At 44.6% G+C, this 55,639-nt stretch overlaps 3 protein-coding genes across 4 annotated transcripts in view; 2 read left to right on the forward strand and 1 right to left on the reverse strand.

Moving 5' to 3' along the window:
• sult3st1 (sulfotransferase family 3, cytosolic sulfotransferase 1) overlaps positions 1-5,027 on the reverse strand; it is a 7,817-nt gene extending 2,790 nt beyond the window's left edge. For both annotated transcript variants that reach the window (XM_038961929.1, XM_038961928.1), the window contains exon 1: positions 4,776-5,027. In XM_038961929.1, the coding sequence (XP_038817857.1) occupies positions 4,776-4,917 (142 nt within the window). In that variant the 5' untranslated portion in view covers positions 4,918-5,027. The remainder of the gene's footprint in view (positions 1-4,775) is intronic.
• A 6,697-nt stretch (positions 5,028-11,724) lies between these two features.
• On the forward strand, positions 11,725-31,484 carry LOC120018044 (protein phosphatase 1D-like). The gene is made up of 6 exons (XM_038961004.1): positions 11,725-12,402; positions 23,571-23,799; positions 26,770-26,894; positions 28,314-28,495; positions 28,691-28,915; positions 29,351-31,484. The coding sequence occupies exons 1-6, from the start codon at positions 11,850-11,852 to the stop codon at positions 29,780-29,782; spliced, it is 1,746 nt and encodes a 581-aa protein (XP_038816932.1). The 5' UTR covers positions 11,725-11,849; the 3' UTR covers positions 29,783-31,484.
• A 4,490-nt stretch (positions 31,485-35,974) lies between these two features.
• Positions 35,975-52,740, forward strand: LOC120018045 (amyloid protein-binding protein 2-like). Its single transcript, XM_038961005.1, has 13 exons — positions 35,975-36,153; positions 38,681-38,769; positions 39,911-40,062; positions 40,359-40,482; positions 41,028-41,196; positions 41,513-41,602; positions 42,211-42,278; positions 42,937-43,042; positions 43,789-43,913; positions 44,494-44,579; positions 46,419-46,609; positions 46,720-46,885; positions 50,052-52,740. The coding sequence occupies exons 1-13, from the start codon at positions 36,016-36,018 to the stop codon at positions 50,312-50,314; spliced, it is 1,767 nt and encodes a 588-aa protein (XP_038816933.1). The 5' UTR covers positions 35,975-36,015; the 3' UTR covers positions 50,315-52,740.
• Positions 52,741-55,639: the final 2,899 nt, after the last annotated feature.

Here is a 55,639-nt window from a genome sequence, read left to right on the forward strand (position 1 = left end):
AAGTGTTAAACAAATCAAAATATATTTTAGATTTTAGATTCTTCAAAGTAGCTACCCTATGACAGCTTTGCACACTTTTGGCATTCTCTCAACCAGCTTCATGAGGAATGCTTTTCCAACAGTCTTGAAGGAGTTCCCACATATGCTGAGCACTTGTTGGCTCCTTTTCCTTCACTCTGCGGTCCAACTCATCCCAAACCATCTCATTTGGGTTGAGATCGAGTGATTGTGGAGGCCAGTTCATCTGATGCAGCACTTCATCACTCTCCTTGGTCAAATAGACAATACACAGCCTGGAGGTGTGTTTTGGGTAATTGCCCTGTTGAAAAACTAATGATAGTCCCACTAAGCGTAAACTAGATGGGATGACGTATTGCTGCAGAATGCTCTGGTACCCATGCTGGTTAAGTGTGCCTTGAAATTTAAATAAATCACTGACAGTGCCAACAGCAAATCACCCACACACCATCACACCTCCTCCTCCATGCTTCACGGTGGGAACCACACATGCAGAGATCATCCGTTCACCTACTCTGCGTCTCACAAAGACACGGCGGTTGGAACCAAAAATCTCAGATTTGGACTCAGACCAAAGGACAGATTTCCACCGGTCTAATGTCCATTGCTCGTGTTTCTTGGCCCAAGCAAGTCTCTTCTTATTATTGGTGTCCTTTAGTAGTGGTTTCTTTGCAGCAATTCGACCATGAGGAAAAGGCTGCTGAAGTTCTATCAACGCATCAACTGTAGTACTCGCGCTGCTAAAACACTCAACCACTGCTACTCCAACTTCTGGGATGCAAAAAGGCCCTCCCCCGCCCTCCTTTCGGCAAATCTGACCACGACTCCAACAGGAAGTACCCGTGCTAAGGACTATTCAATGCTGGTCTGACCAATCGGAATCCACGCTTCAAGATTGTTTTGATCAAGCGGATTGGGATATGTTCCAGGTAGCTTTCGAGAATAGTATTGACGAATATACTGATACGGTGACTGAGTTTATCAGGAAGTGTATAGGAGATGTCGTACCCACTGTGACTATTAAAACCTACCCTAACCAGAAGCTGTGGATAGATGGCAGCCTTCGCGCAAAACTGAAAGCGCGAACCACCGCATTCAACCATGGCAAGTTGACTGGGAATATGGCAGAATACAAACAGTGTAGTTATTCCCTCCGCAAGGCAATCAAACAGTCAAAACGTCAGTATAGAGACAAAATGGAGTCGCAATTCAACGGCTCAGACACGAGACGTATGTGGCAGTGTCTACAAACAATCACAGACTACAAAAGGAAAACCAGCCACGTCACGGACACCGACGTCTTGCTTCCGGACAAGCTAAACAACTTCTTCACCCGCTTTGAGGATAACACAGTGCCACCGACACGGCCCGCTACCAAGGACTGTGGGCTCTCCTTCTCCGTGGCCGACGTGAGTAAGACATTTAAGCATGTTAACCCTCGCAAGGCTGCCGGCCCAGACAGCATCCCTAGCCGCGTCCTGAGAGCATGCGCAGACCAGCTGGCTGGTGTGTTTACGGACATATTCAATCTCTCCCTATCCCAGTCTGCTGTCCCCACATGCTTCAAGATGGCCACCATTGTTCCTGTACCCAAGAAAGCAAAGGTAACTGAACTAAATGACTATAGCCCCATAGCAATCACTTCTGTCATCATAAAGTGCTTTGAGAAACTAGTCAAGGATCATATCACCTCTACCTTACCTGTCACCATAGACCCACTTCAATTTGTTTAACGCCCCAATAGATGATGCACAGATGATGCAATCGCCATCGCAATGCACACTGCCCTGTCCCATCTGGACAAGAGGAATACCTATGTAAGAATGCTGTTCATTGACTATAGCTCAGCATTCAACTCCATAGTACCCTCCAAGCTCATCATTAAGCTCAAGGCCCTGGGTTTGAACCCCGCCCTGTGCAACTGGGTCCTGGACTTCCTGACGGGCCGTCCCCAGCTGGTGAAGGTAGGAAACAACACCTCCACTTCGCTGATCCTCAACACTGGGGCGCCACAAGGGTGGGTGCTCAGCCCCCTCCTGTACTCCCTGTTCACCCATGACTGCGTGGCCACACACATCTCCAACTCAATCATCAAGTTTTCAGATGACACAACAGTGGTAGGCCTGATCACCAACAATGACGAGACAGCCAACAAGGAGGAGGTGAGGGCTCTGGGAGTGTGGTTCCAGGAAGATAACCTCTCACTCAACGTCAACAAAACAAAGGAGATGATTGTGGACTTCAGGAAACAGCAGAGGGAGCACCCCTCTATCCACATCGACAGGACAGTAGTGGAGAGGGTAGTAAGTTAAGTTCCCCGGCGTACACATCACGGACAAACTGAATTGGTCCACCCACACAGACAACGTGGTGAAGAAGGCGCAACAGCGCCTCTTCAACCTCAGGAGGCTGAAGAAATTTGGCTTGTCACCTAAAACCCTCACAAACTTTTACAGATGCACAATTGGGAGCATAATTTCGGGCTGTATCACCGCCTGGTACGGCAACTGCAACTCCCACAACCGCAGGATTCTCCAGAGGGTGGTGCTGTCTGCCCAACGCATCACCGGGAGCAAACTACCTGCCCTCCAGGACACCTACAGCACCCAATGTCACAGCAAGGCCAAAAAGATCATCAAGGACAACAACCACCCGAGCCACTGCCTGTTCATACCGCTATCATCCAGAAGGCGAGGTCAGTACCGGTCAATCAAAGCTAGAACCGAGAGACTGAAAAACAGCTTCTATCTCAAGGCCATCAGACTGTTAAATAGCCATCACTAGCACAGAGAGGCTGCTGCCAATATACACAGACTTGAAATTACTGGCCACTTTAATAAATGGAACACCAGTCACTTTAATAATGTTTACATATTTTGCATTACTCATCTCATATGTATATACTGTATTCTATATCATCTACTGTATCTTAGTCTATGCATTACTCATCTCATATGTATATACTGTATTCTATACTATTCTACTGTATCTTAGTCTATGCATTACTCATCTCATATGTATATACTGTATTCTATACTATTCTACAGTATCTTAGTCTATGCCACTCTGTCATTGCTCATCCACATATTTATATATTCTTAATTCCATTCCTTTACTTAGATTTGTGTGTTTTGGGTATATGTTGTGAAATTGTTAGATATTACTTGTTAGATATTACTGCACCGTCGAAGCTAGAAACACAAGCATTTCGCTACACCCGCAATAACATCTGCTAAACACGTGTATGTGACCAATAACATCTGCTAAACACGTGTATGTGACCAATAACATCTGCTAAACACGTGTATGTGACCAATAACATCTGTTAAACACGTGTATGTGACCAATAACATCTGTTAAACACGTGTATGTGACCAATAACATCTGTTAAACACGTGTATGTGACCAATAACATCTGCTAAACACGTGTATGTGACCAATAACATCTGCTAAACACGTGTATGTGACCAATAACATCTGTTAAACACGTGTATGTGACCAATAACATCTGCTAAACACGTGTATGTGACCAATAACATCTGATTTGATGAAGGCCTGATTCATGCCTCCTCTGAACAGTTGATGTTGAGATGTATCTGTTAATTGAACTCTGTTATTTGGGCTGTAATCGTAGGTGCAGCTAACTCGAATGAACTTATCCTCTGCAGCAGAGGTAACTTTGGGTCTTCCTTACCTATGGCTGTCCTCATGAGAGCCAGTTTCATCATAACGCTTGATGGTTTTTGCAACTGCACTTGAAGAAACTTTCAAAGTTCTTGAAATGTTCCAGATTGACTGACCTTCATGTCTTAAAGTAATGATGGCCTGTCGTTTTTCTTTGCTTATTTGAGCTGTTCTTGACATAATATGGACTTGGTATTTTACCAAATAGGGCTATCTTCTGTATATCACCCATACCTTGTCACAACACAACTGATTGGCTCAAACGCATTAAGAAGGAAAGATTCCACAAATTAACTTTAAACAAGGCACACCTGTTAATTGAAATGCATTCCAGGTCATTACCTCATGAAGCTGGTTGAGAGAATGCCAAGAGTGTGCAAATCTGTCCTCAAGGCAAAGGGTAACTACTTTGAAGAATCTCAAATATAAAATATATTTTGATTTGTTTAAAACTTTTTTGGTTACTACATGATTCCATATGTGTTATTTCATAGTTTTGATGTCTTCACTATTATTCTACAATGTAGAAAATAGTAAAAATAAAGAAAAACCCTGGAATGAGTAGGTGTGTCCAAACTTTTGAATGGTACTGTATTAATACAGCTCTGGAACAAATTAAGAGACCACTGCAAAATTATCAGTTCCTCTGGTTTGACTATTTATAGGTCTGTGTTTGGGAAAAATGAACATTTATGTTTTATTCTATAAACTACTGACAACATTTCTCCCAAATTCTAAATAAAAATATTGTAATTTAGAGCATTTATTTGCAGAAAATGGGATCGATCCCTGTAATGACGCCTCGAGCCACTTTCGGATAAAAGTTATATTTTTCAATAATCAATGGATATCACTCATTTAAAAGTCCAAAGATGGATGTCCCAATACCGGATCTCCCTTTAACTTTCTAAAATGCTGTTTTCATGCTCTCTACTTGTAACGGTTTCTCTCCTCATTGATACCTAAACAGAGCCGAGATCGCAACCTTTTTCATGGCTAGCACCCCCAAGTATGATAAATGTCTCTAGACCATCTCAAACGCTGTTTTTCCATCCAATAGATTTGTCACTCACCTGACTTAGGGTAAGTGACCAGAAAGATGTCACTGTCCCGGATCTCAAAGGTCTGCAAGGAGTCAATGTGCTCAGCGTTGACCATATCCTTCGCAAAAACATAGTCCTTGTACTTGACCAGGTCATCGGTGAGCTTCTCCATAATAATTATAGTTTTGTATAAATATTAGTATCTACAGTGGGATATGAATAGCTATGCGGCAAAGAACCAAATGAAGTTGGAATTACAGCACGTTTAGACTTTGGAACCTGTGGTAAGGGTTCGCGGAGTGATTACGAGTAAGATTCACTGACGTTGCAATAAAGTACACTCCTGAGTCGTCACTCTAACGCTACGACATACAGTGCAGTCGGTAAGTATTCAGACCCCTTGACTCTTTCCACATTTTGTTACATTACATCCTTATTCTACAATAGATTAAATCTTCCCCCCCCCCCCAACCCCCCATCAATCTACACACAATACCCCATAATGACAAAGCAAAAACAGGTTTTTAGAAATTTTTGCAAATGTATTACAAAAATAAATAAATAAATGAAATATCACATTTACATAAGTATTCAGACGCTATATTCAATACTTTGTTGAAGCACCTTTGGCAGCGATTACAGCCTTGAGTCTTCTTGGGTATGACGCTACAAGCTTGGCACACCTGTATTTGAGGAGTTTCTCCCATTCTTCTCTGCAGATCCTTTCAAGCTTTGATTGGTGGAGTGCTGCAGAGACCCTTATGTTATACTAGCCGTTTATACCCTTATGTTATACTAGTCTATACACCCTTATGTTATACTAGTCTATACACCCTTATGTTATACTAGTGGTTTACACCCTTATGTTATACTAGTGGTTTACACCCTTGCGTTACACTGACAGTGAGGATTTGTGAAGAGCAGAATTAACAACCTCTGTATCATCAAAACAGTTGCTTACTGAGGTGTTAAAGTTCAGTTAGTCATTGTTATGTAAATGCATGTAAATGAGAACGGATGGATGGGTTACTGTCACGAGGTGTTTTTTATAAACTACACTTCCTAAACACAATCATATTGTCAAAGTAGGTCATTTCAGAGAGAGAAAAGACAGATAGTGAGCCACCAGATGTTCTGGCACTAGCACTGCATCTACTAAAAGCTGTGGAAACTACATTTCCTAAACACAACAATAATCTAGCAATATCGCTCATCCAGCAGCTCCTGCAGTTAGAATGGAGCCGAAGGAGATGGCTGCCGTTTACGATCCCGTGTTTTTTTCACGTTATTTGTAACTTATTTTGTACGTAATGTTTCTGCCACCGTGTCTTAAGACCTGAAAAGAGCTTCTAGATATCAGGATAGCGATTACTCACCCCGTACTGGAGGAATAATTTTTCTTTAACGAGTCGGACGGGAAGGATTTACTTCAGAAGCCCGACAAGGCCCTCATCCCCGTCATTTGCAGGAAAAAGAGAAGGAGATATCAGGGATGAAGGTTTGGGTGCCTTGTAAGGATCCGACGCCGAGAGGGTAATCTACCTTTACCATCGTTCCTATAAGCCAATGTACAATCAATGGATAATAAAATAGACTAACTACGATCACCTATATCCTACCAACGGGACATTAAAAACTGTAATGTCAGGGCCTCCCGGGTGGCGCAGTGGTCTAGGGCACTGCATCGTAGTGCTAACTGCGCCACCAGAGTCTCTGGGTTCGCGCCCAGGCTCTGTCGCAGCCGGCCGCGACCGGGAGGTCCGTGGGGCGACGCACAATTGGGCTAGCGTCGTCCGGGTTAGGGAGGGTTTGGCCGGTAGGGATATCCTTGTCTCATCGCGCTCCAGCGACTCCTGTGGCGGGCCGGGCGCAGTGCGCGCTAACCAAGGGGGCCAGGTGCACGGTGTTTCCTCCGACACATTGGTGCGGCTGGCTTCCGGGTTGGAGGCGCGCTGTGTTAAAGAAGCAGTGCGGCTTGGTTGGGTTGTGCTTCGGAGGACGCATGGCTTTCGACCTTCGTCTCTCCCGAGCCCGTACGGGAGTTGTAGCGATGAGACAAGATAGTAATTACTAGCGACTGGATACCACGAAAATTGGGGAGAAAAGGGGATAAAATTAATTTTAAAAAACTAAAAAAAAAAAACTGTAATGTCTTATGTTTCACCGAGTCGTGGCTGAACGACGACATTAATAACATACAGCTGGTGGATTTTACGCTTTATCGGCAGGATAGAACAGCGGCCTCTGGTAAGACAAGGGGCGACGGTCTATGTATATTTGAAAACAACAGCTGGAGCACGAAATCTAAGGAAGTCTCAAAGTTCTGCTCGCCTGAGGTAGAGTATCTCATGATAAGCTGTAGACCACACTATTTACCAAGAGAGTTTATCTGTATTTTTCGCAGCTGTCTACATACCACCACAAACCGATGCTGGCACTAAGACCGCACTCAATGAGCTGTATACGGCCAAAAGCAAACAGGAAAACGCTCATCCAGAGGCGGCGCTCCTAGTGGCCGGGGACTTTAATGCAGGGAAACTTTAATCCGTTTGACCTCATTTCTATCAGCATGTTAAATGTGCAACAAGAGGGAAACTCTAGACCACCTTTACTCCACACACAGAGATGCGTACAAAGCTCTCCCTCGCCCTCCATTTGGCAAATCTGACCATAATTCTATCCTCCTGATTCCGGCTTACAAGCAAAAACTAAAGCAGGAAGCACCAGTGACTAGATCAATAAGAAAGTGGTCAGATGAAGCAGATGCTAAGCTACAGGACTGTTTTGCTACCAGAGACTGGAATATGTTCAGGGATTCTTCCGATGGTATTGAGGAGTACATCACATCAGTCACAGTGACCGTACGTACATACCCCAACCAGAAGCTATGGATTACAGGCAACATCCGCACTGAGCTAAAGGGTAGAGCTACTGCTTTCAAGTAGCAGGACACTAACCCGGAAGCTTATAAAAAAATCCTGCTATGCCCTCCGACGAACCATCAAACAGGCAAAGCATCAATACAGAACTAATCATACTACACCGGCTCCGACACTCGTTGGATGTGGCAGGGCTTGCAAACTATTACAGACTACAAAGGGAAGCACAGCAGCAAGCTGCCCAGTGACACAAGCCTACCAGACAAGCTAAATTACTTCTTTGCTCGCTTCGAGAGCAAGTAACACTGAAGTATGCATGAGAGCTGTTCTGGACGACTGTGTGATCACGCTCTCCATAGCCGATGTGAGTAAGACCTTTAAACAGGTCAACATTCACAAGGCCGCAAGGCCAGACAGATTACAAGGACATGTACTCCGAGCATGCGCTGACCAACTGGCAAGTCTCCTCACTGACATTTTCAACCTGTCCCTGACTGAGTCTGTAATAACAACATATTTCAAGCAGACCACCATAGTCCCCGTGCCCAAGAACACTAAGGTAACCTGCCTAAAGGACTACCGACCCATAGCACTCACGTCTGTAGCCATGAAGTGCTTTAAAAGGCTGGTCATGCCTCACATCAACACCATCATCCCAGAAACCCAAGACCGACTCCAACTTGCATACCGCCCCAACAGATCCACAGATGATGCAATCTCTATTGCACTCCACACTGCCCTCTCCCACCTGGACAAGAGGAACACATATGTGAGAATGCTGTTCATTGACTACAGCTCAGTGTTCAACACCATAGTGCCCTACAAGCTCATCACTAAGCTCAGGACCCTGAGACTAAACACCGCCCTCTGCTACTAAATCCTGGACTTCCTGACGGGCCAACCCCAGGTGGTAAGGGTAGGCAACACCACACCCGTCACGCTGACCCTCAACACGGGGGCCCCTCAGGGGTGCGTGCTTAGTCCCCTCCTGGACTCCCTGCTCACCCACGACTGCGTGGCCACGCACGACACCAACACAGTCGTGAAGAAGGTATGACAACGCCTCTTCCCCCTCAGGAGGCTGAAAAGATTTGGCGTGGGCCCTCAGATCCTCAAATTTCTACAGCTACACCATCGAGAGCATCCTGACTGGCTGCATCACTGGTATGGCAACTGCTTGGCATCCAACCGCAAGGCATTCGAGAGTAATGCGTAGAGCCAGTACAGCACCAGGGCCGAGCTCCCTGCCATGCAGGACCTCTATACCAGGCGATGTCAGAGGAAGGCCTGGGCGCTGAGGACGTCGATTAAGGAAGCCCCCCGCATCTCTCTGATTCAGAGGGGTTGGGTTAAATGTGGAGGACACATTTCGGTTGAATGCATTCAGTTGTGCAACTGACTAGGTATCCCCCTTTCCTTCCCCCAATCCTGCTAAATAGTTAAGCAAATAGCTACCCGAACTATCTGTATTGACCCTATTGCAGGAACTCTCTTGACTCATCACATATGCTGCTGCTACTGTTTATTATCTATCCTGTTGCCTAGTCACTTTACCTCAACCTATATGTCAGTGGCGGTCAGTGCCATTTAAGATGAGGGAGGATGATTATTATAATTTCTTTGCATGGCCTTATTTCTATTACAACATATTGGATGACTGTCATTCATATTCACCCTGTTCAATGTAACGCGATAGGTTTAGGCTACTACATGATACTAGAATGTTCCCTATACCCACCATGAGGTTGCAACAACCTACCCTATGAATGAAAGTTTACAACGTAGGAGCACAGGTCGAGAGAAATTTAAGTAATCAAGGTGACAGACGGTGACACATTTGATACCGCCTTGCACACTCTTGCCTGCGTCTAGGGTGCAATCATTAGACCAAGAGTTGCAAATTAAAGTTTCTATTGGACAAATTCAGGTATGCTTATCCCCTTTTCATTCAGTTCGCTTCCGTTTAAGAAATGTTTTTCAACAGAATCTGCCGAATGAATACACCTCTGATCACACGCAAACACAGTTCACTATAGCAGCCACATACAAAGAGCATGATCTTTTAATCATTGTATAATTACTTCTCGTATCTATGTGCTCTCCTCCTCTCACCTTTCCCTTTCGCTTGTGGGCTTCAGTGCACAACACATCAGCTGTCTGTAACCAGGCAGAAAAACCTTTCCAAGCCAAACCTTCATATCATAACCGCTAACCGCTACACACAGTTTACATCGTTGTCACCATATTAGCGTCATAGGCAACATAGCTACTAGAACTAATGCGTTAGTAAACCCACTACAATCATGCAGTAGTGTGCAGTCAGCAGCAAGCAGTTCAGGAGTTACACTGGCCGGCCCCGGTGGCAATAAATTAATAAAACCAAAAGCTTACCCGAACTTGGAAGAGTTCCAGTGTTGGCTAGCCATAGCCAGCTAGCTAAAATAGCATCCCTCTCTGTTTGAGCCGGGTGTTTTAGTACACTAAACTAGCTAGCTGCATTCTCTAGCTAAGTGAAAAAAAATACTAAGAACAAAATATAGCTCTCTCTCTCGCTTCTCCTTCATTTTTTAAAATAAATACATTTGTTCAAAACTCTTCCAACTATTGTCTTTCTCTCTTTGAGTCAACTACTCACTACATTTTATACCCTGCAGTGCTAGCTAGCTGTAGCTTATGCTTTCAGTACTAGATTCATTCTCTGATCCTTTGATTGGGTGGACAACATGTCAGTTCATGCTGAAAGAGCTCTGATAGGTTGGAGGACGTCCTCCGGAAGTTTCCATAATTACAATTACTGCGTAAGTCTATTGAAGGGGGTGAGAACCATGAGCTTCCTAGGTTTTGTATTGAAGTCAATGTACCCAGAGGAGGACAGAAATTAGCTGTCCTCAGGCTACACCATGGTGCTATTAAAGCTACTGTAGACCTTCATTACAAAACAGTGTGTTTTAATAAATCATTTGGTGACATGTGAATATATTTAGTATAGTTTTATCTAAAAATATAACATTTTTTATGTTTCATTATTTTTATGAAATTCACTGAGGATGGTCCTCCCTTTCCTCTGAGTGGCCTCCACTGCTGTGTGTACATACATATTTACCTCAATTACCTCTTACCCCTGCACATCCACTCGGTACTGGTACCCCGTGTATATAGCCAAGCTATTGTTACTGTGTAGGCCTGTATATATTCCTCTTGGAATTTTTTTTCTCTCTGCATTGTTGAGAAGGGCCGTAAATAAGCGATCTGATCCGCTATTATTACAAGGAACTCAAACCGGCTGCGGGCGTGCGCTATCGTGCATAAATGTATTTTGCCCCCTCACACCAAACGCGATCACAACACGCAGGTTAAAATATCAAAACAAACTCTGAACCAATGACATTAATTTGGGGACAGGTCGAAAAGCATAAAACATGTATGGCAATTTAGCTAGTTAGCTTGCACTTGCTAGCTAACGTTAATTTGTCCTATTTAGCTAGCTTGCTGTTGCTAGCTAATTTGTCCTGGGATATAAACATTGAGTTGTTTTTTTACCTGAAATGCACAAGGACCTCTACTCCGACAATTAATCCACACATAAAACGGCCAACCGAATCGTTTTTAGTCATCTCTCCTCCTTCCAGGCTTTTTGATCTTTGAATTTATATGGTGATCGCATCTAAACTTTCATAGTATTACCACGACAACCGGCAACAAAGTTCGTCTTTCAGTCACCCACGTGGGTATAACCAATGAGGAGATGGCACGTGGGCACCTGCTTCTATAAACCAATGAGGAGATGACTTTCAGCGCGATCTGCGTCAGAAATAGGAACGACTTCTATTTTAGCCCTTGGCGTCGCAGTCGCTCGTTGCCTCGCGCAAGCAGTGTGGGTGCAATAATTGAATAACATGGATTTCTAAACTTATTTTGCGACGCGACGTGTCTGGTCTGGTCAGCATGTAGTCTACACCTGTTGTTTATGAAGCATGTGACAAATACATTTTGATTTACACATCCAGTAGGAGGCGCACTGGTGCATTTTTCCGGACATTACCCCCAGTTGATATAGCTCTGACGTCAATGCGTTCCTGAGCATGCCTACAAGGCTTGAAAATAAACAAAGACCGAAAGCGGGCGATTGATCATTAAGCTGCCATAAACTTAACTTAAAATACTTTTGAAGACATTTTTAGGTACTACAAACCCCCAGCATCTGAAGAAAGACGTCTCTACAGCCATGGAAAACGCATTGTTGATGCGAGTGAGTGTTTTTTCCGATCAGGGAGGCAGAAAATACATGGAGGATGTTACCGAGGTAGTAATGGAGCCTGAGCCGGGGGAAGACGAGCTGAACTCGGACGAACAAGATGAGACCAAAGGGAATAGCTCGACGGCCGACATTGTGCCGGAAAAGCCTGAAAACGAGCAGCAAGATCGGACTGCACTCAACGCACTGAACGATCCTCTATCTGCCTCTGCATCCACTACAGTTACATGGACACAAAATGTACAAAATGGGAACCAACGTTTTGCAGCTGCTGCACTGGCAGGATCGAAAGTGGAGAGTACTCCGGCTGCGACCAAGAGCGATAACCACCCCCAGCGCTCAGTGGCTTTCTTCGCGGTGTTTGATGGCCACGGAGGCCGCGAAGCAGCGCAATTCGCAAGGGACTATTTGTGGGAATTCATCAAGAAACAGCGGGGCTTTTGGTCCAAGGATGACGAGGAAGTGTGTGCAGCTATTCGGAAAGGTTTCGTTGCCTGCCACCATGCCATGTGGAAAAAGCTACGTAAGTTAAATAATCATCCATGCGTCTAGCTAGCTAACTTTGTACATTGGGATTTGTGTTTTTGTGTTTTCTAAATGCCTCTAGTGCATTTAACTAACAAGCCTCTAAACGTGCAAACGCTAAGAATGAAATGGCCACCACAGGCTGAATATGTGGTTTGGGTTCTCAGGCTTAGCTAGCAAAATAAACATACCACGGCTTGCCATCTGTCTGTAGAGCAAAGAAAGAGACATATCACGATTATTTTCTAAACCCCCAACCTATCAGGTCACACTCAAGCGGGCGAGGGGGGCTCCGTGAATTAGTGATGGGGGAGTTGAGCTCTTTTCACTGACTCGGATCTTTTCGACTCGTTAAGTCAAAAGAGCGAATCTATCGACTCATTTCGTTCGAGTAAGTAATGCCCTACCGGCGAACTGAAAACTCGAGAAAGAATCATGATTCTACAAGCCTCTCTTTCACATTTATTTAACTAGGCAAGTCAGTTAAGAACAAATAATGATATACAATGACGGTCTAGGGTTAACTGGGTTAACTGCCTTGTTCAGGGGCAGAACGACAGATTTCTACCTTGTCAGCTCGGGGATTCGATCTTGCAACCTTTCGGTTACTAGTCTTAACCACTAGGCTACCTGCCGCCCCACATGTCCTTCACCATAGGGGTTTTGCTTACTGGGGCTGTCATTTGTGATAGACTTGTACACGTGTGGTTTAAACAATGTACATGTGTTGATTTACTAGGCATACAAATAAGAATATTTCTTGATACATTTGAAACGAGCTCTAGTTGTGTCCGCAACCGAACTAGATTATGAACGACTCTTGAATGTATTGCTTGCCTTCGATGAGCACCGAGCTGCAGTGAGGGTGATGAGCACACACCCACTCCACTGAATAGCAGGCTAGTGATTGATTGCTTTGCTATCTGCAACGCTTGCAGATAGCCACTGATTCATTCCAAACCACTCATTGTTGAATTTGCGATTCCCAACTTGTTGTGTAATGTTTATGACCAATGGCCGATGAGCACCGATACATTTTATCTATAATTTCTCTTCATATGACAAGGATTAAAAAGCGCAGTAGATTGTCGACTTTTATTCATGATGATGACTGTTAGCTAAGATTTTGAAAGTATGATGTTGACGTGATCAGTCCAATCAAAGCTATTGTAGATATAACGTGATTTGACGTCATTTTATCTGTGATCAATGATCTTGAGCCTTCTTGGATGGGCACTTGTAATGTAACTCTATGGCAGCACCCAAGGGGCTTGAATTTTCAAGCTCTACTCTTAGATTTGGCAATTAGGTAGTGTCCCCATGAGTGACAGAACACTTAGCCAATCACAGGGCAACTAGAGAACATTACCAATCCCTACGCTCTGTATTTTCTGCTGGCTGCCCCACACCCACAGAAAGCACTGAGCTAGGCTGAAACACATGTATTTTGGCGCTGCCTTACTCAACAAAGCATAAAAGAGACCATGTTTGTATGGAGGCTTTATTAACTCCATTTAGTATTTTTTCCCCAATTTATTTACATTGTTTTTAAACTGATATGTGACATGTATTAATGCCAAAATAACATGCAAAACAGCTCTGCCCCACCTGCCCTGAATGCCGGGTGATGCTCATGTGCTCATGTGGGCATATGACAGTTGGTAGTCGGATCAGGTGTATGGAGCCGCTGGGTCGGAGGAGTCTGTGTTAATCCTACTATAAAATAACCTATCCCAGTCCTCTTTAATAAAGTGAACTACTTAGCTATATGGAATTGTTTTAAGAAGGTCATACCAAGGATAATTTTGCTATTTTATTTTGAATTTTAAGACCCCTTGAAGTATCTAACAATGTTTTGATTAACATTTTTATTTGTCCTTACTGCTATTAGCCAATAGAAACACATTGAATAACAGATTCACTACATGGAACAACGGATAGTCCTTACTGCTATTAGCCAATAGAAACACATTGAACAACAGATAGTCCTTACTGCTATTAGCCAATAGAAACACATTGAATAACAGATAGTCCTTACTGCTATTAGCCAATAGAAACACATTGAACAACAGATAGTCCTTACTGCTATTAGCCAATAGAAACACATTGAATAACAGATAGTCCTTACTGCTATTAGCCAATAGAAACACATTGAATAACAGATAGTCCTTACTGCTATTAGCCAATAGAAACACATTGAATAACAGATAGTCCTTACTGCTATTAGCCAATAGAAACACATTAAATAACAGATCGTCCTTACTGCTATTAGCCAATAGAAACACATTAAATAACAGATCGTCCTTACTGCTATTAGCCAATAGGAACACATTGAATAACAGATCGTCCCACCAAACAATATTTAAGGAAGTTTGTTTTGAAGTGTCTGTCATATCTGAGAGAGAGATAAGAAAGACCAGGAAACATTTTAATGAATTTTTTTAACATTTTTGTCACTAAACAGTCTCCGTATATACGTCCATTTATTTTTTTCAACTGGTACCGGAGGACCCAGAGCAAAACTACCGGCATGTACGTGTTCATGAGAGTCTCACCGTTACACCGAGGGGTCATATTACCTTTGTTTTATTATGCTATTTGGATTTCCCCTGGGGCCTGGACATCGACATTAGTTAAGAGCTAGAAATTATTTTGTACTTTTATGTTGTGATTCTCACTAAATATGTTGTTGTCTTCTCACACTATTCAAACCCCACAATCAATCAACAGTTTATAAAGCGCTCTTAGTCTATAGATGACATATTGCAAACAAATAATCTTGAACTAAAAACGGCACGTTCCCCCCCCCCCCCCCCCCCGCATACCTGCATGTCATCATCTTCGTCTCTTTTTTGTGGCACCAATGTGAGTGTTTATGGCTAGTGATGTAGTACGTTTTATACAGGAGCTCTGAGGAATACTTCGAAATCGTGAAGCAGATAATGCTGCGTTCAAAACAACCGAGAACTAAGAAAAATACGAGGTCAAATCGTGACGTCAGTGATCTTCAGGTCAGAAAGTTGGAGCTCTAGAAAGAGGCCCAAGTTCCCGAGTTGGAATTCTGAGTTGGATGATCGTTCAAATCGAATTTTCCCAGTTGGAGCTTTTTTCGATTAAAAAATTAATAAATCAGTTCCTGTTTGTTTTGAAAACACTGAAGTTGGAAATATTTATTTGATCACGTGCTTTTTCAAACTGTGTGTTGTAACATATGAGATCCCACTGATTTCGTCGTAGTTCCGGTGCTTTATTCGATTCCAAGCTGATTTAAAACACCGACCTCTACTGCACACCGTACTTACAAATATAGTTAGGATTTTTGTACTAGAAGTTTCTCTTGACGGTAGCTTAGCGTAGGGAACTTTGCACAAACATTCAGGGACATTAAATAATTTGTTTTATTTAGTATAAAGCTTCTGTCTTAAGAATCCATAAATAATAACATAGATTCTGTTTTTGAAAAATAGTCACCTTGAACGCATCAAAAGGGGAAGCATGATGTAAGATGTGAGCCTGGTGTTCCAACTGATTATAGACTACTGAAGCCAACGACCTACTGACTTTTAATGAAAACAGTGGAGGAAAAACGTCTTTCTGATAATCACACGTTGCTATTTATTGCTGACCAGCAGATGTCACTGCTGTACATTGCAAACAGATAGTGAAATAATGAACTGTTTTTTTTGGGGGGGGGGGGGGCACAGCTCTAAGCAGGCCAAACAAACTTCAAATGAACGAGTCACTCAGAAAAACGACTTTTGACTCCTTGAGTCAGTAAAAAGAGAAGTTTAAAAAAAACAAAAAAAACTAATGGTTCACGAACGGCACATCACTACCGCGAATGGGATTTTCCCCATAGTGCCTCTTCCTCTGTTTTGCTTTCGATACACATGACAACGGTTCAGCTGCGTGTTTGGAAAGAGTTGACGGCGGTTGTTTGACCTCGATGACATAACAAATCAGGTTTATTGCTGGACGAGGCAGGCCAGGCAGCATGTGAGATCTGATATCGTTGGTTGTGAAGGAGAGTCTGTATGAAGCAGCATATCCTATTGGATCTGGAAAGACCTAGCCCCCCCCCCCCCCCCCGCTGAGGTATAATGATTGTTCCCCCTTCTCTTACCATTTGATGAACAAGTCTCTTGGCTTATCAGCTGTGAGGGCAGTTGTATTTAGGGCGGTCATCAGCGATTCGCTCTGGTTCTTTCGACTGTCCTGTCAAGTCACTAGTACACAGTGGATCCAAACTGCAATCTAGTCCTGGGGAAACTCAAGGATGTGCGTTTTTCTTTGAGCCCAGTATTAACACATCAGATTCAACTAAATCAAGTCCTTGATTAGTTGAGTCATGTGTTTGTTAGTGCTGACCTGGAACAAACATGTGCAGCAACTATTTGTTATGCCAATGGATGTGTCACTAATGATACCCTATACCAGGGCTGCTCAACCCTGTTCCTGGAGAGATACCCTTCTGTAGGTTTTAACTCCAACCCTGTTCCTGGAGAGAGACCCTCCTGTAGGTTTTAACTCCAACCCTGTTCCTGGAGAGCTACCCTCCTGTAGGTTTTAACTCCAACCCTGTTCCTGGAGAGATACCCTCCTAGGTTTTAACTCCAACCCTGTTCCTAGAGAGAGACCCTCCTGTAGGTTTTAACTCCAACCCTGTTCCTGGAGAGAGACCCTCCTAGGTTTTAACTCCAACCCTGTTCCTGGAGAGAAACCCTCCTGTAGGATTTAACTCCAACCCTGTTCCTGGAGAGAGACCCTCCTGTAGGTTTTAACTCCAACCCTGTTCCTGGAGAGAGACCCTCCTGTAGGATTTAACTCCAACCCTGTTCCTGGAGAGAGACCCTCCTGTAGGATTTAACTCCAACCCTGTTCCTGGAGAGATACTCCTCCTGTAGGTTTTAACTCCAACCCTGTTCCTGGAGAGAGACCCTCCTGTAGGTTTTAACTCCAACCCTGTTCCTGGAGAGATACCCTCCTGTAGGTTTAAACTCCAACCCTGTTCCTGGAGAGAGACCCTCCTGTAGGTTTTAACTCCAACCCTGTTCCTGGAGAGCTACCCTCCTGTAGGTTTTAACTCCAACCCTGTTCCTGGAGAGAGACCCTCCTGTTGGTCCAACCCTGTTCCTGGAGAGAGACCCTCCTGTAGGTTTTAACTCCAACCCTGTTCCTGTTCCAATCCTGTTAAAACCTACAGGAGGGTCTCTCTCCAGGAACATGGTTGGAGTTAAAACCTACAGGAGGGTAGCTCTCCAGGAACAGGGTTGGAGTTAAAACCTACAGGAGGGTATCTCTCCAGGAACAGGGTTGGAGTTAAAACCTACAGGAGTGTAGCTCTCCAGGAACAGGGTTGGAGTTAAAACCTACAGGAGTGTAGCTCTCCAGGAACAGGGTTGGAGTTAAAACCTACAGGAGTGTAGCTCTCCAGGAACAGGGTTGGAGTTAAAACCTACAGGAGGGTCTCTCTCCAGGAACAGGGTTGGAGTTAAAACCTACAGGAGTGTAGCTCTCCAGTAACAGGGTTGGACAGCCATAATTCACTACTACTTGCACATGCCCAGACTTGTCACAGGTGTTGATAAAAGGTCTGTCTGGGTCTGTGTTTGTAATCTGGAGAAGCATCAGTCTCTCATCCTGACCCTGTCATGTGTTCCTCTGATCTCACTGGCCTGGTGTCGGGTCTGTGAAGATGGCAGACAAAGTTGTGTCTTTTTAGTTTAAAGGTCATGAACAGTCTATCATGTTTTTTTCATGTAATTTGATATTTGAAGGAAACCAGATCAAAGTTTGAAAAATGACTGTTGCTTCCACATTGAGGAAGTTTGATCATGAAGTTACTGGTCCCCTCCCCCCATGTCAAACACTAGGATTCATTATTAAGGGCACAAGGTGACATCACCTTAACTCTCATTTTAAATACACCAATGGTAACCGGATATTCTTTTACCTAATTGAAATAAGTACTGCCTTGTAACCAACATCGGAGAAGGGTTTGCAGAGGGGTGTGGTTTATAATAGCTAGATGGCTGCTTTACGGGTGCCAACATTTGACTGTAGGGTGTCGGCAAATATAATAAGAAGTTTACCCTATTCATCTATGGCAAAGATTGCTGGCTAGCTACGTCTTCATATGTGTCTGGTGTTAGCTACCTGCTGGCTAGCTAGGTCTTCATCTGTGTCTGGTGTTCGCTACTTGCTGGCTAGCTAGGTCTTCATCTGTGTCTGGTGTTCGCTACTTGCTGGCTAGCTAGGTCTTCATCTGTGTCTGGTGTTCGCTACTTGCTGGCTAGCTAGGTCTTCATCTGTGTCTGGTGTTCGCTACCTGCTGGCTAGCTAGGTCTTCATATGTGTCTGGTGTTAGCTACCTGCTGGCTAGCTAGGTCTTCATCTGTGTCTGGTGTTCGCTACTTGCTGGCTAGCTAGGTCTTCATCTGTGTCTGGTGTTCGCTACTTGCTGGCTAGCTAGGTCTTCATCTGTGTCTGGTGTTCGCTACTTGCTGGCTAGCTAGGTCTTCATCTGTGTCTGGTGTTCGCTACTTGCTGGCTAGCTAGGTCTTCATCTGTGTCTGGTGTTCGCTACTTGCTGGCTAGCTAGGTCTTCATCTGTGTCTGGTGTTCGCTACTTGCTGGCTAGATAGGTCTTCATCTGTGTCTGGTGTTCGCTACCTGCTGGCTAGCTAGGTCTTCATCTGTGTCTGGTGTTCGCTACCTGCTGGCTAGCTAGGTCTTCATCTGTGTCTGGTGTTCGCTACTTGCTGGCTAGCTAGGTCTTCATCTGTGTCTGGTGTTCGCTACTTGCTGGCTAGCTAGGTCTTCATCTGTGTCTGGTGTTCGCTACTTGCTGGCTAGCTAGGTCTTCATCTGTGTCTGGTGTTCGCTACCTGCTGGCTAGCTAGGTCTTCATCTGTGTCTGGTGTTCGCTACCTGCTGGCTAGATAGGTCTTCATCTGTGTCTGGTGTTAGCTACCTGCTGGCTAGCTAGGTCTTCATCTGTGTCTGGTGTTAGCTACCTGCTGGATAGCTAGGTCTTCATCTGTGTCTGGTGTTCGCTACCTGCTGGCTAGCTAGGTCTTCATCTGTGTCTGGTGTTCGCTACCTGCTGGCTAGCTAGGTCTTCATCTGTGTCTAGTGTTCGCTACCTGCTGGCTAGCTAGGTCTTCATCTGTGTCTGGTGTTCGCTACTTGCTGGCTAGCTAGGTCTTCATCTGTGTCTGGTGTTCGCTACTTGCTGGCTAACTAGGTCTTCATCTGTGTCTGGTGTTCGCTACTTGCTGGCTAGCTAGGTCTTCATCTGTGTCTGGTTAGCTAGTTGCTGGCTAGATAGGTCTTCATCTGTGTCTGGTGTTAGCTACCTGCTGGCTAGCTAGGTCTTCATCTGTGTCTGGTGTTAGCTACCTGCTGGCTAGCTAGGTCTTCATCTGTGTCTGGTGTTCGCTACCTGCTGGCTAGCTAGGTCTTCATCTGTGTCTGGTGTTCGCTACCTGCTGGCTAGCTAGGTCTTCATCTGTGTCTGGTGTTCGCTACTTGCTGGCTAGCTAGGTCTTCATCTGTGTCTGGTGTTAGCTACCTGCTGGCTAGCTAGGTCTTCATCTGTGTCTGGTGTTCGCTACCTGCTGGCTAGCTAGGTCTTCATCTGTGTCTGGTGTTCGCTACCTGCTGGCTAGCTAGGTCTTCATCTGTGTCTGGTGTTCGCTACCTGCTGGCTAGCTAGGTCTCCATCTGTGTCTGGTTAGCTAGTTGCTGGCTAGATAGGTCTTCATCTGTGTCTGGTGTTAGCTACCTGCTGGCTAGCTAGGTCTTCATCTGTGTCTGGTGTTAGCTACCTGCTGGCTAGCTAGGTCTTCATCTGTGTCTGGTGTTCGCTACCTGCTGGCTAGCTAGGTCTTCATCTGTGTCTGCTGTTCGCTACCTGCTGGCTAGCTAGGTCTTCATCTGTGTCTGGTGTTCGCTACTTGCTGGCTAGCTAGGTCTTCATCTGTGTCTGGTGTTCGCTACTTGCTGGCTAGCTAGGTCTTCATCTGTGTCTGGTGTTCGCTACTTGCTGGCTAGCTAGGTCTTCATCTGTGTCTGGTGTTCGCTACCTGCTGGCTAGCTAGGTCTTCATCTGTGTCTGGTGTTCGCTACCTGCTGGCTAGCTAGGTCTTCATCTGTGTCTGGTGTTCGCTACCTGCTGGCTAGCTAGGTCTCCATCTGTGTCTGGTTAGCTAGTTGCTGGCTAGATAGGTCTTCATCTGTGTCTGGTGTTCGCTACTTGCTGGCTAGCTAGGTCTTCATCTGTGTCTGGTGTTCGCTACTTGCTGGCTAGCTAGGTCTTCATCTGTGTCTGGTGTTCGCTACTTGCTGGCTAGCTAGGTCTTCATCTGTGTCTGGTGTTCGCTACCTGCTGGCTAGCTAGGTCTTCATCTGTGTCTGGTGTTCGCTACCTGCTGGCTAGCTAGGTCTCCATCTGTGTCTGGTTAGCTAGTTGCTGGCTAGATAGGTCTTCATCTGTGTCTGGTGTTCGCTACTTGCTGGCTAGCTAGGTCTTCATCTGTGTCTGGTGTTCGCTACTTGCTGGCTAGCTAGGTCTTCATCTGTGTCTGGTGTTCGCTACTTGCTGGCTAGCTAGGTCTTCATCTGTGTCTGGTGTTCGCTACTTGCTGGCTAGCTAGGTCTTCATCTGTGTCTGGTGTTCGCTACTTGCTGGCTAGATAGGTCTTCATCTGTGTCTGGTGTTCGCTACCTGCTGGCTAGCTAGGTCTTCATCTGTGTCTGGTGTTCGCTACCTGCTGGCTAGCTAGGTCTTCATCTGTGTCTGGTGTTCGCTACTTGCTGGCTAGCTAGGTCTTCATCTGTGTCTGGTGTTCGCTACTTGCTGGCTAGCTAGGTCTTCATCTGTGTCTGGTGTTCGCTACTTGCTGGCTAGCTAGGTCTTCATCTGTGTCTGGTGTTCGCTACCTGCTGGCTAGCTAGGTCTTCATCTGTGTCTGGTGTTCGCTACCTGCTGGCTAGATAGGTCTTCATCTGTGTCTGGTGTTAGCTACCTGCTGGCTAGCTAGGTCTTCATCTGTGTCTGGTGTTAGCTACCTGCTGGCTAGCTAGGTCTTCATCTGTGTCTGGTGTTCGCTACCTGCTGGCTAGCTAGGTCTTCATCTGTGTCTGGTGTTCGCTACCTGCTGGCTAGCTAGGTCTTCATCTGTGTCTGGTGTTCGCTACCTGCTGGCTAGCTAGGTCTTCATCTGTGTCTAGTGTTCGCTACCTGCTGGCTAGCTAGGTCTTCATCTGTGTCTGGTGTTCGCTACTTGCTGGCTAGCTAGGTCTTCATCTGTGTCTGGTGTTCGCTACTTGCTGGCTAGCTAGGTCTTCATCTGTGTCTGGTGTTCGCTACTTGCTGGCTAGCTAGGTCTTCATCTGTGTCTGGTGTTCGCTACTTGCTGGCTAGCTAGGTCTCCATCTGTGTCTGGTTAGCTAGTTGCTGGCTAGATAGGTCTTCATCTGTGTCTGGTGTTAGCTACCTGCTGGCTAGCTAGGTCTTCATCTGTGTCTGGTGTTCGCTACCTGCTGGCTAGCTAGGTCTTCATCTGTGTCTGGTGTTCGCTACCTGCTGGCTAGCTAGGTCTTCATCTGTGTCTGGTGTTCGCTACTTGCTGGCTAGCTAGGTCTTCATCTGTGTCTGGTGTTCGCTACTTGCTGGCTAGCTAGGTCTTCATCTGTGTCTGGTGTTCGCTACTTGCTGGCTAGCTAGGTCTTCATCTGTGTCTGGTGTTCGCTACCTGCTGGCTAGCTAGGTCTTCATCTGTGTCTGGTGTTCGCTACCTGCTGGCTAGCTAGGTCTTCATCTGTGTCTGGTGTTCGCTACCTGCTGGCTAGCTAGGTCTCCATCTGTGTCTGGTGTTCGCTACCTGCTGGCTAGCTAGGTCTTCATCTGTGTCTGGTGTTAGCTAGTTGCTGGCTAGATAGGTCTTCATCTGTGTCTGGTGTTAGCTAGTTGCTGGCTAGATAGGTCTTCATCTGTGTCTGGTGTTCGCTACCTGCTGGCTAGCTAGGTCTTCATCTGTGTCTGGTGTTCGCTACCTGCTGGCTAGCTAGGTCTTCATCTGTGTCTGGTGTTCGCTACCTGCTGGCTAGCTAGGTCTTCATCTGTGTCTGGTGTTCGCTACTTGCTGGCTAGCTAGGTCTTCATCTGTGTCTGGTGTTCGCTACCTGCTGGCTAGCTAGGTCTTCATCTGTGTCTGGTGTTCGCTACCTGCTGGCTAGCTAGGTCTTCATCTGTGTCTGGTGTTCGCTACCTGCTGGCTAGCTAGGTCTTCATCTGTGTCTGGTGTTTGCTACTTGCTGGCTAGCTAGGTCTTCAGCCAGCATGGAACAAAAGCAGGGGATTGGTCGTTCAAAACTCTGACGCTGTTGTCAAGTCAACATATCCGCCAGTGCTGCTGTGAACGTCATCACAAGAAACAAACGAAATATATTGTATATATCTGAAATTGCATCAATGATATAATAGAATGTAAAAAAAAATATTTAAAAAAAAATATTTATATATTTTTACATTTGACATTTTATTATATCATTGATGCAATTTCAATGTTTTGAGTTGCTTTGTGTATCACCAAATTTGCTTGAGATAAAATGACTGCAACACTATTCACTGCATCCAAGTTGCTTGAGATAAAATGACTACAACATTATTCACTGCATCCAAGTTGCTTGAGATAAAATGACTGCAACATTATTCACTGCATCCAAATTGCTTGCCGTAGGTGTTTCAGACAAGCTGTCAGTCAAGGCGACCGCATAAATATAAGCTCCTCGCGCCCACTCAGCCTGTCGTTTCAGAAAGTACTTTCCAGAATAACTGTTCGGGACCTTTTTAAAAGCGGAGGTTCTTCCTAAACTGTTGTTGTGTTCAGGGAACATGTTATTGCAGGCAGAGACCTCAGGTAAGAAGCTTTTGTCCGACTCTGAACGCTTCTTCTAAGGCTGGGCAGCTTCCAATATTTTAACATGTTCTCTCTCTCTTTTCCTCTCTCTCTCTCTCTCTCTCTCTCTCTCTCTCTCTCTCTCTCTCTCTCTCTCTCTCTCTCTCTCTGTCATTCTCTCTCTCTGTCTCTCTTTTTTCCTCTCTCTCTCCCTCCCTGTCTTTTCCTCTCTCTCTCTTTTCCTCCCTCCCTCTCTCTGCAGCCGAATGGCCCAAGACTTTCACAGGGTTACCCAGCACCTCAGGCACCACGGCCAGTGTAGTGGTCATCCGGGGGGACCGAATGTACGTGGCTCACGTAGGAGACTCTGCCATAGTGCTGGGGGTCCAGGATGACCCCACAGACCAGTTCATCAGGGCCGTGGAGGTTACACAGGACCACAAACCTGAGCTGCCTAAGGAGAGAGAACGCATCGAAGGGCTGGGGGGCAGGTAAGACTGACCAACACATACTACCCTACTAGGTTGTCTAGCCAGCCAACTCAACAACATAGAACTGACTGGGTTACTAGACTAGAGGGATGGACAGACTACTGTAGAACTGACTGGGTTACTAGACTAGAGGGATGGACAGACTACTGTAGAACTGACTGGGTTACTAGACTAGAGGGATGGACAGACTACTGTAGAACTGACTGGGTAACTAGACTAGAGGGATGGACAGACTACTGTAGAACTGACTGGGTAACTAGACTAGAGGGATGGACAGACTACTGTAGAACTGACTGGGTAACTAGACTAGAGGGATGGACAGACTACTGTAGAACTGACTGGGTAACTAGACTAGAGGGATGGACAGACTACTGTAGAACTGACTGGGTTACTAGACTAGAGGGATGGACAGACTACTGTAGAACTGACTGGGTAACTAGAGGGATGGACAGACTACTGTAGAACTGACTGGGTAACTAGACTAGAGGGATGGACAGACTACTGTAGAACTGACTGGGTAACTAGACTAGAGGGATGGACAGACTACTGTAGAACTGACTGGGTTACTAGACTAGAGGGATGGACAGACTACTGTAGAACTGACTGGGTTACTAGACTAGAGGGATGGACAGACTACTGTAGAACTGACTGGGTTACTAGACTAGAGGGATGGACAGACTACTGTAGAACTGACTGTTACTAGACTAGAGGGATGGACAGACTACTGTAGAACTGACTGGGTAACTAGACTAGAGGGGTGGACAGACTACTGTAGAACTGACTGGGTAACTAGACTAGAGGGATGGACAGACTACTGTAGAACTGACTGGGTAACTAGACTAGAGGGATGGACAGACTACTGTAGAACTGACTGGGTTACTAGACTAGAGGGATGGACAGACTACTGTAGAACTGACTGTTACTAGACTAGAGGGATGGACAGACTACTGTAGAACTGACTGGGTAACTAGACTAGAGGGGTGGACAGACTACTGTAGAACTGACTGGGTAACTAGACTAGAGGGATGGACAGACTACTGTAGAACTGACTGGGTTACTAGACTAGAGGGGTGGACAGACTACTGTAGAACTGACTGGGTTACTAGACTAGAGGGATGGACAGACTACTGTAGAACTGACTGGGTTACTAGACTAGAGGGATGGACAGACTACTGTAGAACTGACTGGGTAACTAGACTAGAGGGATGGACAGACTACTGTAGAACTGACTGGGTAACTAGACTAGAGGGATGGACAGACTACTGTAGAACTGACTGGGTAACTAGACTAGAGGGATGGACAGACTACTGTAGAACTGACTGGGTAACTAGACTAGAGGGATGGACAGACTACTGTAGAACTGACTGGGTAACTAGACTAGAGGGATGGACAGACTACTGTAGAACTGACTGGGTAACTAGACTAGAGGGATGGACAGACTACTGTAGAACTGACTGGGTTACTAGACTAGAGGGATGGACAGACTACTGTAGAACTGACTGGGTAACTAGACTAGAGGGGTGGACAGACTACTGTAGAACTGACTGGGTAACTAGACTAGAGGGATGGACAGACTACTGTAGAACTGACTGGGTAACTAGACTAGAGGGATGGACAGACTACTGTAGAACTGACTGGGTAACTAGACTAGAGGGATGGACAGACTACTGTAGAACTGACTGGGTAACTAGACTAGAGGGATGGACAGACTACTGTAGAACTGACTGGGTAACTAGACTAGAGGGATGGACAGACTACTGTAGAACTGACTGGGTTACTAGACTAGAGGGATGGACAGACTACTGTAGAACTGACTGGGTAACTAGACTAGAGGGGTGGACAGACTACTGTAGAACTGACTGTTACTAGACTAGAGGGGTGGACAGACTACTGTAGAACTGACTGGGTAACTAGACTAGAGGGATGGACAGACTACTGTAGAACTGACTGGGTAACTAGACTAGAGGGATGGACAGACTACTGTAGAACTGACTGGGTTACTAGACTAGAGGGATGGACAGGTGCGCTATTAAGGTAATAAGATGCCTTTTACCTTACTAAATTTACGGCTAAACCATAACTAGTACATCATAACTACCTTACTAAATGCCTATGATAACTGTCCTGTCTGTCTCTCTCCCTCATGTCCTGTCTGTCTCTCTCCCTCCTATCTCCAGTGTGATAACTGTCCTGTCTGTCTCCCTCCTATCTCCAGTGTGATAACTGTCCTGTCTCTCTCTCTCTCCTATCTCCAGTGTGATAACTGTCCTGTCTGTCGCTCTCTCTCCTATCTCCAGTGTGATAACTGTCCTGTCTGTCTCTCTCGCTCCTATCTCCAGTGTGATAACTGTCCTGTCTGTCTCTCTCTCTCTCTCCTATCTCCAGTGTGATAACTGTCCTGTCTCTCTCTCTCTCTCCTATCTCCAGTGTGATAACTGTCCTGTCTGTCTCTCTCTCTCTCTCTCCTATCTCCAGTGTGATAACTGTCCTGTCTGTCTCTCGCTCTCTCTCTCCTATCTCCAGTGTGATAACTGTCCTGTCTGTCTCTCTCTGTCTCTCTCTCCTATCTCCAGTGTGATAACTGTCCTGTCTGTCGCTCTCTCTCCTATCTCCAGTGTGATAACTGTCCTGTCTCTCTCTCCCTCCTATCTCCAGTGTGATAACTGTCCTGTCTGTCTCTCTCTCTCTCTCCTATCTCCAGTGTGATAACTGTCCTGTCTGTCTCTCTCTCTCTCTCTCTCTCCTATCTCCAGTGTGATAACTGTCCTGTCTGTCTCTCTCTGTCTCTCTCTCCTATCTCCAGTGTGATAACTGTCCTGTCTGTCTCTCTCTCCTATCTCCAGTGTGATAACTGTCCTGTCTGTCTCTCTCTCTCCTATCTCCAGTGTGATAACTGTCCTGTCCTGTCTCTGTCTCTCCCTCCTATCTCCAGTGTGATAACTGTCCTGTCTCTCTCTCTCCTATCTCCAGTGTGATAAAGAAGTCTGGTGTGAACCGGGTGGTGTGGAAGAGACCCAGGCTGACTCATAACGGGCCCGTCCGGAGGAGCACTGTCATCGACCAGATACCGTTCCTGGCTGTGGCCAGAGCTCTAGGTACGTTGTTGTGGTTGTCGCAAAGTTTCCGTAAGTTCCACAAATGTTTTTCTATGATATGTAAATAGTTTATGATGAGTGAATTCCATCATGTAGTTATTTTGTTAAATACTTCTCCCTATTAGCTGAAATCAGATTTTTTTTTCAAAGCCTTCGAGCTGTTCGGTCTGATCATGGGATTATGTTGTGCAGATGTTTCATATTGTGAGAGACTTGCTAGCAAACTAAATAAATACCCCACTGGGCACAGACGTCAATTCAACGTTGGTTCAACCAGTGTGTGGCCAGTGGGACTGCACTCTGACCCCACGACTTTTTCTGCAGCTGCTGTTGGTAAGTAATGTTGGGTAGTAGTGTCGGCGAGGAGTAGTGTCGGCGAGGAGTAGTGTCGGCGAGGGGTAGTGTCGGCGAGGGGTAGTGTCGGCGAGGGGTAGTGTCGGCGAGGAGTAGTGTCGGCGAGGAGTAGTGTCGGCGGGTAGTAGTGTCGGCGGGTAGTAGTGTCGGCGGGTAGTAGTGTCGGCGGGTAGTAGTGTCGGCGGGGAGTAGTGTCGGCGGGGAGTAGTGTCGGCGGGGAGTAGTGTCGGCGGGGAGTAGTGTCGGCGGGGAGTAGTGTCGGCGGGGAGTAGTGTCGGCGGGGAGTAGTGCAGCGAGACGGGCAATGAGGCAGTTGGGAGCAACAAGACTGGCAATGAGGCAGTTGGGAGCAACAAGACTGGCAATGAGGCAGTTGGGAGCAACAAGACTGGCAATGAGGCAGTTGGGAGCAGCAAGACGGGCAGTTGGGAGCAGCAAGACGGGCAATGAGGCAGTTGGGAACAACAAGACGGGCAATGAGGCAGTTGGGAGCAGCAAGACGGGCAGTTGGGAACAGCAAGACTGGCAATGAGGCAGTTGGGAACAGCAAGACTGGCAATGAGGCAGTTGGGAACAGCAAGACGGGCAATGAGGCAGTTGGGAACAACAAGACGGGCAATGAGGCAGTTGGGAACAACAAGACGGGCAATGAGGCAGTTTGGAACAACAAGACGGGCAATGAGGCAGTTTGGAACAACAAGACGGGCAATGAGGCAGTTTGGAACAGCAAGACGGGCAATGAGGCAGTTGGGAACAGCAAGACGGGCAATGAGGCAGTTGGGAACAGCAAGACGGGCAATGAGGCAGTTGGGAACAGCAAGACGGGCAATGAGGCAGTTGGGAACAGCAAGACGGGCAATGAGGCAGTTGGGAACAGCAAGACGGGCAATGAGGCAGTTGGGCGTTCCCTTTTTTTATGCATGTCATCTTGTTTTTTGTCCAGTTACTGTAAAATATTGTGGATGTGTGTAAAACCCTCATCTTCACTTCTCCTTTACCTTGTTATCCAGTGTTCCCTTGTGAGATAAATAACCTTTTTTATTGAAACATCTTCTGTCCCTATAGGGGACCTGTGGAGCTATGACTTCTACAGCGGAGAGTTTGTAGTGTCCCCGGAGCCAGACACCTGTGTTCTGACCCTTGACCCCAATAAACACCGTTACATCATCCTGGGTAGTGACGGGCTGTGGAACATGGTGCCCCCCCAGGACGCCGTCTCCATGTGCCAGGACAACGATGAGGCCATGGTGAGTTGTGATGTTCAGTAGGGCACACCGTAGCAAATATGTTTTAGTGTTTCTTATTGGTTTAGGTGGCACCTCCCATGATTCACTCTGTTTTGGAACTTTATTTTCCCTCCCTACTGATCCCGGCTCATGGCTTTTCTAACTGGGCCACCGAGGCTTGTGTTCAGATAACTACTGTAAATACCTCTCTCCTAGGCGCCGTGCGGGGTGTCCAGCGCTCGCCAGCTGGTGAGCCACGCCCTCCTGCGGTGGCGCCAGAGGATGCTGCGTGCGGACAACACGTCGGCCATCGTGATCGCCCTGCAGGAGCCGGGTGTCCCTCAGGAACCCCTCCACCATGAGGAGGTGCTGCTGAACCTGGCCGAGGGACAACACTGTGGCCCTGCATCGGACTCCCGCTCCAACACACCACTCATCAAGGTACAGAGCAGAGGGACTTGTAAGGGCTGTATCCCAAATGGCATTCTATTCCCTATATAGTGCACTGCTTTTGACCAGAGTCCTATGGGGGAAAATAGGGTGCAATCTGGGACACATGCTAAATCATAATTACTACTTTATTACTACTGTATTAAATGTATTTATCTGTCTCTCTCTGTGTCTCTCTGTGTCTCTCTCTCTCGGTCTGTTTCTCTCTCTCTCTCTGTCGATCTCTCTCTCTCTCTGTCGATCTCTCTCTCTCTCTCTCTCTCTCTCTCTCTCTCTCTCTCTCTCTCTCTCTCTCTCTCTCTGTCTCTGTCTCTGTCTCTCGGTCTGTCTCTGTCTCTCTCTCTCTCGGTCTGTCTCTGTTTCTCTCTCTCTCTTTCTCTCTGTCTCTGTCTCTCTCTGTCAATCTCCCTGTCTCTCTCTCTCTAGGTTCCAGACATGGACATGTCGTCTGCTGTGTGTGAGCTCCTCCCGACCCTGGAGAGACGAAACGGCCTATCAGGGAGCAGCCTGTACGCCTTGGCCCTATCAGATCCCTTCGGCCCGCCCCTCTCTGACTCGGATGACGACTCCCGCACCAGGTTTCCCTTGATGACCGACAGCCCCGCCCCGGGGGAGAAGCTTAGTGATGTCAATGCCAGGACGCCCGGCGGCAAACGGACGCTGGCTGAGACGTCGCCCAACCCCGTCCCGTCCGCCAAGAGGAGCCGGAGGAAGAATGGCGAGACAACACCGGTGGGAGCGGCGGCGGGGGTGGCGGGGGCAAAAGACGGTGGAGGAAAGGACCAGAAACAGTCTGCGACTCCGCCCCCTGCGCTACTCCAACAGCAACACGGCAAGACCACCGTGTGTGTGTGCTGAGAGACACACACACATTCTCTCTCTCTCACACACACACACACACACACACACACACACACACACACACACACACACACACACACACACACACACACACTCTGCAGACGGATGGACCCTCCTCACCATACATACAAACAGGGATACAAGACAGACAGTAACATTCTGCTGCTTCGCCGAACTTTTTACAAATGACTGAGAGACCGGTCGCTCCCGACAGAGAGACCGGTCGCTCCCGACAGAGAGACCGGTCGCTCCCGACAGAGAGACCGGTCGCTCCCGACAGAGAGACCGGTCGCTCCCGACAGAGAGACCGGTCGCTCCCGACAGAGAGACCGGTCGCTCCCGACAGAGAGACCGGTCGCTCCCGACAGAGAGACCGGTCGCTCCCGACAGAGAGACCGGTCGCTCCCGACAGAGAGACCGGTCGCTCCCGACAGAGAGACCGGTCGCTCCCGACAGAGAGACCGGTCGCTCCCGACAGAGAGACCGGTCGCTCCCGACAGAGAGACCGGTCACTTTCAGTGAGGTCACTACAATGAGGTCATCATACCATTTGTCCATGTCAGTCCAGTGTGGGCATTTAGTTCACTTGTCTCTGTTATCTTTTGTCTTACTCTGTTCCCCCGGATGGTGGAGAATGATTTTTAAGTGGTGGTCTGTCATTTTAAATAATTTTTTAACACCTGTAAGTAACTCTGTGATGCAAACGAAGGGTAACATTTTCTGGCTGCAAAACGGCTCTTGCAACACGTACAAAGTGTTGGGGTCCAAAACATTTGGGGTCCAGGAGCATTTCCAAACAGAGATTGGACTTCCACGTCTGGTGATTGCATCACATGAAACACATTTCCCCAGTCTTTAAGTCCACATAAAGTTACAGGATACTGTATCTCTCTCACTTTGATGTGAAGGATTGATTTTGTTCAGTGCTGTTTTGTGGACAGAAAATCATCCCAAAGTATGAATTTATCCAATCTGTAAATATAATCTTGACGTGGGTTCATTGATAAGTACATGTGTTACTTACTTTAAGTAAAGCAATATATTTTTTATACATTGTTTTATTTTACTATTGTAGAAGCTATAGAAGAGAATAGCCTACCATTTTGGATTAGTTTCCACCATCTCCTAAATTCACCCTTTGACCTAGTTATCTCTATTCTCTTGATATTTGTCATCATCTTGATATTCTCTCACAGCATTCAATCCCTCTATCCTTCATGACTTACTATTCTGATCCTGGTTTTTACATGTCATTTAAATGTGTTGTGTTTTCTATTGTGTGGTTTTTTTAACTGACATTTTAATGAGATCAATTGAACATTCATCCCAAACTGAAGGTGCTGTTACGTTAAACCAGTAACCGAAATGAACTTTACTGAACAAAAATATAAACGCAACATGCAACAATTTCAAAGATTTTACTGAGTTACTGTTTTATATGAGGAAATCAGTCCATTGACATAAATAAATTAGGCCCTTATCTATGGATTACATATGACTGGGAATACAGATATGCATCTGGTTACAGATACCTTAAAATAAAATGGGCCTCCGGATCTCGTCACTGTATTTCTGTGCATTCAAATCGCCATCGATTAAATTGCAATGGTTCGTTGTCCGTAGCTTATGCCTGCCCAATACCATAACCCCACTGGCACCATGGGGCACTCTGTTCACAACGTTGATATCTGAAAACCGCTCTGGGTTCGATCCCAGGCTGTCACAACTGGCTGTGACCAGAGTCCCATAGGGAAGCTCACAATTGGCCCAGCGTCGTCCGGTTTGGGGGAGAGTTTGGGGGGGGGGGGGGGGGGGGGGGCTTTACTCCTTTACTTGGCTCATCGCGTTCTAGCGACACCTTGTGGCAGGCCGGGTGCCTGCAGGCTGACCTCGGTCGTCAGTTGAACTATGTTTCCTCCGACACATTGGTGCGGCTGGCTTCCGGGTTAAAATTTTAAGCCGGGAAGGTGTTAAGAAGAGCGGTTTGGCGGGTGATGTTTCAGAGGACGCATGACTCGACCTTTCACCTCTCCTAAACCCATTGGGGGAGTTGCAGCGATGAGACAAGATTGAAATTGGGGAGGAAAAGGGGGGTAAAAATACAACCTCAAAAAAATCTAATAATAAAAGAACCGCTCGCCCACACGACGCCTTACACCGTGGTCTGAGGCCAGTTGGACGTATAGTGTCAAATGATCTAAAACGATGATGCAACAGCTTTGGTGGATATTCCTGCAGTCACCATGCCAACTGCACTCTCCCTCAACTTGAGACATCTGTTGTATTGTGTTGTTGTGACAAAACTGCAAATTTTTTAGAGTGGTATTTTTTTATTGTCCCCCAGCACAATCAACTTCTTGATATGCCACACCTGTCAGGTGGATGGATTATCTTGGCAAAGGAGAAATGCTTCATAACAGGAATATAAACAAATTTGTACACAACATTTGAGAGAAACCGTTTTTTTTTTGTGAGTATGGAACATTTCTGGGATATTTTATTTCAGCTCATGAATTATTGGACCAACACTTTACATGTTGCGTTTTAATATTTTTGTTCAATGTAATAATGAATTAATAGTTGATGAAGGTGAACTGTGTAATATAGTCAGTCAGGATGTTGTTGTTCCCACTGTCCGATGAGATCAGACACCTTGTGGACATTACCTGTAATTGCAATTATTTGCCTATTTATTTCCCTTTTGCTGCATTTACCCCCAACAACAATACCTGCGTCCCAAATGCAGACAATTAACTGTGTAGGCCTGCGTTTCCAAAACTAGTAGGGTCTCCTGATTTGAAAAATGAGGTTACGAGAGAAAATAAAATCGTGTTTGGTTCATAGAACCAGGGTTACGTCAGATATGGTTGTAATAAACAGAGGCGTTTCTGTTTTCGTCCTACAGTGCTGCTCTATCTTATGGACCGTTTAAGCTACAAAATATTATGACCCCGTCACTGAAAGATATGACTCTCAGGAATATGTCTTCTGTTTCCCTCTGCAATGTCCACAAGCCTCATTAGAACAGAGTGGACAAGACCAGCCACTAAATCAGACTTGGGGCATCAATGGGGCATCAATGAGGATGTTGTGTTCTACACAGAAGAACATACAACATGATTGGCTAATGATCTTCTGAACTTCCCACAATACCTTTTTCTAAAGCATTTCAGTCACTTCAAACCATACTTTGTTCAGATTGACAGTATTTCAGACTGATTTGTACTAGACTGTCATGGCCCAAAAAAACAAAAATGATTTCTATGAGTTCTGATGCAGTGGTCTTATAAGAGGAAGTGGTCGTGGGGAAACTAGCTAGATGTCAAAACACTGAGTGTACAAAACATGAAGAACACTTTCCTCATTTTGAGTTGCACTGGTCAGTCTATGTCATGGAAACAAGCAGGCGTTGATAATGGTCTGTACACTCTGTGTTGTTTTTTCGTTTAGAGGGGTTTGAATTCAGGAAGAGTACTTGGTTGGTGGGAGGGGGGGATCATAAGCTAAAAACTTTAATTTTATTCTCATGTTGATTGACTTTGAATCTGACCGGTAGGCTACTTATGACTTGTTGACATCTTTTGAAATGATATGAATGTTCTATTTGAAAAGCATTCAGACGCTTCGTCTTCAGTTACCTAAACGGATATTACTTTCCTGTATGGATGATGTGATTTTAAGTTCAAGCATTGTTTCATTATTTCACCTGTTTGTCCTCATTTTAGCTGCTGTTGTGATTTTTTTTTTTACAGTGCATCAGACTTTTTAGCAGTGCTAGTGTTTTTAGAAAGGTCTGCCGACTGCCACATTTGCTTGACGAACAGTTCTCGTTAAATTATTCATTATCTTTAGTCATACAGTATGTAGTTTTTGTTTTTCTAGACCAAAGTGCAATTTTTATGACATTTTGTAACATTTTTGTTTGTTGTATTTCCTAGTAGGCCAATATTAGTTATATATATCCTTTTTTTTAAATGTTTTAACTGGATTGAGAAGAAAAAACGGTGAAGTGATACTGGTGTCTGTTACTTTGTTGGGGATTGTTTTGTGCATAATGTTTTTATTGACATTATTTTGGTGGTGTCCCAAATTACACCCTATTCCAGATGTAATGCACTACTTTTTGACCGGAACCCTGGTCAAAAGTACTGCCATATATATATATTTTGAGATGTGTCCTTTGTTTTTCCAGGTGAAGTGAGTCATTTTACAGGTTCATTCTGTTATGCCACCCTGTTCCGCTTGGCACTGACAGCAACTAGTGCATGTGTACAGTGTTCATGTGGAAAATTTGAATTGAAAATATGTGAAATAAAAATGTTTTCTGAGTGGTGTCTTCTTGACTTATTGGGGGGTTGCAACGTACACAATGTACAGTAGATCAAGTGGATGCTGTGATTCATATTTCCTCAATCTCCAGCTTTTATACATATCAACAACTACTGTATACTATTGTTTCTCTTTAATTAGTTATATTTCTATTTTTTCTATTTATGATATTTATTTTGTTTTTATTACAAAAATATAAAAAAAATCTTCTTAACGTAATTGTTGTTTAAGGGCTTGTAAGTAAGCATTTCACTATAAGGTCAACGACCTGTTGTATTCGGCGCATGTGACAAAAACAATTTGATTTAATTTGATATACCCTTTTAGCAATTAAGATTGAAACCTAGTTGAAAGAATACCAGTTACAACACATTTTGGCGTGAGACCAGATTAAAGACATTAAATATGTGCATATCACTGCATAAATATGTGCACAAACTGTCCCGGAAGAAAGCGTACGTACGTCACGAATGGCACCCTATTCCCAATGACCAGCGAGACTGCAAAAAAGTAAACCAAGAACGCCACCTAATCTGTGCCAAAGATATAGTATTAACTTGTCCTGTACCAACGACATCGTATTCCACCTGTCCTATACCAACGGCATTGTATTATACCTATCCTCTACCAAAGTGACCTGTGCCTGTACCAGTACCCGACAGAAGGTGGTAACCATTCCAAAAAATCTATCGCCCATTGCTCGGTAAAGTTATTGGTCGGGAGCTTCGAATACAGTTTTTGGGCGGATTCGATTCTGCTGAGCGGAAAGGCACTGGGACGTGACGTCAACAGTAACCCGCGCCGCACCGTCATGTTGTCAACAAGGCAGCATGGTGCATCGTCCAGAAACATACATTTATTTTCCATAAAATACATTTTAGAATTTTCTAACTAGTTTTAATTGGGAAGCCAGCTAAAGCGTTTTTATTAAACAAAAAACATGTGAAAACCCAAAACCCTACTCATTACTACACGTGCTTAATTACGTCACTGTTGTTTTGAGCTGACTTCAACATCGGACAGAGCAGGACACCTGGCTCACGCCCAGGAGGCAGCCCAGTTCCAAATCGAATGCAATAAACGTTTAGCCATGCAATACACGCATACACGGGCGCGATTAATCGAACCCCCTCATCGGTCGGGAGCAGAGAGAGCGCAGTACAGAGAGAGGGAGGGAGGGGGGGTCTTGCAAATGATCTGGAATGAGGGACAAAACATGGGATTATGACAGCCAGTGGTTGTGTTTGTGCAATCCCCTTGAATCGTTCTCTGTTTTCCTCTGAGTTGGAAGCAAAATGGTGTATGAGGAGTCGCAGAGAAAGTGTTTTTACACCAGTTAGGTAGTGAAGAGTATGTAGTAAGAGTTTGGAACGAAGATTTTTAAAACTAAACCAAGATAGACCACAGCCCGTCGTTTCAAATGGGAACAAATGAGTCATAGTGGGTAGAACAAGCAAGGACGAGTTAGCGAGATCCTATTGGCGCGGTCTAGTATTACTTTTTGCATATTTCCATTAGGGAACGCCTACTCTGAAGTACGCGTGTGCAATAACTAATTTGCCCTTTCACGCCTTCTAAACAACGCAATTTTTGAAAACTTTGACAAAGGGTCAAATCTACAAAACTAAATCCACTCTGTTCGTAACAGATTCTAGTTTTGGGAACAGAAAACGGTATTCCGATCAAATGTTTAATCGATGAGAAAATTAGCAGGATTTCAGCCAAAATCCATCTCGTTCCATCTTCTCCCACTGCCAGTCTCTGGGCTTCTTCTCATTGCCATATTTGGTAGTGAGCGGAAACGCCAAGCGGATGCTTCCCATTTATACATGTGGTGAAATATCTGTCTCGTTATTCTATCTGTGGTTTGAAGTAGTCTGTTGCTGAAGAAGGAAAACAATATGGCGGCGGTGGAGCTAGAATGGATCCCTGAAACACTGTACAACACTGCTATATCTGCAGTGGTGGACAACTACAGTCGATCTAGAAGGGACATTCGCTCCCTTCCTGAAAATATACGGTTTGATGTGTACTATAAGGTAAGGACTGTCACTGTTTGGTCAAACTTTAGCTAGTTAGTCTATTGTGATTTTAGTTTGCTACTGTTAGCTAAATTAGCTAGCTCAGTTTCTTGTTTGTTATTGTGCCTAGCTAGCTAACATTAGCTCGCTAGTTGTTTACTCTAAAAAGCTTGCTAGGAGACAGACATTATGCTTCACATTTTGTCAAATCAAGAACTTCACTTGCTGAAGTGTATTCACAATTTTATTTGGTTCCGCAGCAGCAAAGTCTGTGCCCAGGTAATGAGGCCACATTGTTGAAAAACAAATAACGTTACAGCCCAAAATAATACTTCATAAAAGATCAATCATTTCATAATTTTAATATATTCCACGTCTCTCATAATAGTAAGAACAAATGTCATTAATCACGCACAGACTGGTTCACAATAATCAATGGCATATTGTCCCTGACAGAGTTCCCGTGCATTGTTTAACACGATGTGATTGCAAACGTGTTTTTCATTGAGATTAAGTTGCAGCAATGAGGTGCTTTCAGAGCGGGGCAGAGAAAAGAAAAGATGAGACATTTTTCAGTTAAAATTCAATGTTAACGCATTTCTTTAGTAAAAAGACAGGTGCCGCTAATAATACTGCCATCGTCGTGGAGGCAGAGGACATTAAGAAAGTATTCAGACCCTTTGATATTTCCCACATTTTGTTGTTACAGCCTTATTCTAAAATGGATTAAATTGTTTCCTCCCCTCATCAGTCTATACACAATACCCCATAATGACAAAGCAAAAACAGGTTTTTAGACATTTTTGCAAATGTATATTTAAAAAAAAAACGGAAATTATATTTACATAAGTATTCAGTATTACTCAGTACCTTGTTGAAGCACCTTTGGCAGCGATTACATTCTTGAGTCTTTTTGGGTATAGCGCTACAAGCTTTGCACACCTGTATTTGGGGCTTCTCCCATTCTTCTCTGCAGGTCACTCAAGCTCTGTCAGCTGCACAGCTATTATCAGGTCTCTACATCGATGTTTGATGTGGTTCAAGTCTGGGATCTGGCTGGGCCACTTAAGGATATTTAGAGACTTGTCCCGAAGCCACTCCTGCGTTGTCTTGGCTGTGTGCTTAGGGTTGTTGTCTTGTTGGAAGGTGAACCTTTGCCCCAATCTGAGGTCCTGAGCGCTCTGGAGCAGGTTTTCATCAAGTATCTCTCTTTACTTTCCCCTTGATCCTGACTAGTCTCCCAGTCCCTGCTTCTGAAAAACATCCCCACAGCATGATGCTGCCACCACCATGCTTCACCGTAGGGACGGTGCCAGGTTTCCTCCAGAAGTAATGCTTGGCATTCAGGCCAAAGAGTTCAATCTTGGTTTCATCAGACCAGAGATTCTTATTTCTCATGGTCTTAGAGTCTTTAGGTGCCTTTTGGCAAACTCCAAGCGGGCTGTCATGTGCCTTTTACGCAGGAGTGGCTTCTGTCTGGCCACTTTACCATAAAGGCCTGATTGGTGGAGTGCTGCAGAGATGGTTGTCCTTCTGGAAGGTTCTCCCATCTCCACAGAGGAACTCTGCAGCTCTGTCAGAGTGACCATCGGGTTCTTGGTCACCTCCCTGACCAAGGCCCTTCTCTCCCAATTGCTCAGTTTGGCCGGGCGGCCAGCTCTAGGAAGTGTGTTGGTGGTTCCAAACTTTTTCCATTTAAGAATGATGGCCACTGTGTTCTTGGGGACCTTCAATGCGGCAGACATTTTTTTGGTACCCTTCCCCAGATACGGTCCCGTGTGGCTCAGTTGGTAGAGCATGGCGCTTGCAACGCCAGGGTTGTGGGTTCGATTCCCACGGGGGGCCAGTACAAAAAAGTATGAATGTATGTACTTGTAAGTCGCTCTGGATAAGAGCGTCTGCTAAATGACTTAAATGTAATGTAAATGTAAATCTGTGCCTCAACACAATCCTTTCTCAGAGCTCTACGGACAATTCCTTCGACCTCTTGGCTTGGTTTTTGCTCTGACATGCACTGTCAACTGTGGGAACTTATATAGACAGGTGTGTGCCTTTCCAAATCATGTCCAGTCAATTGAATTGACCACAGGTGGACTCCAAGTTGTAGAAACATCTCAAGGATGATCAATGGAAACAGGATGCCCCTGAGCTCAATTTTGAGTCTCATAGCAAAGGGTCTGAATACTTATGTAAATAAGCAATTTGTAATACATTTACGAAAATGTCTAAACCTGTTTACGCTTTGTCATTTTGGGGTATTGTGATGTCATTATGGGGTATTGTGATGTCATTATGGGGTATTGTGTGTAGATTGATGGGAAATAACGATTTTTAATCAATTTTAGAATGAGGCTGTAATGTAACAATGTGGAAAAAGTCAAGGGGTCTGAATACTTTCCGAAGGCACTGTATCTGATGCTGTCTGGACAAAAACAGCTATAGTGGGCAACTGCAGCCTGCAATTCAGGGCGTTCCTGCATGTGGGCATTCCTGCATCCCATTTGGTTTCTCCACCTCAAAGGTTTCTGTCCTTTCTTGCTCTCAGCTATACCAACAGGGCCAGCTATGCCAGCTGGGAGGGGAGTTCTGTGAGCTGGAGGTTTTTGCCAAAGTTCTGCGAGCTTCTGACAAAAGGTAAGGTACCAAAATGGACCGGGTCGTAAACCTACACACAGACAGTGTGTTTCCTTTCCACTATGCCTGTCCCCGAGGTGGTTCCTCAAAAGACCACCTGAAACGAGGTATGCGCCCTAAATGGCACCCTATTCCCTACATAGTGCACTACTTTTGAATAGTAGTTCACTATGTAGGGAATAGGGTGCTATGACATTACCTACCTAAGGCCACTGCAGTTTGAGAGTGGAGTCACCCACACACTCTGTCCTGCCTTGCTTTACACCATTCTGACATGATGTGGAGTAAAGGTGACCTGCTGAGACACATGATGACTGACTGAGTGGTTTATGACCAGAGAGAGCAGACAGAGAGACGGAGGGAGTGAAAGTGTGTGTGTGTGTGTGTGTGTCACTCACCCCTAAAAAGATGACTCCTGTCTCATGACTGTGGGTCATGCAGCTTGGCCTTCAGTTTACACCAGTGATGGGGGAAGAACATCGATACAGTAACATATCCTGATATTATTCTGGATGATATTATATCCAGACTTTGACTCCCAAGTATCGATTTGTAATAATAATATAATAAAAGTTTGACCTGTGCCAAATCTCCAGTGTTATTCATCCTACGACGTGTTCTCCATCTTCTTTAAAAAAAAAAAATGTTTTCAGCACTTTATTTCCATGACTGATCAAAACTAATTTTCTCCTGGCTCTCTCTCGTCTCTCTGCAGCAGATTGAGCAATACGTTATGGAACATCAAATTGCAATAAAATCACAGTATCGAATCGGAATGCATATCGAAATTGCATTACATGTGGCATCGGGAACCTAAGTGTGGTGATATGGTATCGTGATGTCGCTGGCATTTCCCAGCCCTAGTTCACACTGTTAACCGTGTGGTGTTGTGCCAAAAAAGTCCCCAGGCATTTCAGACTAATGGCAGTCCTAATGTACCCCCCCCCCCCCCAACATTGATCATATCAATGTTGATGTGTTAACTGTCTGGTCTGCTTCAGGTTGAGGAGCTTTGGTTTTAGTGCTAACACTCGCGCTCTCATCCGGAGACTTTTCTCTGCTTCTATTATCCCCTTTGTAACTTGTAATATGTCAAATGAAAGCTTAAAAAAATCCTTAGCTACTCTGTCCCTCCGACCAGACACCTGCTGCACCACTGTTTCCAGGCCCTGATGGACCATGGAGTGAAGGTGGCCTCCGTACTGGCCAACTCCTTCAGCCGCCGCTGCTCCTACATTGCAGAGTCAGACGCCCACGTCAAAGAGAAGGCCATTCAGTTCGGCTTCATTTTAGGTAGGTGAAGAAGCGTGTAATGTCTCAGTGATTGTGTCCCAAATGGCATCCTATTACCTATATAGTGCACTACTTTTGACCAGAACTCATAGGGCTCTGGTCAAAAGTAGTGCACTATATAGGGAATACAGTGCCATTGGGGACACACAAAATGGCTATATTATCAATCTTCTGAAATACTCAGTGCAACTGCAAACAAGATGACCTGCAACACCCCACGACCGTACTGTGGTCTGAGGCTATCTGGGAGGTACCCCAGTTGATACTTTGTTGTAATGGTCGGTTCTGTCCTCTAGGTGGCTTCCTGTCTGACGCAGGCTGGTACTGTGATGCAGAGAAGGTGTTCCTGTCGTGCCTGCAGCTGTGCACGCTCCATGACGAGGTGCTGCACTGGTACCGAGCTGTGGAGTGCTGCGTCAGGTAGGTCCTGGCTGGCTGGCTGGCTGGCTTGCTGGCTGGCTGTTCTTGTCTAGCTGGCTGTCTGTTTTTGTCTAGCTAGCTAGCTGGCTGTCTGTTCTTGTCTGGCTGGCTAGCTGTCTGTCTGTTCTTGGCTGGCTGGCTAGCTGGCTGTTTGTTCTTGGCTAGCTGGCTGTCTGTTCTTGGCTAGCTGGCTGTTTGTTCTTGGCTAGCTGGCTGTCTGTTCTTGTCTAGCTGGCTGTTTTTGTCTGGCTGGCTATCTGGCTGTTTTTGTCTGGCTGGCTGGCTATCTGTCTGTTCTTGGCTAGCTGGCTGTCTGTTTGTGTCTGGCTGGCTGTCTGTTTGTGTCTGGCTGGCTGTCTGTTTGTGTCTGGCCCGCTAGCTGGCTGTCTGTTCGTGTCTGGCCCGCTAGCTGGCTGTCTGTCATAGTTTCTGAATAAAGGTGTTATTGCACCAACCACTGCTAGCTCCAGTTAATTTTCCTCATTGCGGGTAGATACAGGAGCCTCTTTCCCTCATCTCTTCTCTGTGGTGTCCGTGTTCCTCAGGCTGCTCCATGTCCGTAATGGGAACTGTAAATACCATCAGGGAGAAGAGACATTCAAGCTGGCCCAGTCCTACATGGACAAACTAGCCAAACATGGCCACCAGGCCAACAAAGCAGCGCTGTATGGAGAGCTGTGTGCCTTGCTCTTTGCCAAGAGTCACTACGATGAGGTAGGCTTTCCTTCTTATTTCTACACAAAATCTCTTTTCAAACCAAAGCTTTTTCAAACATAACCGGTAGTAAAAAAAAAACTGTTAGTCATATTTTGTGGATAAGCCATGAAGGATATTCTTCTTCCTACACTACCAGAAAATCTATTTCTTAAGACCATCATTTGGCCAAACGTCAGGCCAGAGGATGCTAGCAAGAAACGTTGATTTAGAAAGTATTTTTGATCAGACTGATCTTCGAAGTCACTGGATAAGAGCGTCTACTAAATGACCAAAATGTAAATGACGAGTCTTGTTTCCTGCTCCTGTGTGTCAGGCCTACAGGTGGTGCATAGAAGCCATGAAGGAGATCACAGAGGACCTGCCTGTCAAAGTGGTGGTGGACGTCCTCAGGCAAGCCTCCAAGGTAACAGAAATGTTATGGAGACAGTGGATGTATCTCAAATAGCACTACGTTTGACCAGGACCCATTTTTTTGCACACTAGGTTCTGGTTGAAAGTAGTGTCCTAATATGGGGAATTGGGTGTTCATTTTGGGACACACATGAAATGTTATGGGGACGGTGTTGTTTGAGACGCTATGGAAGTGACCGAGACATTGTTTGCTAAAGGATAACATCAATCCTATTCCGTCCCCTGCCCTCGGGAAGGAACTAGCCTTGTATCCATACAATACAGCAGTGTGTCTGTGGCTGACAGCAGAACAACTCTGGAGGTAATATAGAGAGACTGGAACACAATTCATTTATTTTTCCAGAAGAAACTTCAGTTGTGGCAAGTCTGATAAGATAAAGGTAAAGATATATATCTATGAGCTTTGGTCAAACTAGTGCACTATAGTAGGTGGAAGGAATAACAGGGCATTATCTGTGTCATATTTTGATGATTGTAAAAATACAAAATACCAATACATATTTTGTAAAAAATTTTTTTTTTAAAGTGCACTATATACAGACTAGGTTTCCATTTGGAACGCAGACAGAGAATAAATGGTGACGTCTGCCTCTTTAACAGGCCTGTGTTGTGAAGAGGGAGTTCAGGAAAGCGGAACAGCTGATTAAACACGCCGTCTTTCTGGCACGGTAAGACTTCCTGTTTGTATTCACTCCTTTTTATGGTAACACTTTTTTTACATTTTAAAGTATCCTTTTATAAACTATTGTTTAATCCTTTTATAGGTTGGCCAACCTCAGTGTTTTATTTATATATATATATATATATACACACACACACTGAGTATACCAAACATTGAGTTGCACCTCCGTTTGCTCTCAGACCAGCCTCAATTCGTCAGGACATGTACAAGGTGTCGCCAGCGTCTCACAGGGATGCTGGCCCATGTTGACTCCAATGTTTCCAGTTGGCTGGATGTCCTTTGGGTGGTGGAACATTCTTGATACACACTCATGGAAGATTCCCAGCAGCGTTGCAGTTTTTAACACAAACCGGTGCGCCTGGCACCTACTAACATACCCCGTTCAAAGGCACTTAAATATTTTGTCTTGCCCATTCACCCTCTGAATGGCACATATACACATCTCAATTGTCTCAAGGCTTATAAATCCTTCTTTAACCCCGTCTCTTCCCCTTCATCTACACTGATTTGAAGTGGATTTAACAAGTGACATCAATAAGGGATCATAGCATTCACCTGGATTCACCTGGTCAGTCTGTCATGGAAAGAGCAGGTGTTCTAAATGTCTCTCTCTAATTATTCATGTTCCTGGATCACTATTTCAGGGAGCATTTTGGACAAAAGCATCCCAAATACTCAGACACTCTGCTGGACTACGGCTTCTACCTACTGAACGTAGATAACATCTGCCAGTCAGTGGCCATCTACCAGGTGGGTTATTCATATAGACTATACACTACCTTTTTATCTAGGGTGGCAAAATTTCACAACTTTGGACAATTCCTGGAATCAGGAGGCGGGGGTGGGGGGGGAAATCAGGAAAACCTGGGAATTTGGGCAAAGTTCCCAGAATTTTTCACCTCTAAAATCCCCTTTTTGGTTAGTTCCCTGGTCAAAAGTAGTTCACCTAGTTCACATCCAGAAGGCGAGGTCAGTACAGGTGCATCAAAGCGGGGACCGAGAGACTGAAAAACAGCTTCTATCTCAAGGCCATCAGACTGTTAAACAGCCATCGCTAACATTGAGTGGCTGCTGCCAACATACTGACTCAAATCTCTAGCCACTTTAAAAATAAAAAAATAGATGTAATAAATGTATCACTAGTCACTTTAAACAATGCCACTTTATATAATGTTTACATACCCTACATTACTCATCTCATATGTATATACTGTACTCTATACCATCTACTGTATCTTGCCTATGCCGTTCGGCCATCACTCATCCATATATTTATATGTACATATTCTTATTCATTCCTTTACACTTGTGTGTATAAGTTAGTTGTTGTGAAATTGTTAGATTACTTGTTAGGTATTACTGTACGGTCAGAACTAGAAGCACAAGCATTTCGTTACACTCGCATTAACATCTGCTAACCAAGTGTATGTGACCAAATAGAGAATAGACTGCCGTTTTGGGACACATCCAAATGCTGGTCTCTCTCTCATTTGCAGACGGCGTTGGACATCAGACAGTCTGTATTCGGGGGGAAGAACATCCACGTAGCGACGGCTCACGAAGACCTGGCTTACTCCTCCTACGTACACCAGTACAGCTCTGGGAAATTTGCCAACGCTCTGTGAGTCGCTGCACCCTCCTTCCTCTACTATTCCTGGACTGACTTTGACCCTGCTCGATAATTACGTTAGACTCCCCTTTTTAAAGACTATTTATCTGCCTCCTATTCCCTAATATAGTGCACTACTGTTGACGAGGGAATAGGGTAGTAGGGGTGAACTATGACATGAATAAGGTGCCATTTTGGGATGCAGACTTGAATAATATTTCTGTCATTTCCATATGGCTGTAGTTTGCTGGTACTGTAAAAGTCTTAAGTCACTCAAGGTTACTGCGGGTGTAACGCTCTGGGCATGTTCCACGTAATGGGAATTAGAAGCACAATGAAGGAATAGGAACTAGGAATAGTCGATTCTGAAGATAATAGCTGACCATAAGGACAAGAGGAAGGATTGTAAGGGTTTCGTCTGTCATTTTGTGGTGTGGCAAAACCCCCCCCCCCTTCATGTGTATGTTTGGTCAGTAACCCTCAGATACCTACACAAAGTAATCTGTTTTCTTGGGAAAAGTTTTTGCTGTTGTTCTGAGCAGTGTGTCTAAAGTGCCCAGCCTCTTACTCAACAAGCATTCTGTTTCTCCAGATTCCATGCAGAACGTGCCATAGACATCATAACTCACATTCTCCCCGAAGACCATCTACTCCTGGCCTCCTCCAAGAGGGTCAAAGGTCATTCTTTCCACCATTCTAAATCGCTGAGTCACTCCTAGCTGGCATCTGAGTCATCACTGTGCTGTGTAGTGCCTCTGGAACGCGGCGACTGTGACCACAGGCAGTCATGAGATTGAGGAGAAACGGCACAGTCCTTTCTGACTACTCGTCCTAGTAGGATTTATGGAGATGTTATTGACTGTTTCTAGCTCAGGGACAGATTGATGTGTGGATGTTGGTGGTGTGATGTGTAATCGTATACAGGTGATGTCGGAAGTTTACATACACCTTAGCCAAATACATTTAAACTCCGTTTTTCACAATTCCTGACATTTAATCCTAGTAAAAATTCCCTGTCTTAGGTCAGTTAGGATCACCACTTTATTTTAAGAATGTGAAATGTCAGAATAATAGATTTATTTCAGCTTTTATTTATTTCATCACATTCCCAGTGGGTCAGAAGTTTTCATACACTCAATTAGTATTTGGTAGCATTGCTTTTAAATTGTTTAACTTGGGTCAAACGTTTTGGGTAGCCTTCCACAAGCTTCCCACAATAAGTTGGGTGAACTTTGGCCCATTTCTCCTGACAGAGCTGGTGTAACCGAGTCAGGTTTGTAGGCCTCCTTGCTCACACACGCCTTTTCAATTCTTCCCACAAATGTTCCATAGGATTGAGGTCAGGGCTTTGTGATGGCCACTCCAATACCTTGAATTTGTTGTCCTTAAGCCATTTTGCCACAACTTTGGAAGTATGCTTGGGGTCATTGTCCATTTGGAAGACCCATTTGCGACCAAGCTTTAACTTCCTGACTGATGTCTTGAGATGTTGCTTCAATATATCCACATCATTTTCCTACCTCATTAAGCCTTCTATTTTGTGAAGTGCACCAGTACCTCCTGCAGCAAAGCACCCCCACAACATGATGCTGCCACCCCCCGTGCTTCACGGTTGGGATGGTGTTCTTCGGCTTGCAAACCTCCCCCTTTTTCCTCCAAACATAACGATGGTCATTAAGGCCAAACAATTGTATTTTTGTTTTATCAGACCAGAGTACATTTCTCCAAAAAGCATGATCTTTGTCCCCATATGCAGTTGCAAACCGTAGTCTGGCTTTTTTATGGCTGTTTTGGAGCAGTGGCTTCTTCCTTGCTGAGCGGCCTTTCAGGTTATGTCGATATAGGACTTGTTTTACTGTGGATATAGATACTTTTGTACCTGTTTCCTCCAGCATCTTCACAAGGTCCCTTGCTGTTGTTCTGGTATTGATTTGCACTTTTCACACCAAAGTATGTTCATCTCTAGGAGACAGAACGCGTCTCCTTCCTGAGCGGTATGACGGCTGCGTGGTCCCATGGTGTTTATACTTGCGTACTATTGTTTGTACAGATGAACGTGGTACCTTCAGGCGTTTGGAAATTGTTCCCAAGGATGAACCAGACTTGTGGAGGTCTACAATTTTTTTTTTCTGAGGTCTTGGGCTGATTTCTTTAGATTTTCCCATGATGTCAGGCAAAGAGGCACTGAGTTTGAAGGTAGGCCTTGAAATACATCCACAGGTACACCTCCAATTGACACAAATTGTCAATTAGCCTATCAGAAGCCATGACATCCTTTTCTGGAATTTTCCGAGCTGTTTAAAGGCACAGTCAACTTAGTGTATGTAAACTTCTGACCCACTGGAATTGTGATACAGTGAAATAATCTGTCTGTGAAAAATGGCTTGTCATTCAAAGTAGATGTCCCAACTATAGTTTGTTAACAAGACATTTGTGGAGTGGTTGAAAAACGAGTTAATGACTCCAACCTAAGTGTATGTAAACTTCCGACTTCAACTGTACTTACTGCCTCCCCAGCTCTGATCCTGGAGGAGATCGCCATCGACTGCCACAACAAGGAGACAGAGGAGCGCCTGCTACAGGAGGCCTATGACCTGCACCTGTCCTCTCTACAGCTGGCCAAGAAAGCCTTCGGCGAGTTCAACGTCCAGACAGCCAAACACTACGGAAACCTGGGACGCCTCTACCAGTCCATGAGGAAGTTCAAGGTTAGAGAGGGGGGGGAGAAAGACACACACATTGGTATCCAATGGTAGTGCTTTGATCACCTACTTTCTCTACCCTACCTCTCTCCACACCATTTTAAACTGTGTTGTAGGAGGCTGAGGAGATGCACATTAAAGCCATCCAGATCAAGGAGCAGCTTCTGGGGCAGGAGGACTATGAGGTGGCTCTGTCTGTGGGTCATCTGGCCTCGCTCTATAACTATGACATGAACCAGTATGAAGATGCTGAGAGACTCTACCGACGATCCATCTCCATCGGTAAGTGTGTGTATGTATGTACATAATGACAAAATGGAAACAGGTTTTTAGAAATGTTGGCAAATAGAAAATAAACGGATACCTTATTTGCATAAATATTCAGACCCTTTGCTATGAGACTTGAAATTGAGCTCAAGTGCATCCTGTTTCCATTGATCATCCTTGAGATGTTTCTACAACTTGATTGGAGTCCACCTGTGGTCAATTCAATTAATTGGACATGATTAGGAAAGGCACACACCTGTCTATATAAGGTCCCACAGTTGACAGTGCATGTCAGAGCAAAATCCAAGCCATGAGGTCCACGAAATTGTCCGTAGAGTTTTGAGACAGGATTGTGTCGAGGCACAGATCTTAGGAACGGTACCAAAAAATGTCTGCAGTATTGAAGGTCCCCAAGAACACAGTGGCCTCCATCATTCTTAAATGGAAGAAGTTTGGAACCACCAAGACTCTTTCTAGAGCTGGCCACCTGGCCAAACTGAGCAATTGGGAGAGAAGAGCCTTGGTCAGGGATGTGACCAAGAATCCGACTGGTCACTCTGACAAAGCTCCAGAGTTCCTCTGTGGAGATGGGAGAACCTTCCAGAAGGACAAGCATCTCTGCAGCAATCAGGTCTTTAGTAAAAGGCACATGACAGTTCGCTTGGAGTTTGCCAAAAGGCACCTAATGGATGCTGATCAAGAGAAACAAGATTCTCTGGTCTGATAACCTTTGACCTGAATACCTATAGTTACGTCTGGAGGAAACCTGGCACCATCCCTACGGTGAAGCATGGTGGTGGCAGCATCATGCTGTGGGGATGTTAGTCAGGATCGAAGGAAAGATGAACGGAGCAAAGTACGGAGAGATCCTTGATGAAAACCTGTTCGAGTGCTCAGGACCTCAGACTGGGGTGAAGGTTCACCTTCCAACAGGACAACAACCCTAAGCACACAGCCAAGACAACGCAGGAGTGGCTTCGGGACAAGTCTCTGAATGTCCTTGAGTGGCCAAGGCAGAGCCCGGACTTGAACCTGATCGAACATCTCTGGAGAAACCTGAAAATAACTGTGCCTCGACGCTCCCCATCGAGCTTGAGAGGATCTGCAGAGAAGAATGGGAGAATCTCCCCAAATACAGGTGTGCCAAGCTTGTAGCATCATACCCAAGAAGACTTAAATGAAATGAAATGAAAAAGACTCGAGGCTGTAATCACTGCTAAAGGTGCTTCAACAAAGTACTGAGTAAAGGGTCTAAATACTTAAGTAAATGTGATATTTCCATTTATGTTTAATACATTTGCAAACGTTTCTAAAAACCTGTTTTTGCTTTGACATTATGGGGTTGTGTGTGTGTGTGTTGATGAGGGGGGAGATAATGTAATCCATTGTAGAATAACAAAATTTGGAAAAAGTCAAGGGGTCTGAATTCTTTCCGAATGCACTAATGTATAGCACCAGTCAAAAGTTTGGACACACCTACTCATTCAAGGGTTTTTCTTTATTTTTACTATTTTCTACATTGTAGAATAATAGTGAAGACATCAAAACTATGAAATAAACATGGAATCATGTAGTAACCAAAAAAGTGTTAAACAAATATGAGGTTCTTCAAAGTAGCCACCCTTTGCCTTGATGACAGCTTTGCACACTTGGCATTCTCTCAACCAGCTTCATGAGGTAGTCCCCTGGAATGCATTTCAATGAACAGGTTAAAAGCTGAAGTATCTTGAGTCAATTATTTAACCCTTTTATTATGGAAAGCCTAAAGTTCAGGAGTAAAATGTGCTTATAAATCACATGATAAGTTGCATGGACTCACTGTGTGCAATAATAGTGGTTAACATTTTTTTTAAACTAGGCAAGTCAGTTAAGAATAAATTCTTATTTACAATGACGGATGACATTGGGCCAGTTGTGATACGGCCTGGAATCAAACCCGGGTCTGTAGTGACGCCTCTAGCACTGAGGACTAGTACCCTACACATTCAATCGGTCCCTCAACCGAGCAGTGAATTTCAATCTCAAAAACCAGGGAGGTTTTTTCAATGCCTCGCAAAGAAGGCCAACGATTGGTAGATGTAAACAGACATTGATTATCCTTTTGAGCATGGTGAAATAAGTTATTAATCAGTTTACCCAATCACTACAAAGATACAGGCATCCTTCCTAACTCAGTTGCTGGAGAGGAGGGAAACTGCTCAGGGATTTCACCATGAGGCCAATGGTGACTTTTTAAAACAGTTAGAGTTTAATGACTATGATATGAGAACTGAGGATGGATCAACAACATTGTAGTTACTGTGAAAAGGAAGCCTGTACAGAATAAAAATATTTCAAAACATGTGTCGTGTTTGCAGCAAGGTACTTAAGTAATACAGCAAAAATAATATGGCAAAGAAATTCGTTTTTTTTGTCCTGAATACAAAGCATTATGTTGGAGCTAATCCAACACATCTGAGTACAATCTTCATATTTGAATACATAGTCATGCCTGCATCATGTTATGTGTATGTTTGTCAGCAGCAAGGACCAGGGAGGTTTTTTTGGGGGGTTGAAAAGAAACAGAATACAGCTATGCACAGTCAAAATCCTAGAGGAAAACCTGGTTCAGGCTGCTTTCCAACAGACACTGGGAGATTTAATTCACCTTTCAGCAGGACAATAACCTCAAACACAAGGCCAAATATACACTGGAGTTGCTTACCAAGACGACATTGAATGTTCTTGAGTGGCCTAGTTAGATTTTCAAGACGATTTAAGTCAAAACTATGGCAAGACTTAAACAACCAACTTGAGAGCCTGAAGAATTTTAAAAGAATAATGGGCAAATGTTGTACAATCCAGATGTGCAAAGCTCTTAGACTTACCCAGAAAGACTCACAGCTGTAATCACTCTTAGAGACTTACCCAGAAAGACTCACAGCTGTAATGATTCTAACATGTATTGACTCAGGGTCGAGTACTTATCTAATCAAAATATATCAGTGTTTTATTTTTTAAATAAATATTAGAATTTTTCTTAGATCGTTGATAAATAAATGACAATCAAATCCATTTTAATCCCATTTTGTAACACAACAATGTGGAATAAATCAAGAAGTGTGAATACTTCTCTGAAGGCACTTGCTTGTGTTGGTCTTCATCTGTTTTTGTTTTTACCCATGTATCTTTCCCCTGTCAGGTAAAAAACTATTCGGTGAGGGCTACAGCGGTCTGGAGTACGACTACCGGGGGCTGATCAAACTCTACAACTCAATAGGGAACTATGAGAAGGTGTTTGAGTATCACAACGTCCTGTCTAACTGGAACCGACTCCGGGATAGGCAGTTTGCTGTGGCGGATGCCCTAGAGGATGTTAATACTAGTCCCCAGCAGACACAGGAAGTGGTACAGACCTTCCTACTGGCCCAGAGCTATGGGCCCACACGAGCCTGCCTGGGCTGAGACACACACACACACACAGCAAGAAGCATCCAGGATGGGACTGGTTCACCAACCCCCTCACACCAATCCAAGGAGCTAACTATTTATTTGACTTCTTTAAAGAAGAGAACAGAGATTTTCAAAAAAGACTTACGTTTCATCATGGAAATTTCACAAACCGCCACCCTTCTTTTTTTTAGTTAATTTTCTTTTGCCTTTTTTTAAATTTGGGTTTTGATAACTTATTTTGTATCTGAACCAGTGTAGCTCTGACCACCAGGAGAATACACTGTCTCTCTCTGTTGGAGACATGGAATACCCTACTAAGTTATTTTGTCACCACAGCCCCCTCGTCGTAGTCAATGGCCACGACGAGGGGACTGCACTATATAGGGAATAGTGTGTCGTTTAGGATGCAGACTGAGAAATGTTTCTACCCACGTCCCTCCCAGGTGTCACCACAACGGAAGGACAATTTGAACGAAATGTGCCATGATTTATGCATATATACACCATGACTGATAGGGGGCGCTGTGTTGAAGTCACGTGCCTACAACTTGGCACTACCCAACCGTTGTCAAAATGTTGGAAGCTATAGAAATGCATTAATGTCTACATTTGTTTTTGCCACACTTATTTTATTAGCCACCTTAATGCATACCTTTAAATTGTGAGATAAAAATGTAAAACAGATTTTCTTCAAAGTATTTTTTGTTGTTGTTGAAAGTTCTAATGTTACTGTCCCCACTACAACAAAATGCCTAAATGCATGTCATTTTGTCCTTGAGAAACATTTTAATTTGAAATACTGCAGAATTCCATTCATTCTATGGAGGGCTGCTTCTTCTGGGGAATACCAATATGGCCGACCGGTGGCTTCAAAGCCTCTCATTGGCCAATACATAGCATCAGCAATCCAGCTTTTTTTTTTTCTTTTTTTTTTTTCTTTTCTTCTATACATCATTGGTCAAGAGCTTGTTGTGACTAATACAGTGAACAATATTGCAGGTTTATCCCATCAGTTTGTTGTGTTCTAAAACAAACACTTCAGTTCCATTTTACAGATTAACTTTGGTCCTTTTATGAAGGATGGATTTGACTTTTAAAGACTTTTTTTTTTTTTACTTTCGGATCATTTTTTGGAGGGGGTTAGTAATCAGTGGGTTTAATGTTACTCTAGTCACATGACTATTTTGTTTAATTTAATATTGCTTTCCATGCAGCGTAGTTCTGACATAGCTTAATTTATATGCAGAGTGTTTTTTTTAAAGCCCAATGCTATGGTTTCAGAAGGATGAGCCAAATTGATTTGTGACCTAAGGTGGGAGACCAGTGTCCTCTCAACACCATCCTGCAGTCTCAAAGGGTTTCCACCCACTCTTTTTTCATTTTTTTCATTGGAGTGAGTTTACAAGCAATCCTCCCCTTGCCTGTCTCTTCAGAACCACATTGAAAGTGTGTAGGGGTTGACATTGGGTTAAATACCACAGCGTTTTCGCTTTTGCTAGATTACATGTCACCTCTTTTGTCTGACTGTGGAGTCTTGTTTTTTTTAATATAAAAAAAAAAGCTTGACCTTTCCCTCCCAAAGCGCTGTAGGTATCTGGATGTCTGTTTTGTGCTAGTAGTGTGTCGGCAGTGTTATTACTGTCTGCCCCGTGCTGAAGTCCAAGCCTTAGCCCTTAAAGGACACCCAGCTGCAGCAGCGCTCTGACCTTCTCTGGCTCCAACTACTCATCTTTTTACGCCTTCTATGCTTGCTACTAAACCCCCCTCCCCTCCCCCCTCTCTTCTTGTAACAACCTGACAGGCTGTCTGTGGGAAAAACATAAGACTTTGACATCACCTCAAGGCCTTAACTATTGGAGTAGACATACAGTACCTACCTGCCAGGGACCATTTGACCAGCAGGTAATTCACCTTTTTTATTTAACTAGGCAAGACGGTTAAGAACAGATTCACATTTACAATGATGGCTTAGGAACAGTGGGTTAACTTCCTTGTTCAGTGGGAGAACGACTGATTTTTTTTTACCCTGTCAGCTCGGTGATTCGATCTAGCAACCTTTCGGTTATTGGCACAACGCTCTAACTACTAGGCTACCTGCTACAAGGTCTCAAGTGACCAACTGACCACTCTCTAGAACTAAACATCTATTCTAGAACTGTGGAAGGAATGAAATAGTGCACCCAGACCATATTATAGACACCTTTTGGAATGTCATCTTCGGAATGTATGGGAAGACCTTTTTTATAAAGATGTGTGTGCATCATGTGACAATAGTGGTGGTCCACAATGTGACCTGCTGTGTTTTTTTGAAAGGGAACAGGAGACCAGCTGGGTTGAGGAGAGGGTATGGAACTTCCTGGTTTGATAAAGATGGATGACGAGTGTAAAGGGGAAAAAGCTAAAATAAAGCTGTGAGCTCTAAAAAGAGTGGAAGTACAGTTCTCTCTGAGTTGCTAGATATTGTATTCTTCTATCAAATCACTAACATGTTTTGATGACTTAGAATTCTTTTCATTTATCTATACTGAACAAAAATATATAAACACAACATGTAAAGTGTTGGTTTCATGAGCTGAAATAAAAGATCCATATGCCCAAAAAAGTGTATTGCTCTCATAGGTTGTGCACAAATGTGTTTACATCCCTGTTCGTGAGCATTTCTCATTAGTCAAGATAATCCATCCACCTGACAGGTGTGGCATATCAAGAAGCTGATTAAACAGCATCATCATTACACAGGTGCACCTTGTGCTGAGGACAACAAAGCCACTCTAAAATGTGCAGTATTGCCACAGATGTCTCAAGTTGAGGGAGCGTGCAATTGGCATGCTGACTACAGGAATGTCCAGCAGAGCTGTTGCCAGATAATTTTGTTTCTCTACCATAAGCCGCCTCCGTCATTTTAGAGATATTGGCATTACATCCAACCGGCCTCATAACCGCAGGCCACGTGTAACCACGCCAGCCCAGGACTTCCACATCAGTCTTCTTAACCTGAAGGATCATCTGAGACCAGCCACCCAGACAGCTAATGAAAATGTGGGTTTGCACAACCCAAAAGAATTTCTGCAAATACTGTAAGAAACCGTCTCGGGGAAGCTCATCTGCGTGTTCGTCGTCCTCACCAGGGTTTTGACCTGACTGCAGTTCGACGTCGTAACCCACCAGGGTCTCACCTGTGATGTCCACTGGCACGCTGGAGAAGTGTGCTCTTCACGGATGAATCCCAGTTTCAACTGTACCGGGCAGATGGCAGACCAGGTGTGTGTGGGCAAGCGGTTTGCTGCTGTCAGCATTGTAAACAGAGTGCCCCATGGTGGCGTGGTAAGAGCAGGCATAAGCTACGGCCAACGAACACAACTGCATTATATCGATACCGTGACCAGATCCTGAGGCCCATTGTCGTGCCGTTCATCCATCACCTCACTTCCAGTTCCCACCAATATCCAGCAATTTAGCACAGCCATTGAAGAAGAGTGGGACTTCATTCCACAGGCCACAATCAACAGCCTGATCAACTCTATGTGAAGGAGATGTGTCGCGCTGCATGAGGTAAATGGTGGTCACACCAGATACTGACTGGTTTTTAGATCCACGCCCCTACTTTAAGGTGTCAGTATTCCCAGTCATGTGAAATCCAGAGATTAGGGCCTAATTCATTTTTCAATTGACTGATTTCCTTTTAAACTGTGACTCCAGTGAAATTGTTGGATGTTTGTTCAGTGTCCATTTAGTTGCTAAGATAAGTAATTGACATACTAGTCATAAAGGGATCGGATTCAATACACTGACGCCATAGTAAAGGACAACATTATTCACAACACTGACATCTCTCCAGTCCACATCAAAAATGCAGCTCTGGACGCTTTCTCAAACAGGTTGTGCCTCCAGTGGAACTTTCTCAAACAGGTTGTGCCTCCAGTGGAACTTTCTCAAACAGGTTGTGCCTCCAGTGGAACTTTCTCAAACAGGTTGTGCCTCCAGTGGAACTTTCTCAAACAGGTTGTGCCTCCAGTGGAACTTTCTCAAACAGGTTATGCCTCCAGTGGAACTTTCTCAAACAGGTTATGCCTCCAGTGGAACTTTCTCAAACAGGTTGTGCCTCCAGTGGAACTTTCTCAAACAGGTTGTGCCTCTAGTGGAACTTTCTCAAACAGGTTTTGCCTCCAGTGGAACTTTCTCAAACAGGTTGTGCCTCCAGTGGAACTTTCTCAAACAGGTTGTGCCTCCAGTGGAACTTTCTCAAACAGGTTGTGCCTCCAGTGGAACTTGTAATGTGGTTTGGTGACATGTGACCAGATTTCCTGGTCCCTTTCTATGCAAATTATTTCACAGCTTTCCTTTACAAAATAATATTTATTTATTGTAAGACAGTCAATGGTGCCACCTGTCAGTGATTTTAGTGGGTGGAATAATTATGATTTTTATACTGAAAAAACTATAAAACATGTAATGTGCTGGTTTAATGCGCTGAAATAAATAAAATAATTTTTTCTGGCTTCTTCACCTGCGAGATCATCTGAGAGCCACCAGATGATGAAACTGAGGAGCATTTCTGTCTGTAATAAAGCCCTTTTGTGGGGGAAAAAACATTCTAGTGGGTGGGCTTAATGTGAAATCCATAGATTTAGGGCTTAATGAATTTATTTCAGTTGACCGATTTCCTTTTATATGAACTGTAACGGAGTAAAATCGTTAATTGTTTATATTTTTGTTCAGTATAAATAGTTTCTCTATCCAGATCACAATGCATGTCTGACTTCCTCCGGGGGTGGTCAGGAAGATCAGATCACATTCAGTGTTCTAATTGTCTATACCGGTCAGGAAGATCAGATCACATTCAGTGTTCTAATTGTCTATACCGGTCAGGAAGATCAGATCAGATTCAGTGTCCTAATTGTCTATACCGGTCAGGAAGATCAGATCACATTCAGTGTCCTAATTGTCTGTACCGGTCAGAAAGATCAGATCACATTCAGTGTCCTAATTGTCTGTACCGGTCAGAAAGATCAGATTCAGCGTCCTAATTGTCTGTACCGGTCAGGAAGATCAGATTCAGTGTCCTAATTGTCTGTACCGGTCAGAAAGATCAGATCAGATTCAGTGTCCTAATTGTCTGTACCGGTCAGAAAGATCAGATCACATTCAGTGTCCTAATTGTCTGTACCGGTCAGAAAGATCAGATCACATTCAGTGTCCTAATTGTCTGTACCGGTCAGGAAGATCAGATCACATTCAGTGTCCTAATTGTCTATACCGGTCAGGAAGATCTGATCACATTCAGTGTCCTAATTGTCTATACCGGTCAGGAAGATCTGATCACAAATCAGAATGTGG

This window comes from Salvelinus namaycush, chromosome 23 (assembly GCF_016432855.1).
Source record: "Salvelinus namaycush isolate Seneca chromosome 23, SaNama_1.0, whole genome shotgun sequence".
Taxonomy (NCBI): Eukaryota; Metazoa; Chordata; class Actinopteri; order Salmoniformes; family Salmonidae; genus Salvelinus; species Salvelinus namaycush.

Coding starts and splice junctions, on each gene's coding strand:
- LOC120018044 (XM_038961004.1), top strand. CDS start 11,850: ATGGAAAACGCATTGTTGATGCGAGTGAGTGTTTTTTCCGATCAGGGA. Junction 23,800..26,769: donor ATCGAAGGGCTGGGGGGCAG/GTAAGACTGACC, acceptor TCCTATCTCCAG/TGTGATAAAGAAGTCTGGTG. Junction 28,916..29,350: donor CCAACACACCACTCATCAAG/GTACAGAGCAGA, acceptor CTCTCTCTCTAG/GTTCCAGACATGGACATGTC.
- LOC120018045 (XM_038961005.1), top strand. CDS start 36,016: ATGGCGGCGGTGGAGCTAGAATGGATCCCTGAAACACTGTACAACACT. Junction 36,154..38,680: donor GGTTTGATGTGTACTATAAG/GTAAGGACTGTC, acceptor TCTTGCTCTCAG/CTATACCAACAGGGCCAGCT. Junction 43,043..43,788: donor AGTCAGTGGCCATCTACCAG/GTGGGTTATTCA, acceptor TCTCATTTGCAG/ACGGCGTTGGACATCAGACA.